Source organism: Rhododendron vialii, chromosome 12a (genome assembly GCF_030253575.1).
Source record: "Rhododendron vialii isolate Sample 1 chromosome 12a, ASM3025357v1".
Taxonomy (NCBI): Eukaryota; Viridiplantae; Streptophyta; class Magnoliopsida; order Ericales; family Ericaceae; genus Rhododendron; species Rhododendron vialii.
In genome coordinates this window covers 17789996-17862084 of record NC_080568.1, presented here as the reverse complement: position 1 = coordinate 17862084, position 72089 = coordinate 17789996, and the positions used below count along the sequence as shown (strand labels likewise).

The 72089-nt window shown below is 37.2% G+C and overlaps 2 protein-coding genes and 2 long non-coding RNA genes across 9 annotated transcripts; all 4 read right to left on the bottom strand.

The window, feature by feature from the left end:
* Window positions 1-21147: 21147 nt before the first annotated feature.
* LOC131310031 (probable DNA primase large subunit) lies at window positions 21148-36614 on the bottom strand. 5 transcript variants are annotated; one of them, XM_058336812.1, is made up of 21 exons: window positions 36361-36614; window positions 35612-35673; window positions 35426-35529; window positions 35261-35342; window positions 35113-35172; window positions 34848-34914; window positions 34308-34327; window positions 33706-33789; window positions 33554-33618; window positions 30700-30748; window positions 30569-30616; window positions 30393-30482; window positions 30163-30222; window positions 28841-28900; window positions 28302-28376; window positions 27505-27590; window positions 22776-22869; window positions 22571-22675; window positions 22373-22441; window positions 21584-21665; window positions 21148-21476 (listed from the first exon to the last, which is right to left on the bottom strand). In XM_058336812.1, exons 1-19 carry the CDS (start codon window positions 36494-36496, stop codon window positions 22424-22426), a joined length of 1365 nt encoding a protein of 454 aa, XP_058192795.1. In that variant the 5' UTR covers window positions 36497-36614; the 3' UTR covers window positions 21148-21476; window positions 21584-21665; window positions 22373-22423. The 5 variants fall into 5 exon arrangements, with proteins under 5 accessions (XP_058192795.1, XP_058192798.1, XP_058192793.1 ...); XM_058336815.1 differs by lacking the exon at window positions 21584-21665 and having other exon boundaries at window positions 21148-21460; window positions 22357-22441; XM_058336810.1 differs by lacking the exon at window positions 21584-21665 and having other exon boundaries at window positions 21148-21516.
* A 9152-nt stretch (window positions 36615-45766) lies between these two features.
* LOC131310030 (uncharacterized) lies at window positions 45767-47584 on the bottom strand. Its single transcript, XR_009195087.1, has 3 exons — window positions 47374-47584; window positions 46627-46691; window positions 45767-46047 (listed from the first exon to the last, which is right to left on the bottom strand). It is a non-coding gene; the product is annotated as an uncharacterized LOC131310030 (long non-coding RNA).
* Window positions 47585-57323: 9739 nt separating this feature from the next.
* LOC131310029 (probable WRKY transcription factor 75) lies at window positions 57324-59455 on the bottom strand. Its single transcript, XM_058336809.1, has 2 exons — window positions 58985-59455; window positions 57324-57689 (listed from the first exon to the last, which is right to left on the bottom strand). Exons 1-2 carry the CDS (start codon window positions 59356-59358, stop codon window positions 57512-57514), a joined length of 552 nt encoding a protein of 183 aa, XP_058192792.1. The 5' UTR covers window positions 59359-59455; the 3' UTR covers window positions 57324-57511.
* A 10559-nt stretch (window positions 59456-70014) lies between these two features.
* LOC131310028 (uncharacterized) lies at window positions 70015-71807 on the bottom strand. Of its 2 annotated transcripts, XR_009195086.1 has the most exons (3): window positions 71674-71807; window positions 70560-70635; window positions 70015-70255 (listed from the first exon to the last, which is right to left on the bottom strand). It is a non-coding gene; the product is annotated as an uncharacterized LOC131310028 (long non-coding RNA). The 2 variants fall into 2 exon arrangements; XR_009195085.1 differs by having other exon boundaries at window positions 70560-71801.
* Between the last annotated feature and the right edge of the window lie 282 nt (window positions 71808-72089).

The following is a 72089-nucleotide window of genomic DNA, read 5'->3' as shown; positions in this document are numbered from 1 at the left end:
TACGTAACAAAATGTCGTCACAAACATGCTGCTCTAAATTCTTTATCACAAACAATTAAGTTGCTAACCATTCTTATTTTGCTTCCAATCTGAGGAGCTCTGCTTGACGAATTCCTAGACCTAACAGGTTACTCCAAGCGTAGGGCTGGGACCGACGTAGCATAATATTCGGTAAGACCGGAGTCGAATCTACAGAGATGGTGATGTGTGCTGACTCAAAAACTGGGGTTGTTACTTATTTAAATTGGCTCTTAGATAGCCATCCCTTGACAATTGATTGGGAATTAACTAAAACCTAGAAATTAATTGTACTTTTCAGATAATTTAAAGGGAGATACGGTTGTAGAGTTCATAGCACTCGTAACCAGTCCGATTAACCTGCTCCAGTCGATGTTCTTAAAAACGATCAATTTGGAATTGAAAAGATACCCTGCAAGATGCGAAACCTTAGAGTCGCCATTTACCCATGCGCAGCGGAGAATGAATTTTGAACCCCCATTCCCTTGTCCACACGGGCTCCGACAATGCTCGGATTCGTCTGCGGTAAGTATTTTCCAATCTAAAATCGGTTTTTCCATTATTTGAAAATAGGATCAGTACCCGAACTGACTACGGTGTGCTAATCACCATGCGACCCTACCTAGACGACTACTCACTCATTATTAAGAAAGAAAGAAAAGAAACCCTAGATTGCATCATGCTTTTATTGCTTGGAAAGAAAAACAAATGAAAGATTAACACTAAAATAAGAACCACGAGTAACTTTAATTAAGAACAAAACGTAATAAGAGTTACCAGAAGATGAATACTTGAACAAATCTTGAAAACTTCAAAGGAAAAGAGCTCTGGAATAAAATAAAGTAAGAAAGAGCCACTACGATAAAAAGCCAACCCTAAAAACAAAGTTTCTCGGGGTATTTACACAAAACCCATATTATTCGGAATTAAAGAAAAACGTCAAAACAAATTTTTCCCGCTGTGGCACTCGATATCGATACAGGCCACGACTGTATCGATACCCATAACTTTGTTTTCCATCTGGTGCACTCTGTGTCGATACAGCTCAGAGCTGTATCGATACCACCTATCATAATGGCCAACTCTCGAGCGTTGCATGGAACTTGGCCACCCGACGCTCAAATGACGTCACCCGACGCAAAAACCGACCTTGAGGCCATGCATTCCAACCTTGGCACTAAAACCGCCTTATTACCTACAAAAATAGTAAGAACACAAAACATAGGAAAGCACAGCATCAAGTGATAAATGGGATAAACGTGCTTCTAATGCGCTAATTCGCCCTACTTAGGCGGTCATACCTACGATATCACGCACCTATCAAGATCACCTCCTGGCAAATTAAGGGTGAAGTGTGGTTAGTTAATGCTTGCTTGGGCGTGTCAGGACAGTGACATGGTCCACTTGTGAATTAGAATATATATATATATATATATATATATATATATATATATATATATATATATATGTAGACATGTAAAATTTACTGCCAATCACAAGTTGCCACGTGTTGTGAGACCTAGTAAATAGGGCACGGTAAATGGCCAATCAAATGTTGCCTTGTGTCTCGAGATCAAAAGTCAAGATGATGCGTATAAGCCAATCAAATAGTGTCACGTGTCAAAGTGACGCAGTTATTATTTTTATTAAGCTCGGCCAATCAAATTAAGCCACTTGGTAAAATAATAATTGTGTTTCTCTTTACAAATAATTGTCTTTCTTAAAATAAAAGAAAGAAAGATAATTATTGAATTTTAATTATTTCTTTTACACTAAATAAAGAAATAATTAAAGGGAGATAAATATGAAGGAAGCAGAGATTGGTCATGACTCTCCATCCTACATCTCTATAAATAGAGATGCTCTCCTTTCATATTTTTCCATCAGCACATTGAAGTACACAGGCTCCAGAGCTTTGAAGATCAAAGCCCTCAAGCCCTTCAAAAGTCTTCAAGTCTGCATCCGATTCAAGTCTGCATCCGATAAGAAGGTTCTTCAGATCAAAGCTTCAAAGCTCCGAAGAACATTTAAGTCAAGTCCACATCAAACAAGACGGTTCTTCAGATCAAAGCTTCAAAGCCTTGGAGAACGCTCAAGTCAAATCTCCATCATCAAATCCAAACTCCAGAACTCTGAAAATCAAAGCCTCCAAATCCTTCAAAATTCGCATTCATCCATCACACGCAAGCTTCTGGAGTTCTGAAGATCAAAGTTGCGAAGGCCCTTCAGAATCTTTCAAGTCTACATCAAGCCAGACGCTCTTCAGTTCAAAGCATCCAAGCCCTGAAGAACGTTTAAGCCAAATCCACCAATCATCAGTCTTCTTCTACCAAATTGAAGAAGATCTCAAATACCGATTTGAGTCAACTTCTGCAAATCTGCATCTCCTTCAACCAAATTGAAGAAGATCTCAAAGACCGATTTCAGAAGAAGCTCTAAAGTCCTCAAGTCAATATCCACAAATCCGCCATCTTTTTCCACCGAATTGGAGAAGATCAAGCAATTCAACTTGAGAAGAAGCGTCAAAGCCCTCAAGTCAAAGCTCATTAAATTCGCCGTCATCTCCGCAAAGACCGTAGAAGATATCGCCATTCAAATCGAGATCAAGCTATCAAGCCCTCGTTTCAACATCTAAAGAGAAGAATCAGAGGATAAATTTTCTTTGAAAATTGCATCAGAGATTGTAACCCTAAATTTTTCAAATTAATAAAATTGACTTATTCAGCATCTTTCCGTCTTTTCCGTAGACTCAAATTTTGCGTGATACAATATATATGGCAGAACTTCTGACTTCTTAAAGGGAAATTGCATGTGTTTGCAACCCTAGCTTGGGGAAGATTGCAAAGGTGGTTTGCAATTAATTGCCTTGCACGTTAAAGACTTGAAAATCCATTGAATTAATAATTTACAATGACGTACCAAGCTAGGAACGATATATCTCAATGAAAGCTAAGCTAAACAACAAAATAAACAACACAGCTAGCTGCATGCCCCACTTGTACGTATTGATCTATATATGAACTGATCGAAGTAACAAAAATGTTTGAAATGAAAGGACATGCATGCAATATGATCATCGACCAGCTGTCACTGAACTAAACTAAATTATGCTAGCTCGGTAATCCTGAAATTAGAATTAATAAGTTTGAGAAAACAAGTACGTACGTTGATGGAACTGAAAGATTATATATGTAAAAGCTGAGAAGCTAGCTAGCTAGCTAGCTTAAATGAACAATTAAGTGATCGATCGTGTTTGAATATTGAGGAGTACGTGGTGACATTATTTTACAGGAACTTTTATCTGTGGGTTAGCTCGATCTATACAAAACGAGTGGATCTTGACCATTAGATCAACCCAACCTATAATTCGCTTGGACTTACTAATTTCGATCAAAGCCCACATGTAGTCCCCTACTCTGTTATTGGCATGGGTTGCTTTTTACCAACCTCTTTGTTGGTTAATCACTTTATAATATTATTCAGAGAGAGAGAGAGAGAGAGAGAGAGAGAGACATTAATATACATGATCACTAGCTTCCCCTTACCTGAAAGAGCAAAAAACATACAGCCATGACAATCTTAAAAAATTGTCTGATAGCGAGCAATCAACAGGTTATGGACAACACCAAACTCCATCACAAACATCGATCAATTTGTTCAAACGCGTGAAAGAAGGTGATAAGGGAGGATTAAATTCTCTCTCACTTATACCATATGGCATATTACGTATTCATATTTCAGTAATGCCATCAGGCAAGAGACACGGACCTTAGATATTGAGGTGATGACATAAACAACCCGTGCCAATATATTACTCCTTCCGTCGAAAATTGCTTGTCCATTTTGGAAACTCTGCATTTTACACGCAAAAAAGTAATGTCTTTTAGGAGAATTTAATTTGTTTGAAAAAAATTTACACCAATTTTTTCTTCTCAATGAGCTATCTTTAAATTGGTGAGAAAACTTTTGACAAAAAAAAATCATGTTTCTACATTATTTTATGCATGTGAAATGCGCGGTTTTCCAAAAACAGCAAGCAATTAGGGATGGATGGAGTATATATGATGCGGACACTCTACCCCTATCTTTTTTAGGCTCCAAAATTTATATTTTGTGTGATTTTTGTCAAAAGGCCGGAAAGAAGTTATTGCCTAAAGACCATACATAAGAAAAGTCATTTTGTCCAAAACATCAAAAACTTTTAGTAAAATCTGATATCCAAAGGTCTATCAAAGGGAAACTTTATTCTAAAGCCTACCAAACTAGAACATCCAAATGTTTTATACCTTTGGTTGTTATCTTAACAAGTTAAGCATTAATTATTCATGTTAATTATTTGGCCTGATCAAGCTCCAAAGAGTATTAGGTCACTCCTAACTCGTAAGTGAAGGAGTCCTCGTACTTAACATACCATGTTTGGGTAGGCAAAATTGAGATGAAACAGTGTCACCATTCTATTACAGACACTAAATAGCATATTGACTAGTGGAACAAAAAAGTTATTTTTTCGTGATCCTTGGGCATAGCAACGTGGTATACTATATAGCTAAAAATCAAGTGGAGGCGGAGGTATATAGGTATTAGTGGGGCTCATCCCACCCGAAGTTTAATTTTTCTACTAACATGAAGCATTATTGTGAGTTTATAACTAGCTAGTACGTTAATTACTATTTTGTAATCTAAATAACTTTGTTTTGATGTAGACAAAGTTTAAGTAAGTTTACATTAATTGTCATTTGAAATTTTGTTAACTACATGTGTGTTCTAGTTAACTATCTGGAAAAAAAAAAACTATATAGTATTGTTATCTTGTTGAGTCCAAATTATCTTAATTATACTATGTAATATTGTAATAGATCAACACACAAGATACAAAATACGAAGAGTATATATGGGTTTTGGATATATGAAAATTTGTTTCTTGGTTCAGCTCTCCTAGCTAGCTCGAACCGAAATTCTAGCTCTGCCTTTGGATGCAATGAAACATGTGGAGTGGAGTGGAGTGGAGTTTCTGCACAATAAATCGTAAAATGTGTTAAAACACCACGTAACCATGTACAAGGACATCCACCCAATGATATCTATACCCATTGCCGACCATTCAACGAATGTACTGTACGTAGAGAAAAGGGCAGGGCCCCTACTTACTAGTAATTACTAATTGAGATCGCGCGAGGTCTCTTTCTCCAAAAAGGGTGAGAGAGACATTCCATTTAGTTGTGCTTCGAGTACGTTGTACATGTGGCCGGGGGTCATAGCTAAGCTAAGCTAGGGGCCGGAACCACACGGCGGCCCGTGGGTGAAACACAACTCCTTTTCATCATTACCTAACTTAATAAAATTAATTAATCCAACCCCGGCCCATTATATCACTAGTAGGAGTATTATATTGCGTTACCTTTCCAAGACAGAAGACCACTTGTCCCCCGGCCCGGTCCTTGTCGCTTCTCTCTCTCTCTCTCTCTCTCTCTCTCTCTCTCTCTCTCTCTCCATAAAAAACAAAAACACACACTTTTGGTCATAATTATTTCCAACGACTAAGTTAGCACATTACACTATCGAAGAAATTTTTTAGTATTTTTTTTTATTAATTCCCTAGCTATGGGTAAGAGAGACGATCGATAAAAGTTCCATACAAGAATGTTCACCAAAACGGGGTTGGATGGTTACTCATATATTATATACAACATGTATTGTATAACAACCAAATTAATTAGCTACGTACAGCTAGCCAATGGCTGAGCTAGCTAGATAATTAATTATATCTAATTACTTTCAGAGGGCCGTGTTAATTTTTTCGTATTAGTGTGGCCCACAAGCCTTCACATTTTGTGCATGTGGGACTCCACTATCAGATAAGCCAATGAAGTGATATAGTTCATTACGATAACTAATTAGAATTATAGATGAAGGAAAACTCTTGATAATAAAAGAGACCTTGATGGACTAGGTGTCTTTTAATAATTATCACTAAGGTCCTCTTCTCTCCTCTATAAAAGGTAGAATACTCACCCCTTATTCCTACAGTTTTTTCATCAATTAAAGTACTGGGGTATTCTAGAAAAGTAGAGACAGAGAGAAGAAGATGAGCCAAGAATTAAGGTGTTTTTAATTAAGGGGTTTGTTCTCTCTAATCATGATGGCCAACAAAGGTACGCTATTTATTGTTCTTGGGATGTGTTGAATTCAAGATCCTGTTATATTTGTTTTCCGTATAATAGTTTTATTACAGATATAAATTTACAGTTAGTATCAGAGCATAGTTTTTCTGAATTAATACATCTTGGAATTTAAAGAAGTTGAACTGCCATGTATGGGTTAACGATTTGTTGATTGACTACGAATCCAAAAAATTCACGTTACCGTCGGGTTGCATTAAAATTAATTTTACCATTATGCCATGAATGCTGCTGTATTGTTCATGAAACGAGTTACCGATTTCCGCCATTGGTTTTTGCATGTCACGTTTTGTAGAATACCAGTGGAAGTAATTCTCTTTTCTTAAGAATTTATTATTGTCATAATTGCTTCAATTGTTAATATAGTTAGCATAATCAATTTTTTTTTGTTGGTTGCTAATGCTTCGATCAGTATGGAACATGATCGATCTCGACTCAGCATTTGTTTATTGATTTCATAGTCACCAGTAAACTTTTGTTTCGGAAAAATTTTACTGCCATGGGTTAATTTTGGTAGATGGACTATATGGATTTAAGTTTTTTATTTAATTATATAGTTCACCTTCCGTTACTGGTACCATGTGCATCAATGTGGTACCATATTGGATAAACCTTGTTTGATATCAAATTATGATGCACTGATTGAATCCCAATTTGATTAATTTATTGTTTTTTAATCATGCTTGGTTGAATGCAAAACCACATTACTGTACACATGTCTAATGTATGCATGTTGTTTTGTTTTTTATCTAGCCTGTGATAGAAATTGATAGAAATAAATACCACATGCTTACAAAATTAATCTGTTCTGTCAAATTATGTTTTCTGCAATAATGTATGGTTATTTTGAAGAATTTAATTGGAAAAGTTTTTCTATTACTGTGTTACTATATATGTGAGAGTTATGGTTATATTGAAAGTCATTGAACGGATCCATCAATCACATAAAAATACTTAGTTGTATATTTTATTTTTCAGTAATAGTGATTGAATAAAAGAATGACATCGGCATAACTCGAATAAAAGAATAGAGTATATCATTGGTTAGTTAATATTCATAGGAATTACTAATTTGGTAGTCACCAAAGTGGCTAGGTTAGTAAAACTTATGAATATTAAATTACATTAAAGTTTTGTTAAAAGGGTAACAATTAAGTCAGTGATATTTTTTATTGCAGTCATAATTCTAAGAATGGGACTAGACCCAAAGGAGAGTCACATTTAAATAATTATGAATTGGGTAGGGTGAGTAATTTATGCAACTTAGTGGGTTAAGATTGGATATCCAAAGATAGCATGACTAACTTGATAAGCTGTATAAATTATTTAGACCTACTTAGGTGATTATGTTGCACCTAATTAATGAGTGAACAATAGGTATACTTAGGTTTCGCCCAAAGGAAGACCTAGGTGATGTCAATAGTTCATCATTATGAATGTTTATAATTCTCGAAGCTTTTATTAAGTATTGTCCTATTTTATTTCAGTTACAGTTCCTGTTTCACTGCACTCTCATGTATCCAATGTTCCAACCCTCACTGGACCAAACTTTTCGGAATGGTCTGAGCATATTCAATTCACACTGGGTGTATTGGACCTTGATATGGCATTACTTGTTGAAAAACCTGCGGACATTACTGACGAGAGTTCTGAGGAACAAGTGTACAATTTCAATTCATGGGAAAGGTCGAACAGGCTCAGTTTAATGTTCATAAAGATGACCATTGCAAATAACATCAAAACCTCCCTACCACAAAATACTAATGCACTAGAATACTTAAAGGCTGTGGAAGATCGTTTTAAATCTGCTGATAAGTCACTCGCTGGCACAATTATGGCTGAATTAACCACCATGAAATATGATGGTAGTCATGGAGTTCAAGAACACATCTTGAATATGTCTGACAAAGCTGCAAAGCTTGCAACCTTGGGAATGAAAGTGGATGAGTCTTTCCTTGTTCAGTTTATTCTCAACTCACTCCCAGCACTGTTTGGCCCATTCAAAATTCACTATAACACCAATAAAGACAAATGGAGTTTGAATGAGCTAACCAACATGTGTGTTCAGGAGGAAGTGAGATTGAGAGGGGAAGGGCGTCACACTGCATTGGCAGTGACTCAAGTTGCTAAGAAGAAAAGGGTAAAGCAAAGAAGTATCCATCAAAGAAAGCCAGTGGACCTGGGGAAAGTAGCCAGGCTCATGGAAATAATGGTTTCATTGTCAAGTGTTACTTTTGTGGCAAAAATGGACATGTGAAGAAGGACTGCAACAAGCGTAAGGCTTGGTTCGAGAAGAAGGGTAATAATCTTTCTTTTGTATGCTACGAATCAAATCTTGTTGAAATTCCTTCTAATACTTGGTGGATTGATTTTGGTGCTACGACTCACATTACAAATTCCTTGCAGGGATACCTTTCAACCCGGAAACCGGAGGAAAGTGAGAGATTTATCTTTATGGGGAACCATCTCAAGGCTGACGTGGTAGCTGTTGGTACCTATCGCTTGGTTTTAGAGACGAGTCATCAGATAGATCTTAAAGACATTTTTTATGTTCCCTCTATTTCTAGAAATTTGGTTTTATCTAGATTGGATTGTTCTGGATATTCAATTTCATTTGGTTGTCGAAAACTCAAATTGATGTTTAATTCAATAATGGTTGGTTCTGGTGATTTATATGATGGTTTATATAAAATTGCTTTGAATCATGAGTTTGCACAATCATTAGTGACCCTGCATTCGGATGTTGGTTTAAAACGTGGTCGAATTGATGAAAAATCATTTGCCTTGTGGCATAGACTATTGGGGCATATCTCCAAAGATAGAATTGACAAATTAGTGAAGAATGAGATTTTAGAAGACCTAAATTTCACTGATTTTGAAATTTGTGTGGATTGCATTAAGGGAAAGTAAACCAATTACACAAAGAAAGGTGTCACTAGAAGAAATGCACCTCATTTGGTAAAGTTTTGACTTAAAAATCATTTTTTAGAAAACAAAGCAACTACTGACCTGAAGGCACCACGCCGTGTAGCGTTTCAATGCATCACACTATGTAGTGTGTTCAAACGCACGGCGTTTCATCAACCACTGTTTTCTTGTTTAAACTATCTGCATCTAAGTCATCTTTCATAAGGCCTGTTTCTGTTAAGAAGAAACCCGTTGTCAGCGGTCTCAGAATGAGGCCATATCTACGAGCCATGTTCCGTTTATAAACAAAGCTTTCTCGATCATTTCAAGTGATTAAGCGCACTAAGAATTGTTTTATGTCCATGGCTTGATGAAATGGTACTATTCTAAAGTGATCCAATTGACTAAGCATCTTCAGATGCCTGTCAAAAGTGGTGAAAGTTATACTCTGAGAGCTGATGACGATCTGATAACAGAATAGAAACCCCGCACGGCGTACTGTAAAGCCGTGCGTGACATTACAATATGCCGTGAAGGGGATCATAGTGACTCAGGCAGTTTATTTAGAAGCTCATCTTCTCTTTTTTGCATTGCATCATTTTTATTATCTCTGTATAGACAGCACCATACACACGTCAATGTGATATATTTTTCCATGTCCCTTCCCCTCTTACTTGTTTATTAAAAGAGCTTTATTTTCCAAAAAGATCCATGAAGAGTTTCCTTTTTGAAAATGTTTAGTAGAGACCAGTTTTACCAGGCGAGTGGGGTGCTTTTCTACAAAATCTTCCCTATTCGTAATGTGGCTCCCGGACCCAAAGTCTCGACATTTTGGCTAGACTAAAAGCCTTTTTCAAAACAAGTTATCGGTTTCTCGAATCATCCATCTCAAAAATTCAGGTGGCGACACTCTCGGGCGCACATCGGTCAGGGAGCCCACAATATGCATCAGCATTGGGGAATTTGATGTATGCCCAGACTTGCACTAGACCGGATATTAGTTTTGCAATAGGGATGTTGGGCAGATATCAAAATAATCCAGGAATGGAATATTGGAAAGCAGTGAATAAGGTTATAAGGAACTAAGGACTATATGCTTACTTATAGAAAATCGGATCATTTGACATGATGGGATACTCGAATTTAGATTTTGTTGGTTGTCTCGATAGCAGAAAGTAAATATTATCGTTTATTTTTCTTTCTGTTAGATGCTAGAGCAATCTCATAAAATGTGTGAAGCATTCTATAGCTTACTGCTTCATAGATAATGGAAACCGAGTTTGTGGTGTGCTTTGAGGCCACATATCATGTTTATAGTTGCGGAACTTCATCTTTGGTCTTGGTGTTGTCGACTCAATTGTCAAACCGAATGAAGATTTATTGTGATAATTTCGCTACATATTTATTCTCTAAGAATGTCAAGTATTTAAGTGATTCCAAGCACATGGAAGTAAAGTACTTGGTTGTTAGAGAATGAGTCCAAAAACGACAACTGTTAATTAAAAATTGATTGACTACTACTCTTATGATTGTTGATCTATTAACGAAGAATTGTCACCAAAGACTTATAACATGTTGTCAGGATGGGTCTTTGAACAACCCTTGATTGAGTGGTTATTGTGCATGGCACTGTTTAGCGCAAATAAAAGTTTGTTTCTGATTTTCCTGTTTCCAATTATACGTGCACATATTATTTTGGATTATATTCAACAGGAAATGTCTTGACAAGACAAATTATAGGGGCTTTAGGCATTACAGCCTAAATAATAATATTTTTCCTATTATGGACTTGGTTAGTGAAGGTTATCAATGGTGTGGTGCATAGAAGGGAATATGGCATGGTGCTATACAACCGCTATGACTCACATTGGTAGTCTAAATTAATCACAGTGTTAAAGTTTCTAATTGGTTTGAACCTATTGGCTATTTTAAATCTGTGATCACGTGTCAAAGTTTTTAGTCTGGAGGCCACTCGAGTCGTTTTAAACAAATGCATATTTTGAAGAAATACACTTTGCATCACAATTGGCTTGATGGACCAAGTGGGAGAATGTTAGTTTTTTTCTATTAGTTGGCCCACAAGCCTCCACGTTTTGTGCATGTGGGACTCCACTATCAGATAAGCCAATGAAGTGATATCGTTCATTACGATAACTAATTAGAATTATAGATGAAGGAAAACTCTTGATAATAAAAGATACCTTGATGGACTAGGTGTCTTTTAATAATTATCTCTAAGGCCCTCTTCTCTCCTCTAAAAAAGGTAGAATACTCACCCTTTATTCCTACGGTTTTTCCATCAATTAAAATACTGGGGTATTCTAGAAAAGTAGAGACAGAGAGAAGAATGTGAGTCAAGAATTAAGGTGTTTCTAATTAAGGGGTTTGTTCTCTCTAATTAGGATGGCCAACAAAGGTACGCTATTTATTATTCTTGAGATGTATTGAATTCAAGATCCTGTTATATCTGTTTTTCGCATAATAATTTTACTACAGATATAGATTTACAGGCCGGAGCTATTTACCTTGTGGAAGGAAAACCGTCAACTCGCAATAATAAACCGTAAAATTTCTAGTAAAATATTCGTTGTTGTTCTTGTTTTCTCGATCTCTTGTTCTCTAGTCTTTGGTTCCCATTGTCATATGGTTACTTCTTAGGCTAGTGGTTTTTCTTTCTTGTGTTGCAAGGGTAGGAGCCTGTTCCTAGCTAATTAGCACTTTGTATCTCTATTTTTGTTTGTATGCCTGATTCAGGGGTGGTGCGCATTTGTTTGGTGAATAAAATCTTAAATTACCACACACAATAAAAAACGTTATAAAAGGAGAGAGTACAGATCAAACGAAAGTATCAAGAAGGATTTTTTTCATTCTTAAATTTTAGGTGACATGAGTCTCAAATAGATAATAAACAAGCTAGCTTTTAGTTTATTTACCTCCAAAGTTGGTCGAAAACTTATATATATCATCCTCATAGTATTTGTATGCGCACACGGCACATCCACACACACATTAGCCCTTGCATGGCTCCAGCTACAACTTCAGTCTACAAGTCAAGGGAAAAACCCAATAATAAAGAAAAAATTGTTGGGATCGATCTCTTGCCCTTGATATGATGATCTCTCAACTGACAAAGCTCTTATTTCTAATAATCTGAGAAAGATAGGCAACATTTCCACCAATGGTTTTAATTGCTTTTTTGGTTTTGTTATGAAGATGCTAATGTTTGGACTTGCCTCATATTATCTCTAGATCGAGCATGTTTGTTTTGGGATTTTGAATTTTGGATTATCTCTCTGTGCATGGTTCTTAATAAATTTTTTCTCAATTATTACGTACTTTTTATTTCTCTATCTATCTCTCTCTGTACTTATCACCCAAAATCTCAAAACCGAAATCCCAAAATGATCGAACATGGTCTAATACTCTTATCGTATGGCCATGCATAAGGTTAATGGAGCTATCAACCAATAATCTTAAAAGAGGGCCAGTAGCCTACCAGAAGTAGTAATTAATACCCCAAATGCATGCTGACATTAATTCCCTTTTTACCTAAATCTCATTAAAAGAAAAGAAATGCCTCATCCACGCATGCACTTTCGATAAGGCTTCTTTAACTTAATGGTTATATATGATCACTTGTCAGCAATTTTTTGAACTTAAAATATATTTAGAACCACAATGATTAATACGACCCTTCCAAAATTTGAGGGGCGCAATAATAATAATATTAATAATTAATGCATGTTGTTGGCTTCACAAACATCTTAGGTATTACTATATTATATTATATATTAGGACCACAATTCTCCTGTGGGGATGCAACCTTTTGTCGTATTTTAGAATCAAGAGATTCTGTACAATCTTTCTTAAATTGCTTCTTTGATGATGTTCTAACTAGAGTAGCTAGGCCTCCTAACTCGTCTATATTTTAATCTTGATCGATCAGATCAACATGTAACCGGCCAGAAAAGAATAAAATAAAAGAAGCAAACTGTCGTTCGGTTTTAATTGGAACCGCAAATTGAAAAAGACGTACGGATCGAAACTGCAAAATGAAAAAGACATTTCTTAAAGTGAATAATAATATCTCGATCCATTATTTAGACATTCCTCGAGGCATGTTAATTTACTACAGTATAAAAACTCTGGAAAATAGTAATCGTAAACCAAACACAATTTTGAAGGGATCGGATGAGTTTCCCTTCATGTAATCAATCTCTATACCCTTCTAAATGTCTTCCAGTTAAAAAAACAAAACCATAAAATCTCTATACGCTTCTAAACTTCTATTTGTGGGGTTCCATTCTAGATCAACGTAGTGGGCGGGAATTCTAAACCTAATCCAATGGACTTGTTGGGCCCGAGATCCCCAAGGTCCATGAGGTCATAAGCATAGAGATCCCATATCCATTTGAGGGATAGCCGAGTCGGAGGTATGACCCGGGTCGCACTAGAGACTCTAGTAGATCTCAAGTGCACCAGTGCGGAATGGATCGGCTTGACCACGTGGCACCAATCTAGTTTGGCCGCATGGCGTGGACAAACGAAATACTACGAACTTGTCGCAGATCATTTATGATCAGGCCATGCGTTGTCACTACGCAAAGCCAAGTGGAGCGGTCCCTAACCGCGAGAAAATAAGACTTTCGGGGGTCGTCGGTACGGGCATACGGGGCCAACCTGGTATGTCAACGTAGCCCGACCAAGCCCCGTCCGACAAGCTCAAGGCTAAACTCCAACCTGGCTCTGCGTTCAGGCCTGGGTGTTGGTGACGTCACCCGGCACGGGGGGACCATGCTTCCTTCCAACTTGGCCCTCAAGGCAGGTATTGCTCTATAAATACTACTGTGATAAATCCTAATAGATATGCTTTCTTCTCCTACTAAGTTCTACTTTCCTCTTTTTGAGCGAAATCTGACTTAGTCATTGGAGTGCCCACTGGCCACCTTCAGCCGAAAGGCACTAACCATGTGTTTCTTGTACAGTGACAAGTAGAGAGAAGAGAGCTAGCTAGTTTCGAATATCAAAGTAAAGTAATCCAGATCAAGAGAGTGAGGTTTAGTTAAGTAGAGTGAACACCACCCCACAATTGGTGAACCCAGTGTGAACATTGATTATTCTTCTTCTTTACCTCCCCCTCACATATCTCTTCTCCTACTCCATCGAAAATGGTGGAAATTGGTTCAAACTTGGGGAACTTTCTGGCCGGTCTTGTCTAAGTGAAGAATAGCCTACTAGGTCCTGTCCAAAAAGCCTATAACCCAGTAAGTCCTCTTTATTATTTTGTTGACAAAAATACCCCTCGTAAAAAAAAGCGCTTGGAAAGAAATGATCCAACCACCACCACAAAGCTACCACCACCGTCACTGCTGCTGCCACCACCACGTCGCCACCACCACCACTACCACCTCGCCACTAATGAGCACCCAATATTGTAGATATTTGGTGCGACTAGTCCCATTTTATGTTGTTTTAACTTGCATTTATCTAGCTTTTATTTGATACTGCACGTAAGGTAGGTTTTTGTGTATTTCAGGTAATTCATATAAATAAGGCGCGTTTGAACACCATGGACATGCCTCGAGGGAGTCCGAGCTTCCAAGACCAAGTGGCGAAGTGCCACCGTTCTCTAATGAGCAAGATACGAAGCATCGGGTGAAGTTCGGAAGCGTCGGGTGTCAAGTTTTGAAGCTAGAGGCCATTTCTGCAATTAACAAGACTGTATCCATACAACCGTTTTGGTTGTATCCATACGGTGGCCTTATATTTTGGACAGCTTCCTGCGTATCCATACACCATTCTGGTTGTATCCATACAGTTCTTCTACGGAGCATTTCCAACACAGGCTTAACAACTCGGTATCCATACAACCGTTTTGATTGTATGGATACAGATTGCTTACTGACAGCTTTTCACAGTTTTTCAGCCTTCCATATTTGGAAACTTGCTACTTGTAGTAACCTTTTAAGATATTTTGAGAGAGAAAGTTGGTTTTTGTATAAATATCCCTCTCCTCTCTCCTAGGAAAGGGTAGTTAGCTTAGGATAGTCTTTTTCCATTGTTGTTGCTCAAGTTTTCAAGCTTATTTTCCTTAGAGCTCAAGTAAGTATTTGGTTTCGTTTAATTTGTCGTGTATTAATGTTGTAGCTACGGACTAGATTCTTCTTTAAATTAAGTTTATTTTCGGTTCTATCGGTTAAACATGTTTTCCAATTCTAGCATGCTTTCTAGTCTTTTCCTTATGTGTGAGTAGTCAATAAGGCTTGGCCATGGGTGAATATATAACACCTTGTGACTTTGGTTAATCTTGTCTTTCTCAACTTAGAACTTGAGGTTTGGTTTGTAAATGTGTGTAGTTCTCCTTTTATGTAACAAAACTTGTCAATGTTAACCTCCGGTGATTATATGCTTGCACATATGGTTCCGTGAGCTATGTCTCGCCTCGTGTTTGCCAAAAGAACCAAAGAACTTGCTCGCTTTCCAAACCATGCTTCTAGTTCTTGACCTTGATATTTAGTTTGAATGCAAGTCTTGGCGTTGTTAATCTTCGGTGATCATGTGCTCGCTCACATGGCTCCGAAAGCGATGTCACGCCTTGTGTTTAGCTTATTGTTCAAACTCTATATCATGTCTAACCATTTTCATAGCTAAATCTTTCGGTTGATAGCCTATGCCGTGCGATTCAACCGTGTTTTCGTTGAGAATTGTTAGATGGCTTAAGTTACGGGCGTTAGTAACTCCATTGCCTTGCCGCCTTTAATTCTTAGTTAAAATTCATTTCTAGTCTTTTCCAGAAGAGTATTTCTCCACCTTTCAAAGGAAAACTAAAAGTTGGTCGTCTAAACGCCGGAAACCCTTACATCTACAATCCGAACAAGCTATATTCGAACTCCCTGTGGATTGACTCGGACTTTCTTGCTATGCTATGCAAATCTTTATTTGTAGTTCGGTTAATAAATAATTGAATTTGACGGCCGTTTGGTAAACTTCAACGACTACCGAATGGGTTTCAATCAGCCACCCCCACCACCATGCCACTGCCACTACCACCGCCACCACATCGTCACCACGCCATCGTGTCGCCACTACTGCCGCCACCATGCCACCCACACCACCGCCGCCGCCACCACCACCACCATGTCGCTGCCACTACCACAACACCACCACCACCGCAATTAACAGTGTTAATTTTTGTTTAAATTAACAGTCGACCCATACAACCTCCTACACCACCACCACCACAACGCCGCCACCGCCACCACTACCACCATCACCAGCACGCCGCCACCACATTCATCACTACCACGTCGCTACCGCCACCGCCGCCACCACCACCACCACAACTAATAGTGTTAATTCCTATCTAAATTAACAGTGTTAATTCCTCTCTAAATTAACGATGCTAATTTTTATATAAATTTACACCACAATTAACAGTGTTAATTAACAGTTGACCTATAAAACCTCCTATACCACCACTCCACCACCACCACTGCCGCAGCCACCGCCATCGCCATGATTAACAGTGTTAAATTTTGTCTAAATTTATAATTAACAGTATTAATTATGTCCAAATTTACAATTAACACTGTTAATTACCGTCACGATTAACAGTGTTAAATTCTGTCTAAATTTATAATTAACAGTATTAAATTTTGTCCAAATTTACAATTAACACTATTAATTAACACTGTTAGCTGAAAAGGTGGAAACGGAGAAGGCGGTCGCCGTCGAGTGGTCAGAGGTCACGCGCAGGTGGAAGGACGGCGTCGCGCCACCTCCAGACGGAGTGATCTTGGTCGAAGAGAGGGCAGCAGTGGAGGGATGGGCTAAGAGATTTGAAACCCCAAAATGATGTGATGGGGCATTCATTTGTGAACTGCAGCAAGAATGGCGATGGAATGGCTGGAGGAGGAGGAGTAGCTGGCGGTGGAGCTAAGACCGGTGGAGGAGTGGTCAGTGTTGTGGCTGAGACTGGCGGAGGAGTAGCCGGTGGTGGTGGGGCTCACTGAAGAGGAGAGAGAGAGAGAGAGAGAGAGAGAGAGAGAGAGAGAGAGAGAGGGGGGGGGGAGGGGCTGCATTCATTTGTTGCTATTTAAAGTGGGGTAAAGAAGTAAAATCACACCCACAAGACTTAGTGAGCATTGCACTTTTACCCCATAAGACTTGGTGGGCTATGAAATTCAATATTAGGGCCGGCCCAAAAATAACTCTTCAAACTTCCACGACATGATGGTAGTTGGCCCAACAGGGGCCTTGGATCATGGGCTCTCCAAACGCCCCGCCATGCTAAACCTGGCCAGCAATGGCGAAACATCAGCTCTGGAGTTGCACCACCTACATCCGTCTCCTCGAAGAGCATCTTGAATCCAGTCAAAAAATCACATGCTTCGTGAAGAACGACCTCCGTCAACTCAAAGAAGACGCCCGGAAACCCACGCACGCGAGGTCCTGCAGCTCATGCAGATGGAGTGAACAGACTCCACGCCGCATAGAAGAGCAACGGGACTCCTAACCTAGACGAGAGTGAGATTTAGTTGAATAAAGTGAACACCACCCCACAATCAGGAATATGAGTTAAATCGTTCATCTTAAGGTCTAGAAAAAACCGTTAAAAGTCAATTTGATACAATAAAATAGACTTGGGTGTATTGGTTGGACCTGAGTGACGTTTGACGAGGAGTTGGCTAAGGAAAAAGAGCTGGAGATAAAATTTAAAACTTAACCGTCAACTTCATTGATCAAACAAACACACTTTGTCCAACTACTTCTCGATAACCAATCAAGTCCAAATTTTTTCACATAGGTGGCGATCTCTTCTGAACATATGAGATGAACGATTTGGATTATTGTTATGAACTCAAAGTAGACACCACATGTGAGAGCTTAAATGAATGATGTATGAGGGGAGCTTGAACCCAATTTCCAAACTTGCTAATGCAGTCAAAAAGTATAAGGCAACCGAAAGAAACACACATCTCCCACTCTCTCAAAGTAATCATTTCATACTGTACTGTAGATAGAAAACTGATAAGCGTTTTTGGGTGGTTGAAAAGTAATTTGCAGTGTTGAGTTTCCAATCATTTAAGCTACCCTCCCCTACCCAAATTAACTCCTTTCCACCGGAATAATTAACAAGAGATCAATTAACAATTGTGTCGATAGTTCTAATAGCAGTCTCAACAGGAGAAGTATGCTCTCTACCGGACGCTGTTACAGGTACATCAGCGGCTGCTGTGCAGCCGCGCACAGACCAATTTTGCACCTGTCTCGGGTCCCGCAAAGGACTAAATTTTGAAGTAAAGTCGGATGATTCATAAACACTCTTCCCGGTATAGGATTGAAATGATTTTTTAGAGGGACCCTAAACGAAGCATTTTGAACAAAATGAGCGGCTCCGATCATCTTTGCGGGACCCAAGACGGGCGCGAAACTGGTCTTTGCGCGGCTACTGTGCAGCCGCTGCTGTACCTTTAGCATTTTTGCTCTCTACTACATATGCGAAAAGACAATCTGTGTAGAAGTGTTGCACAGATGGGTACGTGGGGTTAATTCCCAATTCTGTTGAGGAACAGTAATGATTCTCACACATATGTTTTTGCACATATTTTGTACATACATTTTTGTGGGGCTCATATTGGGGTCCCACAAAATAATCCGAACCGCTCATCTTTTTAAAAATATTTTTTGGAGGGTTCATGCAAAAAATCAGCTCCAACGGATATCGGTAAGAGCTTTCTTAGAAATCGTAGGACGAATCATTCTGTTTTGCCCTACGAATTCTAAGAAAGCCCTTACCGATATCCGTTGGAGCTGATTTTTTACAGGAACCCTCCAAAAAATATGAGCAGTTCGGATCATTTTGTGGGACCCCGATATGGGCCCCACAAAAATGTATTTGCAAGATATGTGCAAAAACATATGTGCAAGTAGCATGGTTGGGTTAAGGAAACCGACCGTACGTACTGACAGCAGTGGGGTCCACCCCGGACCTCGCACGGATTTTTTGAGCCGTTTTAATTATTTTAAAAACTCAAAGTGAACCTAGAAAAAATCATCTCAATCTGATATGTGTAGTTACCCAATCCAATCTTTCATTTTTTTCCATTCAGATTTCAGATCCGTGAAAAAATGGAAGATTAGATTGAGCAACTACACGTATCGAATTGAGCTGATTTTTCACAAACTCACTCGAGTTTTTTTAAAAAATTATTGAACAGCTTGGATCATCTGTTAATTCCCAAGTCCTCCATGCATGATTCAAGTCGTTAATTAATTTTAAAAAATATATTTGAATTGCATTGATTTTATAATTAATGAATGATTCGAATCATACGTGAGAGTTGGGATTGGGGCTCACACCCCCATCTTGCACCATCTCTACGCATTATGGAGTAGTACCTTTTTCTTTTTAAGCGCCCTGTTTGCTAGTACCGACTTTCAATATCAGGAAATGTAAAGCTGGTGATCATTAAAGATAGACATGGCATGCCATGGGAGTGGTAGAGTGGACCCATAAACCCAGGCCAGAACGAACAATGAATATGAAAGTGATAAAAGGTTACCCTATATGTATATATATGGGTCTATCTATAAGTTATAATTGTGGGTTGCCTATATCAGTCTAATCGACCATTTGTTGACAGAGTATTTCTATATGACAATTCGTTAGCGACTAATCGGCTAGATGCGCAGGATTAGGCGGCTAGGCGGGATTAGAAGGATAATTAAGCGACTAGGCAGAATTAATCAGAAAATTAGGCAGCTAGGCGAATTAATTTGGGCGTGATTTTTCAAATGAAGAGGGTTAGTTGTTGTGGTAATATACGACAAGAATTTTGGAGGATATGAAGAAGAGGAGTAATTCACTAGTAATTTTGTACTACTTAGTTTTTATTTGGTTTTGAACTTTGAATATTGAACTTTGTAAAGACCATCTCACTTCTTACTCAAATTCAAACTCATATTCAAATCTAAATAAAAAAAACACCTAGTTGGAGCTCCAATCCTTACCCAAACTCATACCAAAAGTTGAGTTTTACTCAATTTTTTCACCAGATTAGTTGAGAACCAAATCCATTAGCAAATTTCAAAGGCTATATTTTGGTGGTAAGCAGTGGTGGTCGAGGGTGGTTGTCACTTGATCTAAGGTCAAGAGAGACAAAGAGAGAGAGGACGGTGGTGGTTTTGTGTCACAAAAGAGGTAGAGGGAAGGTAATCTGGGTATATCCCGTGGCAGCAGAGTGGAGGTGGGTCGACGGTGTAGAAAGAGAGAGAGACTTGAGGTGCTCAGAGTTTACAGTGGCAATCATGGTGATGGAGGCAACTGGTATTTTGGTGGCAGATGGGCCGTGATAGGCTTTGATAGTGATGATTGGATTGAATTTGCATACAAGATGGTTTTATGATTCGAGGGCTTAGTACCAAATCAAGTTTTTATCCAAAAAATTTTACTCAAATTTGACTTGGTGAGTAAAAATTTTGGTAAGGGCTGAAGATACTCTAATTGACTAGTTATTTGATACTACTTGAATTTTTTTTTTTGCTAATATTGTATATATCAGTGAAGTGTCATCAGAAAATTAGTAAGTTAATTTAAAAGAAAGTTCAACGTTTGACTATAGATTCGAACTCTAAACCTTCCCCTTAGATGCCAAGGGGTACGCGACTACCTGGTTTCATTTGGTTTGAGTTATGAACAATGAACTTTACATTACGGATTGAATAGTTATTTGATATAGACACTTAGTTTTCATGTCTCTATCTATAGTATTAAAAAGATTACCTTCAATGTATGGTAGATAGATAAATGTTTATTGTTGTTTATTTTCGTGATTATGTAGTGTTTTGTTCTGCTTATGTTGTTCTACTTATTCAAAACTTGAGAAGGGGTGGAGATTATTTGAAAAAAAGTCTGATTAACCTCTAGGCACTGATTAATCCCCAATTTACAGGCTTAGGCGCTAGGCAGTGCCTGGCCGCCCAACTAGCGCCTAGCATTGCATGTGCCAAAACAAGCATTGCACATTGGAATGTCCTAATATGTTAGAAAGGCATATAACTACTACTATTCTAAGAGAATAGTAATGAACTACTCCATATAAACACACCGATGCCACATTGGCATTCCAGGCTTCCAACATCATAGTATTGGTGAATTTTGCCAAGATACACTTCCGAAGCGACACAAATCAAAACTTCGAACTCACATATCCTAGTTTTATGAAAAAGTTAATCTCAGTTTCTTGTAACACCTTACAACCTACCAGCTTGTACACATGTTGGATCTAACATTGCCACAGCAAAGATAACTAAAACTCTCGAAGTCATTTCAGAAAACACTTCCTTTCCCTTGCCTGCCTTACTGCTACTCTACCTGCATATATAGTCATCCAAAATAGAGTGTAACCATCTGCATAAATGATTTACCTAAAAATAAAAACGTGCATAAAGGAATACGACACCGAATTAGTAGTTACCAAAAGTAAATTATGAGATTAAACGATAATCTTCCTCTAGTTCTCTGCATTGACTGTTAGATTCTTTCTGTCATCTGATGCACTACGAGAAGAATGAGTTGTGAGCGAGGTAAGGAAGTGGAATCCATAATAATCTATTCAAAAACAGTTTTTGAGAGAAATGATTCTTTTTTCGACCGGGAGTTGAATTGGGGTTTGTTTTCATAAATACAGACAACATAAGGTCCAAGTACCCAATCGCACTGGCCCTCTATGGATATGGAGCTGGTGACATCCTATGATCCTTAGAATTAGCGACTCTCATTTTTTTTGAACGTTATGGTCCATAAACCAGTGACTTTTTTGCCTCAACAGATGCCCCTGTTATACTCAAGGAGGATGAGAACCAACAATGAATGATCCATGAGTGCATAGGTCATTAGTTTTAAAAAAAAAAAAAGCTTCATTGTTGGTTCTCATCCTCCATGAGCGCATAGGTCATTAGTTTGATGATCCTTCATAGCGATTGCCCGTAATAAATGATCCATCGTTTTCACCGTTTTTATAGCTTTTACTGGGCAGAAAAGCAACTTTTTACTTTAAATGGTGTGCCAATACAGAAGTTGGGTTCAGTCCATCCCAAAATAATCACTACTCTTATTGTAGCTGCTTAAGGTTAACTGAAAATACGCCAGAGGTCCTAGGTTTACCAAAGAAATAACAATAAAGACGTGACAGAGAGAGACAGAAGGAGAGGGATTATTCGCATGGGTGTAACGAGAGAGGTTAGGGACAAAAAAAGGGACTCACACTTTTGGAGGAAATAGCATTGCCAGTCCAAAGTCCATAACTCTTTGCACATTACAATGTGGGATTATTCTGCACAAGGTGAGATCCATATCAAAATAGATGCTAGAACTACTCATGGTTAACATTTAACCAATCTTTCCATAATCCCCACGGGGAAAGTTGCTCCAGGGATCCTGGAATATTATAAATGGGATTTACCTTTTGCAGGATCTTTTGGCTATCAATGAAGTATTGATTTGGATGATTAATGCCAGCATCACAAGATGAGCCATGAACAGCTTCAAATGTCAAGGTGCAAGCCAACTGCACATATTGCTCACAAACATAATATCCCATAGAAAATGAAATAAAAACTGAAGCACCTGGAACAGCCGCGGGACAACTCCAAATGCAATTTTCTGACCTGATAATGTCTGTTCCTTACTTTATCCATCACATCCTCCATGGGACGATTGCCTACTCCCATTTTACCCAGGGCAGCTCTCAAATTCTCCTCACTTTCACATTAAACGGATAAGTTAGTGTTGGTTCAATGATACGTAGGACATTTGATCAATGGTAGCTGCAACACATGACCTTCGCTGGTTATAAATACCTAGTGTCTGGAAAGGGTAATCTGTATGCCCATAACTTCTTGTGGTAGTAAGTAAATCAACAGTACAGAGAATCATCACATTATGTTGATCCACGTTTATTCATATGAAAGGACGCACGTGCTATGTGGTTACAAGCTTACAACCCACATATTCATACAATCCGTCAATGAGTTCCAATTTTCCACATACTAGTTTAGAAGGTGCAAGATAAGCAAGAAAAAGGTGGGACAAATCCATCAGACCATCACGAAGTTATGAACAGCACCATCTTGATGACTAGTTTAAGGAAAGAAAATTCAAATAATCTGTTGCTCCAAGCAGTAAAACCGACAATTTGACAGAAAGGTTACAAGCACAAAAGCAAGACAAAAAACTTGTGGCAACAGTCTAGGGATTGGACACATTATTTGTTACTTATAATCGATAACCAAACCCATTAACATGAAGACTGGTGGTGAAACAAATGTTGGTTTAGGATGGTTTGTTGCTAATAACAAGAATATGAATCCTGTTGTCCCGGCTAGGGCCAGGAAACCACCTGACCACCCCTCCAAGGCCCAAGCAGAGTGCTGTTTCTAAATTTTGGCTTTATAAGCATGTTCATCTCCTTGGCCTTCTAGACACGCAAGTCAAGAAATCTAATATGTCCTCCATCTGCAATAACATCTATACTACCTATGAAGTCCTTTGGGAATTACCCAAACAGTGATGAAACCAGGATTGTTCTCCCCTGGAATGACGCTGTTCTTGATGTCCACATCATTAGCTCAACAAAGCATTCTGTTACAATCAAAGTTTCTCACAAGCGGCTCAGTGTTGGTCTCAATGCTACAGTTGTTTATGGTGCCAACCAAAGGGATCTAAGAGAGCAACTTTGATCTGAACAATGTGCTGTGTCTCTTTCTATGCCTGATCAAGAGAATTGGCTGCTTTTTGGAGACAAAAATATCGTAAAACATGAAAAAGAAAAGAAGGGGGCCCTAGCATTGGTATGGGCAATCAAGACTCTAATAAGTAATAACTGTCGAGATAGATTGGACATTTTATCTTCCCTACAAAGGCTGCTTCTATACCTGGAACAAGCATGAGAATGGCTTAATTTTCATTAAGCTTGATAGGGTCATGGTGAATGGGTCTTGACTTTATTCCTTTCCTGAATCTGAAGCAACTTCCCTCCCTCCTGGAATCTTTGAGCACCCTCTGTGGGCTAGTTCTTGTTAAGGTCAAAGCTGTGGTGATCACAAACCTTTTAAAAAATTTCAATTTCTGGATTAGACATCCATAGTTTGAAGACATTGTTTCCAAACATTGGCAAGGAGCTGTAAGGGGCCATCCTGTGTATCGGTTTGTTTCCAAGTTGAAACCTCTTAAAACTGAGTTCAAGGCTCTTAATCCCTCCTGTTGAGTTATTATTTCTCAGTGTCCTCAAACAAGAATTAATCAGCGGTTAATCGCCGATTAATTGTTGGCGGGGTCTATCCGATTAGGTCCAACTAACGATTAATCGCCGATTACTAATTAATATGCACCGACTAATCGCTCGAAGGTGGCCAACCACCCGACTAGCACGTAGCGACTTTTAGAATATTGGTATTTCTGACAGAGTTGTGAAGTCAATAGAGACACTGGAAAAGATGCAGCTTGATATTCAGTCTAGCTCTGATCCCTCTTCTCTTATAACTGTTGAAAAGGAAGCTTCTTTGGCTTATACTGATCTTAACATGGCAGAAGAATCAAGGATTAAATAAAAATCCAGAGAGAAATGGATCAAGCTTGGAGACGAAAACACCTCTTACTTCCATAAGAAAGTTGCAATTCACACAGCTAGAAACAAAATTTTATCTATCCATGATTCTCAAGGTGTTAGGCATGACAATTATGAAGAGGTCAAGACTATTGCTGTTAACTACTTCAAAAGTATGCTTGGTGCTTCTAAGTCTTATCCCTCTGATGGCTATACAAGATCTCTGCTCTCATTCATCCTTGACAAGAGTTAACCATTAGATTATTTTTCCCTAAACAAATGGTTGGATTTAGACATCACACTGCAACCCAGTCGTCCTCATTTGGGTGCAATATTATTCTCAAAGGGTGCCAAAATAATTCACTCAAGGTGAAATATTGTTTCATCAAAGGAACAATAGTAAAATTTTCAAAGTCAATTAAGTCAGATTAAGACCAGACACTAGCAACTCATTCGTTTAAACCTCAAAGGGAGCCATGTTAATTCACTCAAGGTGCAACATTGGTTCATAAAAGGAGCAAGCGTTATGTTATTCCAATGAAAAAAAGTTTGATAAGACAAAAATAGACAACCCAATCATCACCATTCTGGTGCTAGTTTGGTTAAATAAAGAGCAAAATCATTTAATGACAAGGAGCAATTTTTTTTAAAAGGAGCAAGCGTTACTTTTTCAATTGATGATGGGATCGTACCAAGTCAAGAGATAAGAGATCAATTGTTGCTGGGGATGGAGAAGCGATTGATAGGCGCTAGAGAAGAGAGGATGGGGAGGAAACTGATCGGAGCTGTGTGTAGTAGAGGGGAGAAAGGCGTGTCCCAGTCCTTGTTAGGGCTTTTCTCGCAAAGAGGGTGTGGGAGGTGTGGGAGGAGGGGGAAGGAGAAGTTTGAGAGGGAATTTAGGGCTTTTTAAGACAGGTATAAGCGTCCAGAGCTATTTTTGTTCCATGTATCTGCAATTAATATTTTCCTTCCCATGCCAGGCGCAATTTCATGAAAACCTCTACATGAGTCCGCCTCTGCATGAGTCCGCAAGTTTTTGCCCCAACCTCCTCTGAAATGCAATTTTCCTGTTGTCTTTTCACCCTAAATGCAAAGATGTGGGAATCAGTCACATTTGTTTCGCTGATGACCTCTTTGTTGTATGCCAACCCGAGCTTTCCAAATTGTGACATGTGCTCTTCTCGAGTTCCATGAATTCTCAGGCCTTCAACCTAATAAGAGCAGGAGGTATATAGCTGGTACTGATAATGATCAAACACCAGATATGCTTTGAGATCTGCTCTTTGTACTCTTCCTGTTAAATACCTGGGGGTGCCCCTTATTCTTCAAACTTACAGTTAGGAACTGCAATGATCTCGTCTCTAATATTGTAGCCAAGATTAAGAGCTGCAGGGAAAACAAATTCTTGTCGTCTGCTGGCAGGCTCCAACTTATAAAGTGTACTCTTCTAGCTCTATTAGTGTACACATTGAACAGCTTATAAAGATTTCCTTCGGACTGGACTGAAAACTACATCCACTGAAATAAAGTTTCCTTGGAAACCATCTGTTTACCTAAAAAGGAGGGAGGGAAAAGAACTGGAATCAAGCTTCTTTCCCAAGGCAAGTATGGGCCATCCGCTCTATACACAATTCCGTATGTGCAGAATGGTACTACACATACCTCATCAAAGGCAAGTGTGTCTGGACCATAATTATTAAATCAGACAGTTGTTGCACATGGAGAAAAGTTCTCAAACTAGGAAGTCTTGCAAGGTCTTTTATGAGGCATATTATTGGTAATGGTGCCAACACCTTCATATTGTTTAATAACTGGCTTCGCAAGGTCCCCCCTGCTCTCTTTTCTCCACAAGGATTATTTCTTCCTAAGGGAATTCCCATTACAGCCAAGGTATACTCAATCATTTACAATGGTCAACGGACTTGGCTTGTTCCTCCTTCCTTATTTCCTACCTTTTTGCCTGACTGTTCTAAAGCTGACAAGGTTCAATCGGCTATTTTCCCAATCAAAATATTTACTATTGCTACAACATGGAATGCTATTAGACCTCACTTCCCTATTGTCCATTGGCATAAACTTCTGTGGTTTCCTAACTGCATTCCCTAGGCATAATTTTATCTTTTGAATGGTCATTCAAGGAAATCTCAGAACTAAAACAGGCTGCTGAAATGGGGAGTCGTCATCTCTTCTAATTGTCTCCGCTGTCAGCAAGGCATAGAAACCCTTAATCTTTCTTGGTTGCCCCTATTCTAGAACCATTTGGAAGCAAATCTGTGTGATCTCTGTGGTATTTCCAAGGCCCAACAAACCTGGATGAATGAAGTTACTTGGCTTACAGGGAAATTCAGAGGGAAATCTTTTGCTAGCACTATAAGAAAGCTCGCTAGGGCTGCCATGGTCTACTCCACATGGAAGGAAAGAAATTGCAGAGTTTCCAGGGAATAAAAAAGATGCCCATCATTCATTCTAAAGCAAATCTGCGTTGATGTCAAAGATCAAAGGCTCCCAATTCGCCTCTTTAAAACAGACTCCTCTCAATTCTTTAAGTTTGCAAACCTTGGCACATCTCTCAAATGAGTTTTGCTCAAAATCTTTTAGTTGATTGTTTTTATTTAGCTTGTTTTCAATTGTTGTTTTTTCTTGGTGTTGTCTTGTACGCGGAAGGTCTGCCTCCCTTGATTCTTTGTAAGATTGCTCTTTTAAAAAATTCAGAGGCAGAAACCAAAAAGAATCCCAATTTACTACTTCAATGCTGGCTTTAATATACTGAAATAGTCATTCAGCGAGCTGACCTGAAATGACGAAAAGGGCAGCCATGATGATCTCCAACACCTGGAGTGGATGATATGATTTTTTGACAGGAATAAGGCGTATAATCCTGCACTCACCACGAAAAGAAATTTAATTTGGTAAGCATATGACTACTCGTATGCAGATCAAGCTTTGTATCCTAACTTCCCAGTATGAGACTCGTCACTTTCCTATGTATAATAAGTACTGAAGAAAAATGCAACTGGAGTAATATTAATAACACAACCAGATTTGGAGTAATACTCATCGAACTCTTCCACCCTTAAACTAACCCTGCATTCCCAAGAATTATCCATTTAGGTTGAGTTCTTCTAAACTTAAATTATTTCTTCGTTTTGTGTGTTTTGTTCATCTTTTATGAATTTATGTTAGATTTGCGTGATTTTTTTTGGATTAATCATCCGTCTCGACAAGAGGAGTCTAAGAAGTACAAAATTATGACCAAAAGTAAAAAAAAAAAGTTCACTAAAGAAGAAAAGAATATCGAACAGCTGTCTTTTGGAGCTTAAATGCCGTCTTATTTGAATTTTTTCAACATCGGTCCATAATTTTATACTTTTTCAATTCGTCACGAACGATTAACCCCTAAAATTACGTCGAAAACCTACACAAAAAGTTGAGAGAAGTAAAAAATACCAAAATAAGTTCCAAACTCATAAGTTTAAAAGAACGCAGCCTTAGTTGGAAGATTCTATGCTTTGCAGTTCTTTATTTTCATTGAAGGAATTATCTGTTTTACTAACATAACATTTTAGAAACAGAACAGTAACTTTCTTACCGTTCTCTTCCCTTCTTTTCCATAGTTGTGCCGTATACCGTATGCATATTCTTTATCAAATCTCTCAGCACCAATCTACAAGGAAAAGTATCAAAAGGTATACACCAAGATTAAAACAGAAAAAATGTGATATTCAAGCATCATGGCACACAACTGTACATGTTGTAGATAGAATAAAAACATGTTTGTTTGCACACCCACCCATGCATAAACACCCGCACGGAGAGAGAGAGAGAGTTTATATCATCAATAACTGGCATTATAATGACCTCAAGGCCTTAATATGCTAATGGCCGAATGAGCCCAAAATGACTATTCCACCTAAACAAGTCAATCAGTGATGGCCTGCTGTGATAGCATAACACATACACAGGTTGTTAAATTATCAAAACGATGATGCATAATGCAGTTGGTAGCTAGTGTGGCATTTGCTTCTTACAGCTTCATGTCAACGCAAGAATAAAACTCTTATGTTCCACTGAAACAAAACTTTAGCTTCCCACCAAAATGCTTTAATATACCAAGGCAACCAAGCTCACCTTATGAGAAAACTCAGCTTTCCAAAAGGCAAGGGCATCATCCAACTTCAATCCAACACCCTACAGGCAAAAAGAAAGAAAAATGAGTGGACACTGTTCAATGCACAACACCAAGAAGTAAAAAATGCAATAAGTAAATAGTACCATAATAATATGAAACGTGTCCTACGTTTCCCCAAAAATTACTGTTTATAAAAGCACTTCAGTTTACTTGAAGATATCAACTAATCTCATGATATTCAAGAAGAATTTTTTTTTTTTTCACTAGTGGAAACCTGGGTAGTTACCATTCTTGACTATAAATCCATTTTCTGCATCACAGATTCAAACCAAGCATAAAGTGTACCTATTACATAAGTACTAAGTACATAAATATGCAAATGAAACAAGGACAGTGCGGCCATCAATGCTAAATTAGAAATTTGGAGAGAAGCACTAGAGTCCAAAGGATTTAGGACAAGTAGGAGTATTATGATCAGGAAATATAAAAAAGCAAGCATTATAGGTATTTAAGTTCAATAATTAGCAAGGATGGAGAGATTACAGACCATCGGACCATGTAACTCATAGGATCCAAGTTGGGTGGCTCAAATGGAGAGCCGCTTTTGGTGTATTGTGTGATCGAAGGATATTTATAAAATTCAAAGAGAAATTTTATAGAACTGCTATACGACCAGCAAAACTATATGGGACGGAGTGCTGGTCTATCAAGAAGCAACAAGTGAGTTAAATGAGTGCAGCTAAAATGAGAATGTTGAGGTGGGATGTGGGATGTGGTAAGACTAGGATGAGAATCGAGAGATAGAATTAGAAATGAAAATATTCATGAGATAGTAAGAGTTGTACCTATATAGGACAAGTTGAGAGAAAATAGATTAACGTGGTTTGGATATATCTACCATAGACCTGTAAACGAAGTAGTCAAGAAAAGTGACATGATAGTAGTGGATAGTAGGGCTAGGGCAAGAGGAAGACCTAAACTGACTTTGGATGCCATGATACAGAAGGATTTGGGCTTACTAAAAGTGAACAAGTAGCCCTAGATAGAGCTCAATGGAAAAATATGATTTATGTAGCCAACCCAAATTGATTGGGACACAAGGCTGGGTTTGGTTTGGTTCGGTTTAGTACCTAAACCTGACCAAAATAAATCGAACAAGGTGTAATTCATGAAAAAGTGTCCAATAGACATACTCGCAGCGTCTCCAACAAAGGACACATGATATTGCATTCACACTAGACAAAGTAAAAAAGCACCACATGTTTCCCTTTCAACACCAACGCATGAGAACAAACAAGCATAACCAAATTGAAGGTGTGACCTTGAGAAATAGACCAAATTGCATCCTCCCTCCATGCTTTAAATGATGATCCTCTCTTAGCTGCATGAGTACCATCGACCAAGGAAATGAATGATCATAGTGAACAGAATTGTAAGTCAATCTCCACAAAGAAAAGAGAAGGGGAGGAGCAGAATTACAGGAAAATTCTTTTTAATGATCGACTTGTGATGCAACAGCAGTAACACTGACTGTATGACCACAACCTTTACCTTTTCAAACAGGTGGCGCATGCATAAAGGAAATGAACTTTTAGCTACTTGATCGATGTCCTTCAAAGATATTTCTGCAAATTCTCTTGGCTGCAAAATCAGCATGCCAAAATTGTCTGCATCAATTTGAACCTTTAAGACTGAAGAGATTACCCAAAATGAAGAGTAGAAAGTACCTGGGAATAGTCAGGACCGAGATAACTTGTCGATAGGGATTCCACAATCTATGGAAATATCAAAGCCAAGTTAGGCATTCTATTTTGAAACAAAGCCGATCTTAAACTGCAAATGTAAGTAAAATACTTACAGGAGTCAACCGATCCGCCTCTCGTTCTCTAATGGTTGATGTCCATTTCCTGAAAGTAAAGGCCGTTCCTTGTGAAAATCCGAAGGATTTGATCCCATTCTTTATTTTGTATTTTCCAATACAGGACAAATAATGAGTAAAGACGTCAAAATGCAACCACAATCTTGAAATGATTTGCATATAAACCTTTCTTCTCAGGTGTAAAGATGGCCTCAACCAGAGAAAATTTTAAATGCAATCAACGAAACTACAAATAGAATAAAACTTGATCTTTTGAAAAACTAGGACTAGTGAAGAAATCATTTCCACCTTATGGAATACCAAAACAGATTAAGAATCGACCTGGTGTATAGTGCATCTCAAACTCTCAATTGTTCTGTCGGACCGCTTTTCCACCATCTCTCCTAAAACCAATTGGTGTTAGCGAAGGCTTCAATTAAGTCTTTTATGGCATTCGACATCGCACCCACAAGTCTGTTTTTAGAGCAGTCGCAGGGAGTGGCATTGTATAACCAAATCCATGGTGGCACTCCAGGCCCGACAATCCCTCCCTCACGATGACACTCCCACGACTCGAACCCATGACTTTCTGGCTCTGATACCACTTGTCGGATTAGTTTTCCACCATCTCTCCTAAAACCAATTGGTGTTAGCGAAGGCTTCAATTAAGTCTTTTATGGCATTTGACATCGCACCCGCAAGTCTGTTTTTAGAGCGGTCACAGGGAGTGGCATTGTGTAACCAAATCCATGGGGGCACTCCGGGCCTAACATGTTCGAAGTTCGAACAATTAGAAAAAGTAACTTCACCCAAAGGATAGAAGTTCAGGTGTACATCTAACAAACATGTCCATATCAAGACACAGCTTTATCTTGTTCTTGGCAACTAGGGCTGCAAATGAGCCGAGCCGAGAAGAGCTTCATGCTACTCAAGCTCGGCTCGGCAAAATTTACGTAGTCTTGAGCTCGAATCGAGCTGCACAAATTCAGCTCGAGCTCGGCTCGCAACTTCATACCCCACGGCTCGAGCTCGGCTCGCCTTAGCTCAGTACGCGCAAGAAAAGATAAAGCTGCCACCGGGTGGGCTAGAGGCTCTACTTGTAGAGGAATCTTTTTGTACCACTTCATCATTTTTTCGATGTGGGACTCGTGTAATAGAGTTTGAAGAAGTTTTTCACTAGCACTTAGTCCCACATAGAGAGTTTTTAGACTCCTCAGGCATTCACTTTGCTATAAAGGCACCTTTCCCCTTCACCTTACACGTTTGCTGCCCTCGTTCTGTGAGTTGTAGCTTGCAGCTTGCAGCTTGACAGCTGTACCTTGGGATGATAACAACTTTTGTAGTAATAGGAATTAAGTTAAAAACATTTCTCTACGAAAGTATGTGTATATGTATAAAATATATATTTACATATATATAACCATTAGCTCGCAAGCTATATGTATAAAATATATATTTACATATATATAACCGTTAGCTCGCAAGCTGATCCGAGCCAAGTTCAGTGTTCTAAATGGCGGCCGCCCAGGCCGCCTAGGCGCTTGGAGGTACCCTGCCGCCACGCCAATAGCCCTTGGCATTTGATTTGGCGCCCAGGGAGGTTTGGCAGTGTTTGGCGGCAGCCAAGGCGGGCTTGGCGTCTTGGCGGCCTTAGCGGGCCTTGGCAGCGTCGTCGGCGTCTTTGGAGGCCTTTGGCGGCCTAAAAAATATATATATAAAAAATAAAACGAGGGAGGTGAGCGAAGCCCTGCTACTTATTGTCTTATTCAACTTATTTGATAGTTGCTACTACTTAATTTCATTTGGGTTTATACTTTGAAGTTTGAACTTGCATTATGGATACATGGAATATAGTTTGATTGGATAATGGTTTGTTAAAAAAAATAAAAAATAAAAAAATCCGCCGAATTGCTTGGCACCGCCTAGGTTGCTTGGCACCGCCTAGGCGGCTTGGCGCTTGGAGGTGGGTCTCCGCCCTACTACCGCCAAGCGCCATTTAGAACATTGGCCAAGTAATGGGTGGCTCGAGCTCGGCTCGTTTATTAAACAAGCTAGGTAGTAGAGCTTGAGCTTGTTCGTTTATGAATCGAGTTCTAGCTTGAACGAGCCGAGTCTCGAGCTGCTCGCGAGCGGCTCTGTTCGTTTGCAGCCCTAATGGCAACAAAAAAAAAGATGAGAACTAAAGATAAGCTTAGTAAATGGGGCTCTATTCCATCTTCCTTAGCTGTTTGCTCTCCCTGCCATCAAGGAATAAAATCTATACCTCACATCCTTGTAGGCTGCTCCTACTCCAGGCACATATGGTAGACTATGAGAGGTGTTCTAAACCACAACAAAATTGCGATGCTGAAATCTCATTGCTCATTGGAAAATTCAGTAAAAAATCATTTGGCAGCACGTTAGAAATTTTGCTCGGGCTGCTATGGTATACATATGGCAAGAAAGGAACTATAGAGTTTTTTCAAGGCCTTCAACGACCTTTATCCACTGTTTTAGATATGGGTTGTTTTGATCCAATTTTTATCTGTAAAGCAAACTCCCCATAATGCCATGCTTCATAGCTGTTTGGCAAATCCACTGTCGAAGTTTTGCCTCAGCTTAAGCTGAGTTTTGCTTGTTTGGAAGGTATACATTCTTGGTTGTTTGTAAGACTATTTTCCTCAATGAATTTCTCATTCATCCCAGAAAAAAACACACATACAGGTGCACACCTAATAAATGTTTGTGCAGACTGTAGAGACTAGAGAGTGAGAGTGAATTAGAGGTTGTCAAATACATCAGCAAGCAGTGCATAACACAATGTTTCTCTGATCAACACCACCTCATTAGACCCAAAAAAGATAATAATGATAACCTGTTTGTCAGCACAAGGGCTTTTGAAAGATGGCTGCGAAATCGTGTGACAACAAGGGAAGACACCTAAAAAGTAAGAATAAAACCTCAATGAGATAAACCAATTCTAGTATGATGTGGTGTGGGTTACAGTGCAATAATAACAAGGGGTACCTGATTCATAGCAACATATGCATACCCTTTCAGGAGAAATACTCTGCGACCAGCCACTAATTCTGGAACTTCTTCAAAGGGCACCTTCAATTACGAAAGAGGCGGAAAAACATGTAAATAATCCAAATCAAACTAGAAATCAGACGAGTTATTCTAATTCGAGATTTAGAAGATAGGGAAGCCCCTCTTTTCTCATTGTTATGCTCAATGGCATATCGAGATTTAGAAGATAGGGAAGCCCCTCTTTTCTCATTGTTATGCTCAATGGCACTGGAAACACCAATATGATTTTTCCACACTGGACGTCCCTAATTTTATGATGGTGAGCATTCAATAAATCATTTCCGCCTACCCCAGAAGTAAGACAGGCGAAGAATCAGAACCATCCAATTGCTTAATTTTGGAAGTCGGGCCCCAGGAATCCTCCTACAGAATGTTCCAACGAACTACTAATTTGTTCCCGCTAAAAAGTAGGAAGACTAATTTATTTACTTTCACAGGTCACTTGCCAATAAGATAAGAATTCGCTCAGTCACCTACTGAGAGAAAGACCAAAGTGCAATTGTTGCATTTGAAAGGGAAATTCGAGAAAGTACACGAACCTTGTAGAATATCGTATCAGCTGCGAAAGTATGAAAGCAACAAAGAGGGGAAAAAAAGATGTTAGAATACACACCATACTACAACTTTAGAAGTTGGAAAATTAACGTTTCATGACCTATAAATACAGAGTTCCAATTAAAGGAGAAAATTTAGATGAACCAGCACCCATATCTAACAGGTGTGAGCAAGACAGGAATGCATACTCTGACATTCAAAGGTACGCCCTTGTCTCATCCCACAAAATCACGTGTGCACAATACAAGGACATAGAGACAGAGGCAGGTGCAATAGCTTCAACTACGAGAATGCAGAAGTGTTCATTTACTGAAGCATATCGAATCACTAAAAGTCTTTTAAGAACAAATAGAAATGGAAATACAGGCAATTTGAGTGACAAGTATGCAGAACAACCCAAGTAATACACTTGACAACAACCTATAGATGTGGCGTACATATCAGAAATGTAAGCAAACAAGAGAGAAAAAATGGTTACTTGATGGAGAAAATGGCCAGTAAGTTTAGCAAGTAACAGCAGTTACCGTTAGGCATAGATTTTTTTTTTGGTCCTATAGAGTCTGCAACTTGGCCCAGTTTCTCCTTTACATTCTGTATAAGCAAACATGCCAAAGTAGCTCTGAGAGTTAAGCCTGACAAACACTCCATCCTCAAGATTAAAAATGCACAAATGGGTTGAGATTTTCTTCATGGGTAAAATTGAAAACCAAAAAAGACATTCATCTATCGACTATCATATATTCAGACAGAAAAGAGCGCAAAGCAATTAAGCACATGGACTGCAAGTACCTCGAATTCTGCATTGCTAACTGCTTTGTAAGGAAGGTCAAACTCTGCCATCAGTGCACGCTGCAAATTCCACAGAGCCACAAATGATCAGCATCAGACTTGGAATAACAGTAAAACTGTGAATGTTGCTGAAGAAAACAAACTATACCTGTACGTCAGAACTTTTAAGTCTGAAACGGTAACGAAAAAGGGTTGTTTCCATGGAAAGAAACCATTTTCTCAGTTCCTCCCTAATGCATCAGCAAAAAAACAAGAAGTAAGAATTCTGCGAGGATGCACTCTTGCAGAAAAAATCAGGGAGATAATTACTTACGTCCTACAGTAAACAAGGCGGAGAACAAAGTGGGAAATTATGTCCTTGTTGATAAACTCAGATGCTTGTGGGTGGCTCATATTTGACTTCCAGAGATCTCTTACCTATTTAAATACAGTAATAATAGTAGGAAATCGAACAGCTCTGCACGAAACACACAACAAACATTCAATGACTGCAATTTACCAGCGTCTCTACTTCATCAGGTTTCTTTCCTCGGGACAATCCATCAGAAATCCCTTTAAGAACTGTATGGACAACACCAAATTGCAGGATTTCAGAATGAGTAACAAAAAAGAGCACACTGCGAAATTTAAAGGTTCACAACAGAAACTCCATCAAAGAACGGCAGAAACAAACAATAGTATAAAGTGTTGAAGCATCCAACTCAAAATCAACTGGCAATGAATGAAGAGACCACTCATGCTCACATACTAGTTTTCAAGGTGATAATTAACCAATGTGGAACAATTCCAACACTATCCCGCACATGCGACCCCGACTCATACGTGGAGAGGTCAACCTAGGATCCAGAACATACGGATCACGACAAAGCAAAGTGCAACTGTGGCACAAACGAAGGTGGAAAGCCTCTAAAAATCTAACTTTGAAACCAATTGGCAACGAGTGAAGAGGCCGCACATGCTCATATACTAGTTTTCGAGGTGATAATTAACCAATATGGAACAATTCCAACATAAGGCTCCGTCAAATCCCCTCGTTTGATGTCCCTATCTAACCAAACAAAGCCTGAATGATGAAAAAATGCAAAAGCTCATAAAACCCTAGATCATTAAATAACAGAATTGAATTTCCTCAAGATTTGGTATAAACGGTAATAATATTTTTATGGAAAGAGAAAAAGAAACTGAGCTCTAGTGTTCGGTTAGCGAGAAAGCGTAGGAAAGGAAAGGTGGGGAGAAAGAACGAAAGACCTCGGAGGCGATCGATGGCGAAAAGCTCGAAATCTTCGAGTCTGACTTGGAGCTCTGGAGCAGAGCGGTAGAGGGGGAGACTTAACACGACGTCGGCGACGGCGGGAGTTCTTCTCTGTGACCGGACAATTTCCATTTTTTTTGCCCCTTTAGTCAGCCTGAAATCTGAAGACGGAGCTAATGCAGCGCCACTAGCCAACTGGCTATGATATAGAGAGAGAGAGAGAGAGAGAGAGAGAGAGAGAGAGAGAGAGAATTGGCGGGAAACGCTTCCCTAATTTCCTGGAAATCGGGTCAACTAGATTCAATCCGAGCCCAACGAGAATTTTTGGTGGTTTCTCAATGTTAAAAAAGTTCTAGAGATGAAGAAAATTTCGTTTTGTCTGTATTAAAAACAATTCGTTTTTGTTAGTTTTGCAATAAACTTCTATGGATTATTGGTTTGTCCTGACGATAAGTTTTGTTGACTTTTTCTAAAAATACGTTGGGTAATGTCATAATTTCTTACTTTTTCGATTTCTCTCATCAAGACGAACTAATAATTCATAAAAGTTTGGTACAAAACTAACAAACACAAAAAAAAATTATTAACAAAGACAACGCAAAAATTTCTCTCTCTATAACTTTGAGTTCAGTGGAAACACTCACAAGTTAGGGTTTTGCCCAATAGTCATGTAGCGCTCTTTTAGAATGTAACATCTAGGGTTCGACTTATATAGATAAGAGGTTGGTTGGTCATGATAATAATAATCTAACAAATACTAACATCTTATTTTTTGATAAAAAAAAAGGTAAGGGTAGGCTTGCGAGTATGAACGTAAGAATTTCTTTCAAAAATATCTTAAATTACTAGAATTCGCGAGACCAAAATTTATTTAGAGCCCGAGCAAAAGAGCGATGATTTAGAGCATCCGCAATGGAAATAATCAAAATCAATAATCAAAATGTGCCACGTCAGCATTTGATTATCCATTTAGTTCATAATCAAACTTAACAAACTTTACCTCCACATTGGTTATTTTTGCATCCCTATAAAAAAAACCCCCCCACAATACGCAATGCATCTATGTCTAATTACAAACGAGTTCTAATCACGCACCCGACCACACTAAATTATTCTTCTCAATGAAACGATTCTAATGTGGGGTGTTTTTTAGTTTTTTAGTTTTGAATTTGGTTATTGGGTTTGATTATTGAGTTTTGGTTATTGGTAAAAGTTGTTAAGTTTAGTTATGGAATTGGTGGAATTTGGTTATTTACTAAAAGACTTGTAACTTGCTTATTACAATGTGAGGTGTTTTTTTAGCTGATACGCACACAAGATTGTATGATCTTGGGTGCTCAAATCCTTCGATTTGCAACGTTTCTATACTCATTTGATCGCTAAAGTCAAATTTTGCACGTAAGGTGTTTTGCTGAGCTTTCCAAGTAAAACGAGCGATTAAGGCGGTTTTGCGTGCCAAGGGATGTTCGGGAAGTACATTGGTGTCCAACCACTCGAGGCCATAGAAGTGGTGCCGCCAAATCCTAAAGCCTTGAGGCAAAGTCTTGTATGAAGCTCAACCAGTTCAGCAAGCTAGATCTTCATTTCTGCAGAATGTTATCGATAACAAGAGTTAAGTTATTGATAACAATGCTCCATTCCTGCCCCACCAAGCATTCGGTTTCCTGAAGTTATCGATTACTCTGTTCAAGTAATCGATACATTTGCATCATTTTGGCCCAGAATTTGTCAAGAGGCAAGGAAAGCGATAACTTTTGAGCAATGTTATCGATAACATATTTTCTTGGGTGCCTATTAGAGTGATGTTATCGATAACAATAGCAATGTTATCGATAACATTTTGTCCGAGCAAATATTTTTCTTACTTTTTCAGACTTTCCACTTATGGAAATTTTCTTTTTGTGGGTTACTTTTTGGGATTTTTCCTGACTTTTGAGGAGAGAGAAAGTCTTTTGTGTATAAATAGGACCACCTCTCTCCCTCTTTTAGGTCCTAGCTCTTTATTAACCTTAGTTATTTCTTCCATTAATGTTTTCTTTAGCTTTTCAAGAGTAATTTCCATAGAACTCAAGTAAGTTTGTTCTCGTGTATTAATTTCTCATTAATTAAAGTTGTTCGTACGACTTGGATCCTTTATAATATCAAGTTTGTTTTCGTTTTTATCGGTTAAAAATCATGTCTTGTTTTTATGCTTTCTTTTATGCTTTAGCTATGTGTGAGTAGTCGTTAGGCCAAGTCTCGGGATAATCTTTTCCGAGTACTTAGGTGGTTACTTGGTTCTCAAGCCCTCGAGCTTAAAATCATAATTTTCGGAATAGAGCTTAACTTGCATTTTTGGTCTAAACAAGGGGTGTTAACTCCTTTGTAAGGTGTTTAGCCAAGCGGTCTTGGCAAAAAGCTTACCGAGGGCTCGTGGCCTCCTATGTGTTCGACGAATATTAAAAACAAGTTGGTTCGTCTCCGTTTAATCACATCTTTCGTTAAACGTAGTCATTAAAGCTAAATTCTCCGGGCTTGAGCACGCGATCGTGACTCTTGCCTGAGTTATAATCGAGAACCGGTAACGGCTTAAGTCAAGGATTAGACGATCCCTAGACTTGCCTCTTTTAAGTTAATTAAGCATTTTCCTAGTCTTTTGCCTTGGCAATTTTCACCGTTTCAAAGCATCACCAAGTTGGCCGTCTTGAACGCTGCATTATACCATTTAAAATCTACAATCCAATTAAGTTATATTCGAATTCCCTGTGGTACGATCCCGGTCTTACCGGTTTATTATGCTACCGATGACCTAGCCCTACGCTTAGGGTTTTTCTCAACCTTATTTGAAGGCGAGGTTTGAAGGCTAAGCATTAGCATTGTTGTTAAGTTTGCTTATACATACCAATTTGCTTATTACAATGTGGATTAAAGCATCTTCAATGTATACTCTATATATAACTCCAAATCTCCCTTTCATTCCTCCATTTTGGAGGAATTATGCACTAGTCCAATCCATCCTCCATATTTGTCTCCATTTTGGAGAATTGATTTTTATTCTCCATATTTGGAGTATGAGGAAAGAAAACGAAGAATCCTTCAAAACCATTTTTTGAATATAAAACTAAAGAAATAATTAAAATTGACATTGAAATACACAATTATTGGACTTAAAGTGAGATAAAATTTGAAATGAAGATGAAGAATAGAGATATAGAGATTTATGGTTGGAGTGAACATGATTAGTGAATCCCTCTAAAATCACTTTTTGAGTATAAAACTTTATTTTGATCCTCCCAAATAGAATTATAGAGGACATTGGACTGGAGATGCACTTAGGAGGAGTAAATGGTACTACTGAAGAATTGTACTGTGACTTAAGATTTCGGCTCTCTCTGGAGACAATAAGCAAACGTCACCTGGGAGAACAAAAAAACAAAGACCAAAACTATATTTCTATTTTTTGGTGTTTAATGTTTTGAAGAACAAAAAGAAAACATATGTCCCCTAATTCGTATATCATTTACTTCTAAAATGTTTTCGCTAATACTTATGGTGACAAAATCAGATTATTTAGCAACAAAAATTGATTCGTCATCAAGAGTCATTTTTCTTGTAGTCATCGATATATTTTAGAAAATTGATATTCGGGCTCCACTTTTTACTGATAGCGCTCCACTTTGTTCATGAAGTTACTAGTAACTTCACGTTAAAATTAGAGCGCCATCAATAAAAAGTAGAGCGCAAATATCAATTTCCTATATTTTACTCATAATATGAACTTTAGGATATACTATTGTACTTTATTAAACCTAACACTCACAAAATATTGATGACTACTCCCTATACTTTAAATTGCATATTTATCCCTATACTTTAAAAAATTACAAATCCACCCAGTTATTAAATATAATAGAATTGACCCCAAAGTGATAATAAATTACACTTCAACCCCAATAGTGCTTCCATCATTGAAATTCATAGTGTTAATATACAAAATACCTTACGTGTTTCCTAATGCTCTTATGATCCAGTACTGCCACTACAACTTATCCCTTCACATTGTTATATTTGTTGATTACCTTTGCGAAGATACCGTGAACTTAGAAGGGACATTAGGATCACTGGTGGGTTGTGAACTTAGAAGGAATATGTAACTGATACTAGGTTAATGGATACTTTTACGAAGTTGTGTATGGGTTACATGCAGGTCCTTTATGATTTCATTAGCTCTGAATGAACAGTTAACAAATAAGGTTGCAAATGTGAAAATGTGCATTGTATGTGTATCCTCATTGTCGACACCATATTTAGCCCCACATGTGACAATTCAAGGTGTTCAATGATAACATCATTTCTTAGATCGAACCAGTTAGGTTGACATAATGATGGGGAAAATCGTACTGCAAAGGAGCGCAAAGTTTTCAGTAAAGGAAAACAGTCGCAGTAAGTTTTGTGTTGCTCCCACAGCGAGCTATATGACCATTTTGACAAGCATTACAAAACATCTTCATATGCGTACCCTATACATGAGGCACATCATTTTAGGATGAGCAAAGACCTCATTTCACTTGACGGTAAAAAATCAAGTCCTAGTGATCGGTCTGCATTGCCCTTGGAAGATTTAAATCTTTCATCATTATCAAATTTTGATAGCACTCTGTAAAATCAAATTTTTTGGACACAAAAATCTCTAATCGTATCAATCTTATCCCGCACACCACCAAACATCATACATGGTGGTTGTATAATGTCCCCAAGCCTTACCTCAAAGTATTGTACAAAATAGAGCTTGTTTGTTATTTTTACGAACTCTGCGTTGTATTTGGATCATGGACTTTGAGATCGAATCTCTTCAATCAGACTTTGGATAATCTCATACTTATAATTAAAACGCTCTTGATAAAAACTTTGGTCAATTGAATCTCATTTGATAATGCGATTGCACCACTATAAATCAATCAGCACCCACACGATCAATTTTTTTGTTGTTCAATAGGCAATTTTGGAAAATGGATGCCGCCACGACATCCCAAACATTCCAAAATATTATGATGAGTTTCCTAAATGAATTTTTATTGCCTTATTCGAAACGCGTTTTTCTGAAATTTGAACAAAAACGACACTGTCATCAAACTTAGAGCCCACTCTATGTTTGTGATATCATCGATGATGTAGCTTGGACTCCAATTTTTTTTTTGACCTCCATACTTCCAAATTCTATAACTAGGACCTTTAACGCACACACAGAACTCCCCCCCCCCCCCCCCCCCCCCCCCCCCCCCCGCCAATTTCATTTTATACCTTCCATCTGGAAAAATTTTAACTTCTCTATAGTCTCTCTCCACTTCTATAAGTCTTTGAAAATTATGAACCTCTACAATTAGGTGTGTGAGTAATCAAGGAAAGAAAAGTGTCCAAGAATAATAAACTAACAAATAGTGACAATGGGTTATGCTTACGCCTCAACCTAACCGTTGAAAAAGGTTGAATTATCCCGAGCGTAGGGCTAGGTCGCTGTTAGCATAATATCGGAAAGTCCAGTATCGTTCCCATAGAGAAAATTCTTTATAGCTTGCTAGGATTTGTAGATGCAAGGGTTTGTGGCGTTTAGACGGCCAATTTTTGGTTTTACTTTGAAAGATGATAAACACTTATGAAGATGACTAGAAATGAGTTTTTACAAATTAACCAAGCGGCAAGGTATAGAAGTTCATAACGCCCGTGACTTAGGCCAACTAACCATTTTTAACGAAAACTCGGTTGAATCGCACGACATAGGCTATCAACCGGAAGATTTAGCTAGGAAAACATAAAAAACTAAAAATGAAGTATAGAAAATGAAGAAGTTCTTTGGTTCTTTTGGCAAACACGAGGCGAGACATAGCTCACGAAACCATACGTGCAAGCATATGATCACTAGAGGTTAACATCGACAAATTTTGTTACATAAAAGGCGAACCACGCACATTTTCCATACCGAACCTCAAGTATTTAGTTGAGAAGGGCAAGATTAACATAAGCCACATGGCATTAATCACTCCGTGGCCAAGCCTAATTGATTACTCACACAACATGAAAAGACTAGAAAGCATGCTAGAATTGGAAGACATGTTTAACCGATAGAACCAAAATTAAACTTGATATTGTAAAAGATCCAACACATACGAACAAATTTAATATTCGAGAAATTAACGTAACGCAAATACCTTAATGTGTTCTTGAGGAATTTACACTTGAAAAGCTTAACAAGACATTAATGGAGAAAAACCTAAAGTAATAATGAACTAGATACAAGGAGAGAGATGACACCCTCTATTTAAACAAAGTGGGGTTTCTCTTTCCAAAAATATCTGAAAATATCCCAAAAGAAGCAACTATTCCATAAGTGGAAAGCCCAAAAAGTAAGAAATATCTAGCCGAAAGCTCCCCGTATCGATACGAATTATGCCAAGTATCGATACCATGTTGTTATCCTAAAATAGCCCTTCCCACGTAGCACTTCCGTATTGATACAGAAATAAAGCGTATCAATACAATATAACCTGATGCCCATGGAAGCCTACGCGTATCAATACACATTATGGGCGTATCGATACGCTGAGCTTATCTCAAGCCTTCAAGCCAGCCTCCAAAACTTGGCATCCAACGGCCCTCGAAAATCACCCGACACCTCACACCTTCATTCTTTGGTCACTTGGCACAAGTTCCACCGGGCGTGGATACTTGAACTAACTTGAGGGTTGGCATTGCAATCAAAGTACGCCTTTTAAGGACGTTTTACTTGAAACACTAAACAAACTACCTTATGAGCAAAATCACATAAAAAACGACGATAATAAATAAAAACGCCCCAAGCTAGGAAACTTTTAGCACCACGATCTTACAATCTTAGGTGCTAATCAAGTTGACTATCGATCCATTACTCTTTCTAACATCTTCTCTAATCGTAACCTTGTCCGATTTCAACCAATTTTTTTCTGTAGATCTTTTAATTCTTGTCAGAGGCTTTGCCCAATTTTTTTGAATAAACTGCACTTTTCCATCCCGATTTGCAATCAAGAGTTTGTTGGAATATTCTAAAATATTTAATAAATATTAAATGTAATTATTGGTGAATTATTTTAATCCAAGAGACATACCTGTTCAGGTTAAAAGAATAGACGTAAACATTGGATTTAAGCACAAAAGGTGTATCTATTCAAGCTAAATGAACAGTCGTGATCAAACCAAAAAATATGACTATTAGGGTTGCATGAATAGACATTGCTATTGGGATTAATCAAAGAGATGTAGTCTTTAGCTAACAGTCATGAACCGTGCCTACATAAGGACAAGGGGTTCTACCAATTGGTTGACAGATAATTAGAAAAATTTTGATTGTTTTTTCTCTCTAGAATTATCACCTGTACTTATTCTTGGCGGGCTCGCAAATCCAAAGGTATTTCGGTCTTTCTTCGTTAGGTTTTTTTTTTTTGAACAAATTCAGAAAATTTTGACTACTCAAAATCCTCCCAAAGGGCTACACCCCAAATCGGAGCCCATCAATGGGAACAAACCCACGATAATGGGTTATCCATGTGGTTTGGATATGAATCCTCTTGAGTACAGAAGAACACTACCCAAAGGGATAAAGTGTAACACCCTGACTTTTATAAACAAATAAGACGCTAGAAAGAATTAGAAGAAAATAATAAAAATTAGAGTATTTTCAGTGTATCAATCAATTTTTATTTTACAGATCGCCCCAACCCTATTAACAGCATCGCGACACGAAAGTGAGGCACGAGTCCCCCGCGAAACGGAAAGCCATAAGGTCCAAAGAATAATCCAGAAAGAAGGGTACTAGATATCCCTAGATTTTATAAGATATATTAAGATTTGATTGGATTTTATTAGATATTATATAGATTTTGTTAGATATTGTTAGATTATATAAGATAATTCTAGATTCCAATGGATTCTATGGGAGATAATTCTAGAAGATATGGTTAGATCTTATGAAAGATAATGTTAGATTTCATCTTGATATTCCTAGATATTGTAGAGATACTTTAGATATTCTTAAATCTTAATTGATATACTTGAATTTGTCTTAGATTATATAAGATTTTCTCTAGATTTTATTAGATAATTCTAGATTTTGTTAGATAATATAAGATATGGCTAGATATGTTAGGATATTCTAGATCTTGTAGTTTACAAGTATAAATAGGCCCCCTCCCCTTCATGCTCAACCAACACAAGCACACATATCACACACACGACACCAACAAAAGGAAGAAAGAAAAGAGAGAAAGAAGGAAGGAGAAGGTAAAAAAGAACAAGCGAGGAGAAAAAGGATTAGGTTCTAATACGATACGGTAAATTACGGAGGCAAAAAGGTGAGTTACGAATATACTCTGAGTACATATTATTTTTCTAAAACTTGTTTTGTGATTTTTTTTAAATCTTATATTGAATAAAAATAAATTATATAAGTATAATTGTGAAAAGAAAAAGATTTTTATAAAAAGACATGGGATTGATTTTCTTAAAAGGAAGTTTAATGAATATTGGTGTAACATTTGGGCGAAGAGCTCTAACGAGCTACGTTTGAATTGACACCTATGGATCGTGGAAAGGATACGGCCAGATATCCATTGGATTGATATCAATCCATTGTTTTGCTGGGGTCGCTCCCTGAGCTACCGCATTACTGCCCAAGACGATGGTCAAGGTGAAACTATGATGGTTAATTAAGATGATGATATGATGATTATAATGATGATTGATATATCTATCTTTGTCTCAATTGTGGTGATTGCAACTGGAATATGATTGTTCTATCTCTTATAATTTTGCAAGTTGATGAATTATTATGCTATTTTTTTTATCCTACTTAATCACATATTTATTATGTGGCCTTAATATATCGTAACTTACTGAATTGGTTTTGTGTTTCAGGTATTCAAGGTGATGAGCACCCAATATTGTAGATATTTGGTGCGACTAGTCCCGTTTTATGTTGTTTTAACTTTCATTTATCTAGCTTTTATACGATATTGTACGTAAGGTGTGTTTTTAGTATTTTTAGGTAAAACGTGCAAATAAGACGCATTTTAACGCCATGCATGGCCAAGTGCTTCCAAGTACCCGAAAATTCTGTCGGCCCCTTAAAATCTATCTAAATATGAAAAAATGACTTTCCAAAAAAGTATTGATTTTCGAGGTTAAAAATGGCGGTAATTGTCACGTCATGCTATCCCTAGACCCCTTATAAGGGAATCACAGCCCGTGACCGGCCGACAAGGCCTTCTTACATAACCAAATGGGCTCAGAAAAAGTGCTCTAAATAAAAAAAATGAACATTTGCAGAAGCGATTAAGAAAACGTCACTTAAATTTATGGGGTCTATTGATAAAAGTAACCATAAACAAGTTTAAGCAAAATGAGCACAACCCATTTGGTCTAGAGCATCCATACATTGATAACTTTCATGATATCATAATTACATTAACATGCACATCCATAGCCTTCCCTAAATTACATAGCTTACGTACATCACTTTGCAAAAATTATATACATCCTTGGTAATGAGGGGAACAAGTACAAAACATGCCCAAAAATACAAGTCTTCTTTCTACTTCCTTTCTATATGCAAAACGATTTCATGAAGCCCAAACTTGCACAAAATATTGCACCTATAAGCTATCATACTTCATCACCTGAAATTGGTAATTAAATCGTCAGCTGAAAGCTCAGTGAGTAAAGCTCATACTCTAATTTGGGTTTTGAATATTCAACACACATATAGCACACTAGTTACGAACATTTAAAAGAAATCCAAAAGATATTTTACATGAAAGCATAAAGTACTCGGACACATTTACCTAGCCAATACCGCCAAGCTTACCACATACATACACATACATGACACATATCGGGATTCCGGCCGATTATTGGTACCCATCGGCAATGGCACATACCTGGATATTATAGAACCCTCCAAGAAGGCACATAATAGATAATATAAAACCCTCCAAAAGAGCACATAATGCTGGCTATTATGGCACCCACTAGCGGGCACATATAGTGAAGTAAGGGGCATGACATACATACTTCGTAAATCAAAACTTGTAACATACATACTTCAAACATTTTAGGAAATACATTAAGGAACATTTTCATTATAACATAGCACTCAAAACACTTAGACATATCACTTCATAACATAGAAAATCAAGTCACACTTCATAAAAAAAGAGTTCGTAAAATTTTCCATTTCAAAGTATGAGGTTACTCACCTTCCTTTGCACTTCAACTAAACATCAATTTGTATCCCTTGTATCCTTCGCTTGATCACCAAATCCTAAGTATTGTATATGCACATATATTATTTACACAAAGAATTCCTGAAAACAAAAATGCATATGCATGATACCTAAAATGACCACTCAACGTACTTTCACTTAAAGAATTCTTGAGAACAAACCATACAGAACTAGGTCCTAATACTTTTACCACATAAAGATCACTTATATGCATATTCTATCAAAATTATTCAAGAATTAACAAGGTCAAAAACTATGCCCTTGAATTAAAAGAACAAAGACTAAGACTGCAGAATTCAGCGCTGTTCGAAACAGAACGCAGCTTAGTAAACGAATTGTTTAAAATTATTCTCTTTGAGTTTTACTCTAATTTTTGGACACGATATACTAGACACATATGGGTACCTCACATAAAAATTATAGAAAATAACGTGATAGAAAACTAGGTCAAACTCATCAAAAACCGAAGGCCAAAACAGAGGTTTAGCAGTAGCAGTAAAACAGAGCGCAGTCTAGTGCGAGATTTTTTTAGACTTCGTTTTAAGGTATATTAATCCCAAATTTTTACACGACATTTTAGACTCATTGAGGGACATCCCATAAAAATTTCGTAATTTTTGAAGATGATTTACTATGTCTAATAATTCGTTGGCATAAGGTACAAAAATTCAGCAAATCTCTGGACAGATTTCTCTTCAAACTCACTACAAGAAAACTTACATTTTTTAGGTTTAAATCATGGATTGAGAGAGCTTCAAAAACTTGGGTGAGAGATGGATTTGAGATTGAATCTTGCTCCAAGAACTTGATTGAACCCTAGAACCAAAACCCTAGAAGTAGAAGATGGGAAGACTTCTTGATTTTTTTTCTTGAGAGGAGAGAGAGAGAAAAAGAACGTTGGAAGAATAAGAGGGTGAGAGCCATTTTTTTTTTCTTCCTTCTAAGTCTGGAATTGTCTAGAAAAGGGGTGATCTAATTATCAAATGAACCGTCACATAACATTCTCTTCAAATAAGGACCCAATAATAGTTTCACATTGACCCATAACCTTGTTTTATGAATCCCTATATTTTGTCTTAGGAAATTTGACACATAACACATAAATCATATGCATGGCATATAATTCAAATATAATTTGTGTGTGTCACATAGCACATAAAGGACACGTAAGCACTTAAAGCCACATAATTTAACATCTATGATTAACTTATACTTAAATAAGCATGATTAGCATAATTAAACATTTTGGGTGTTACAGTAATTGATCCTTGAATTTGTCTAAGAGTAACTACAAAGTTTGAAGGTTTTATTTGGAGAACAAGGTCATGTTTTGAGCCATTTTCTCTTGAAAATTACATGCAGTTTTCCATTTTACACTAAAAGTGGGGGTTGACATTTTGATTAATTGGAATCTTGAAATTCTGGTAATGCCATTGTTTCCAAATGGGGGGTACTTTTTTATTTTCATTAAATGAATTAACTTAAAGAAAATGTAAAAGAAAGATTTAAAATGTAGTCTTTACTTAAGTTTAGAGAATGAAAATAAAGTACTGTGGAGCTGTGGATGGGAGCTGTTTGCTGAAGCTGAAAGCAGAACTAGAGATAACCTCCCTGTATCGATACAGTCTTCTTCTGTATCGATACGCATTGGCTTATTGAGACAGTAAATGTTGTATCGATACGGATTAAAACCGTATCGATACCAGAGCGTTACGGAAAAATGGTCATTTCAAGCTTAGCAGTGTGGTATCGATACTTTCAATAATTAGTATCGATACCACGAGCCTTCGGCCAGATATTTGCTACATTTGAACTTTCCACTTATGGAATACTTACTACTTATAGTATGTTTGTAGGATATTTGTTGGGAGAGAAGTTGAGTTGTATAAATATCCTTCTCTCCCACTTTATCTAATAATCTATTTTATGTTCTAGCTTTAGTTCTCTCTCTAGGAGAGACCTCCATTGTTGTTCATGCTTTTCCTTCTGTAATTTCCTTAGAACTCAAGTAAGTACTTGTCTTATGTTAATTTCTCGTTTATTAATGTTGTAGCTATGCTTTAGATCTTTGCATAAATCAAATTTATTTTCGTTTTCTTCGGTTAAATCTTTTGCTCTATTTTCTTACCATGTATAGTCTTTTAGCTATGTGTGAGTAGTGGATAAGGCTTAGCCATGTGGGAATAACACCTTGTGATTTAGGTTAATTTTGCTCTTCTCAACTTAAGACTTGAGGTTTGGTTTGTAAATGTACGTAGTTCGCCCTTTTATGTAACAAAACTTACCGATGTTAATCTTCGATGATCATGTGCTTGCTCACACAGTTACGAGAGCTATGTCTCGGTTCGTGTTTGCCAAAAGAATCAAAGAACTTGCTCGCTTTCCAAACTATGCTTCTAGTTCATGACTTTGATATTTAGTTTGAATTCAAGTCTTGGCGTTATTAATCTCCGGTGATCATTGGCTTGCACACATTATTCCGGGAGCGATGTCATGCCTTGTGTTTAGCTTGTTATTCAAACTCTATATCAAGTTTAACCATTTTTATAGCTAAATATTCTGGTTGATAGCCTATGCCGTGCGATTCAACCGTGTTTTCGTTGAGAATTGTTAGATGGCTTAAGTTACGGGCGTTAGTAACTCCATTGCCTTGCCGCCTTTAATTCTTAGTCCAAACTCATTTTCTAGTCTTTTTCATAAGGGTATTTCTCACCTTTCAAAGGAAAATCAAAAGTTGGCCGTCTAAACGCCACAAACCCTTACATCTACAATTCGAACAAGTTATTTTCGATTCTCTGTGGGTATGATCCCGACTTTTCGGTTATTATGCTATCAACGATCTAGTCCTACGCTTGGGGTGGTTTTCAACCTTATTAGAAGGCAAGGTTGTGGCGTAAGCACAAGGTTAAGGAAGGTTGTCATTATATGTGGAAGATTCCAGTAGTTGTGGCTAAATAATAAAAGGATGTGATGACAAATGGCACGTGTGTGTTGGCCACAATGATATATTTTACTTATTGAAGTTCAAAGTTTGTATTAAGTTCGGACGCTAATAAGCTCTGTTGTAATATATTTTAAATTATAGACTTGGGAGCTTTTAGAATAAAATTTTATGGTTGTTGATATCAAGGCCTGTGGTAATTTTTAAATCACTGGCCATGTCACAAATTTTACCCTTCAAATTTGGGTCGTGACATAAAGAGAGTTCCACGTGGGGAGCGGACGCAACCAGAGAAGAAGACGACAGTTGTAATTTGATGCGCCTCACCATCCTCTCCTTCGAGCAACTCACTACGGAAATAGAAACACCAACAAAGGGAAGCAAAAGTTCCATGCAGGGAATGACACTCTCCCAAACAGGAGAGAAGCAAGGCAAAACCAAAAAATAAAGACAATCAAAAACACCTCCGATCGCCAGAACTGTTAACAAAGCCGCCGCCATGAGACTAACCACTTATTTGTCGGAGGGGACGCTGAACCACCCACAAAACACCACGGACAAACCAAATTTGACCCTCATGAGGTTTGGAATGGAGCCGATGAGGATGGAAAAGATCCTCCATCACTGTGGGTGATGGAGGTTAGGTGATGAAGGTAGCAGAGAGCTTCGATCGAGAAGAGCATGAGGTGGTCGGCGTGAAAGAGAGAGGGGGGGAGGGGAGGTAGAGGTGGTGGAGGCAGAGCCCCCCCCCCCGTCTACTGCTGAAAAGCAAGGGAAATGGGAGGGGGCGCAAGCCCTAGCTCTTGGAAGTTAGAGAGAGAAAGTTTTCCGTCTTTCTTCGTTGGTGCATAACGCAGTTAGGCAATAGTTTAAAACTAGACTTCATTTTATCTTAGAGACGGCTTCATTATAACTCGATGGACACCAAATTCTCTCAAACTAGTGGGGTCGAATATCGTTTTAAGGACGATGACATTGTAATGCGACTTGAAGCAACCCTTCACTCCATTCCCTATTTATCCTCTTTCATCGATTTCGATGAATTTGCATCCACATAGTCTAGGTTTACTTTGGGAGACTTGTAGCCTAACTGACTTCGAGCCAAAAGGGTGACGGCAATCTGTTATGCTGCTCGACCTAGACCAAAAGACCTCAAAATAAATACGTCAAAATTACAACAGCAAAAAAATTCTAATTTCTTTCCTAAACTATCCCCTTTGTCTAATTACTTTCTTTGAAAAAATACTTTCTTTTTAAAAAACTTTGTTCTTTCTAAAAATACCCTTTTTTCCTAACTACTAATTTAATTCTTTCCAAAAATATCTCTTTTACAAACTAGTTTTCTTTCTAAAAATACCATTTCTTCCTAAACACTAATGTCTAATTAGTTTCTTCCAAAAAATACCTTAGCCATAAAAAATACCCTCTCTTCTTGGCTATTATGCTCTTTTTGGTCCTGCAGGCCATCCTCATCTCGAAAGCCCCTTGACGGCAACTCTTTGAGCCTCCGAATTAATGAGGGTGCAATTTTGCATTAGCACCTCCTGCATCCCTTGGGTCAGGGAGCATACTTGCTCACCGAGAGCATTAAAGAGCTCTAGGGCTAGGTGCGCCGCCTAATCGACCTTGACCATCAAGAATTTGGTTTTCCTTAACTTGGTTGAACGGAATCTATTCTTTAGGGATTTGTTCCTTAGGAATCTGGCCGTCGTGAGGGTTTTGCCCTTCTAAAACTAGCTTATGGGGGTTTCTACTCCGCATTTGCATCTTGAGATATAGTAGCTCAAGTATTTGCCCTGGAAACTGTTTCACCAAAATAAATATTGAATTTGTTACGAAAAGAAACATTTCTCATAGATGGCACCAATTAATGAGTCGGCTTCCAGTGCGGTCAATTTCGATGATTTGCAAAAGAGAAATTGACACTAATATGGTGTCAGCCAACAACTCTCTGATGCCTAAATTAAAAAGTTTTTTTTTTTGGAGAAAACAATATGGAACTCAAGCGAATTAGGGTGCGTTCATGGGATGTTGATAAGGACGGCATGCACTAGTAGCTCCAATAGCCTCAGCTTTCATAGATCCCATAGGATTAGGAATCTCGGGCTAATTGGACTGTGTTGTAGCTATTCCCATGGGGATAGGGGTTGTGCAGGAGAGTCTTGACACACTTAGGAATTCCGCTTGGGATGTCTCTACTAGCATTCGTAGTTATTCGATACACTTGGCCGCTCATAGTCCGAGCAGACCCTTAATTAGTAGAGCCGAGCAGGCTTTTCGTCAGTGGTCAATGGTCGGTTTATGCCTATCAAACATCGTTAAGTACATGATCTAAGAATTTATTTTTTTCCATTCAAATTCTTTCAAATTAGATTTTTAGATCAACGCGTACGAATATCTGATTGAGTTGAATGTTTTTAGATTAGCACTTACGGATATTCGATTGAGTTGAATGTTTGTATGGTTTCCTAAAAACTAAATGTAACGCCCCGATTTTCCAAAGAATTTCGGAAGCATTAACCCTAAAATACACTGAATTTTACAAAATATTAGGCCCCTATTTATCCTTATACAAAAATTACAATCTCAAAATAATACAAAAATCTATGTAACAAAAGCAACTCCAGAGCGACTCTAGTTTTGATACGAAATTCCAAGCAATGTTGGCCCAGACTCCGTTCCAGGGGGTCCCACCTGTATCAACTGCTCCACTGTGGAATCCTGCACACTCTGACAAATTGAACGCCGAAGCAAACGATTTGCCAGGATACAAACGTATCCTGAGTGATAATTCACTAAGTAGAAATCCTAAAACCCAATACCACAATATGCAGATCAACAATATAATAATTCATAATACACCGAAGGTACAAAATAATAACACATCGTCTTTTTCTTTACTATCCATCATCTTACATGTAATCTAAGGATTCTCTCCGCGAGATCCTTTCCTCCCACATCCACTAACTACAATCGTCTCATGGGTCCACCCTTCCTCTTGCTTGTCCTGCACCAGGGTCCTAGGTGAGCGCATCTAAGTTATGTACCGAGTATGTTCTCACTTAAGACCATAACAGGAGGATCGAGTCATCCCATGACGTATCGTACATTAGGGTCGGACATCCACTACCCCACGCTAACTATAACCGTCTCATGGGACCCATTCTCTTTCTCCAAGAGAAACTTCCCATGACGTATCATACATTAACGTCTCACTAACTATAACCGTCTCATGGGACCCATTCTCTTCCTCGAAGAGAAACTTCCCATGACGTATCATACGTTAGCGTCACAACACCGGGCCCCTCAGGTAACCCATTTCAACACAGGGCCCCATAGGTTACCCTTGCCATCACCATGGCTCAAATCACAATCCACACAATCACACTTCCAACACTTTATCAATTTCCATTTACTTAACATCGTCTACATGAGTCACTACTCGTAACCACCCAGGGAACCTATTTGTCCAATCTACAGCCACAACAAAATATCGCACGGTTCAATATTTCAACTAAAAGTACTAACAACACATAACCATGCGATAAAATTAATCATGTCATAGAATTAATCATGCGAGTAACAAAATAATATTCAGTCAAACAATTAATTACTACACTTAAAATTAAGTCTGTTTCCCTCATTTAGAAATTTTATAAAACATTTCTACTATTTATACATTTTTCTTTAACTATCGTATTATTCATAGATTTTACAAACAAATTTTTATTGGAAAATACTTATTGCTAAATTTAGTATTTACTAACTATATTAAATATTAATATGAGATTTTTATAACAACAAAATTATGCGAGGCTATTTTAGTCAATATTTATTAGAGTTAAAGATTAACTAATATATAATCTAAAATATTTCTTGTTTACAATCTAAATAAAGTTTTACTTATAAAATATTCTTGTTAATGTTTCATAAATATTTATCTACTCCAATAATTTATTAACCACGTAAACGTCCATTCAAATACAAATTAACAATGCAACATCAATAATAATTTCACAATCAAATATTTGTTAAACGATCATAAATTTTCACAGGGTATAACACTAATCATTCCAGCACAACCAGACTAAATTTTAATATAAACAGGACTAAAAATAAATTAACAATTTAACAGCAGATCATCGTCTTCAATAAACTTTAAATCTAAGTAACTCCATTAAAATGCAGATAAAGGTTTTGGGTTTTCGGAAAACTACCTCAAACGCGATTCTAAGTTTGGATAAGTGTTATACGGTGTCCGTAGATCGCTGTGGTGGTTTTGAAATCTCGAGGCAGCGTCCGGCGGCACTCTGATAGGGCCCGTAGCAGCGGTGTATCCACGAAACTCACAACTCTCTCTCTCTCTCTCTCTCTCTCTCTCTCTCTTTCTCTTTCTCTCTCTATTCTAGACTCAACAATATAATTGAGAGTAAAATAATATACTGGTGTTCAATTTTCGGATTATGTGGGTATGTATAATGAGAGAGAATAAGGTAGTAAGAAGGTGAGAGGATAAGTGTAAAAGTGGTGGAATAAGGAAGGAGAGTGATACTGATAACGATAAAAAGATAGGGGACAAGTGCCACATTTGGGGGGGGGGGGTTTCAATTCTAATGTATGTGGACGCATGTATGTACAGGGTGAGAATGTATCTGGACGCTTTTATGTATAGGATGAGAGATAGAGAAGTGGAGAGTTAGTTTGAATAGAGTTCTACTTAGGGTTTAGATAGGAAAGATAAGAGATGAATATGAATCACTGATTTCTTGTATATCTAAAGTTTAAATACATATCTTATACAATAATGCAAATAATATCAATTGCACACATAATAATATATTTTAATTATTCAATCTAATTAATTATTGAATTAGGAATTTAAAAATATAAATTTGTATTAAAAAAAATTGGGTCAAAAATCCGGGTCGTTACACTAAATATGGACAAAATGAATAATTTTTCTCATCGAGCTGAACCCTCGCGGGAGTGGACAAAATTCTTCCCGTAGTTAACTATTCCATGAAGATATCAAGTGTCATTAATACATGGTCTCAATTGTATCTCGTTATTTTATTCTCCAAAGTTACTAAAAATGTTCGGCTTTTTGACTTTTTTGGTCTTCAAAGTATTTTCGCCGTGCCATTTTGGTTCCGAATATTCCAATTGCTAACATTGCATCCCCAAAGTATTAATTTTGTGTTTAAATGGTCCCTAGGCTCACACCGTTACTTCCCTCCGTCAAAAACCAAGGGCAAGCTTGGTATTTCACCTCTCTCATCACGCCAAACCCCCCTTCTCCCTCAAAACGGAGTCGTTTGGTTGGAAACATAGATTTTCTCTTCCATGGTTCTCTTAGGGTTCTCATTGAAAACCTTAAAGTCAAAAAAATAATTATGACTCTTTGGGATAAAATAATCAAAAAATTAAGATTTTCGCACGGATTCGAACAGATTGAAAATTTGAACACTTAATTTTTTTCATCATATTTTTTAATATATAAACAGCCTAAAAAAATCAAGTGTTTCAATTTTCAACTCGTTTGAACTAGTGTAAAGATTTTAATTTTATGATTATTTTATTCTAAAGGGTCGTAATTAATTTTTTGACTCTAAGGCCTTCAATAAGAACCCTAAGAAAACCATAGAAGAGAAAATTTTGTTATTTCAACTCTCCCATCACACACGTGAATATCACGTGTGTTGTACCATCCCTTTTTCAGTTGCCATATACATACATATACGCAAACTGTGAAGCCATTACTCGGAAAAAAAATCCCACATACGTATGTATATCACGTATACGAATGTGTATACGTATGTTTAGGCTGTTTATATATTAAAAAATATATTTATATATTTTTAGGTTGTTCATATATCAAAAAATTAATTATGACACTTTAGAATAAAATGACCATTTAAAAAAAAATTCTCCTCTCAGATTTGATCCCGAGTGCAAATCCTGACTCCGCCCGGACTGCCTCAGCTCATTAGCTATAGACACACCACGTAAAAATGTTACCACTGCACTTAAAAAATAAAAAAATGTTCTCATCTTTCCTTATCAAAGATCTAGAACTTCAAAAACTGATGACAAGCTATCGATTATCCATACATGCGTTCTTGATTTTCGACTGATAACAAAGCTGCAGCTTTCTCATCGTGAGGATTTCTTCCTTGTCCATTACAAGCATCATAAAAGGGCAATGAGGCATTTCAGCTTTTTGCGGTGGGAGAAAAATTGAACATGCTCCTATCCCCATACAATTGAACAAGGTTCAATTCTTGAAATCAAATCGTAAGAAAGAAAATAATTTCTTGTGAATTCCTTAGTCATGGCGTAAATGACCTGCCTTTGATCGAACCAGGAAAGGAGTTAGTTGAGGTGCATGTAAGCTGGCCAAGGCATCCTTTATTTAACCGTCTAACAAAACAAAAACAAATTGAACACGCTTCATATATAATCTATTAACAGTAGGTTTTTTCTCTCTAAAAAAAAATGTTAGTAGCTAATAGCATCTCTGCATGTTAAGCACTCAGCCACACAAAAAGTGGTCCTTATATATTGTACATTAAGTAGCAAATGTGGCCCAAATTAACTTAATAACAAGAACTTAAATTCTGGGAACCTACTTTTGTACCAAAGCCTGTTACTTCACATCTTCTAATACAATGCATAACAATATCAATAGTTCTTGTTTTCTATTAAGGGGTATTGAATAATTTTACGTTTGGTGGATACTAATTAAGTAAATTATGTTTTTGAGAAAATGATTTTGCTTTAGAATGACCTACAGCTAACTTATGTTCTAATTAATCAGACTACCACAAGTCTTATTTTAGTAAATTGAACCTTCGAATTCATGGACGAACGCAGAATTTTAAGGTAGGAGATAGACAAGCATTTAAAAAACTGTACAACACACACAATCCGATACCGAATTTCACCAATACAAATCGTTAACATACAACCAAATAATTAATATTATATATCTTGTAAAAAGGGTACTACGAATGAAGATACTAATGTTTTTCAAAACTCTTGACTAGATGGACCGGTGTTCTATTGTGTAAAATGATATTGGGTGGGCAAGCTTATGTACAATTTTAGACTTCGATCTTGTTAAAAATTTATTGTATTGCGTGTAGCGTTGGTAGGGAGATCGCTCAAGCTTATCTGTTCATCGATCCCTCCTTCAGCTAGGTACTTCCAAACTAGGCTGCAGTAAACCAAAAATAAATGAAAAGGACATTCACGCAATATAGATTCGTAAAAAAAATGATCCAGATAACATGGATCCGGTACAGCAGATAAATACAACTATAATTATACTGAAAATGTCGTTCTAAATATAGTATATATATAACACCCAATAAGCTAGAATTGGGTGTTGTAGCACTACAAACTTACCCTCCCTACTACAAAGAGACCTAAAGATCACGGTTATTTATCGGATCTATTACACCCCCAGGTTGTATTCCGCCTGGTTTGGCTAGCCTTCTTTTGAAGGATTGTCTTTCTTAACTGTTTCTGTTTCGATTTTTGTCTAATCAAAAAATAAATAAATAAATAAATAAAATGTGCCTTACATGACCACGATAAAACATCAAAAAATTAAAAATCTGATTGATAAATATATATATATATATATATATATATATATATATGTATGTATGTATGTATGTATATAAGTTGTACATATAGAAGGGAAGGTGAGGTGAGGACGTCCTAATTAAATGAAGCCGACAGTGTTTTTTTATTTATTTTATTTGAAGACGTAATGATCTGAGGCGGAATGCTTACATGCTAATAATAATTTCACACACAGTATTGATTTCTGTGTCACAAATTAATATCGATCAGAGATCAATCTAGTGGCATATATATATATATATGTGTGCGCGCGCGCGCATGGTTGAATTAAAAGCCAGTGTAAATCTGCATCTGACTCAAGATGTGCTCAAAGTTGTCAGTAGACTTTTCAATTGGATGGGAATGCATCCCTTCATATGTTGTGACCACTACTCCTTCATCCTTAGATAGTCGCTGAACTTGCTTCTTCACATTGCACCCCTGATGCGTGCATCTGTAGTAGCTCCTGCATCGACAAAATAATTAAACAAAATACAAATTTACCCAAAAGTTAGGCTAGCTATGCAGCAATTTCTCCTCATCAGTGTAACAGAAATGTCTATGGCAAAAGAAATATATATTAATAGAGGTGTAATCTTTTGCGGAGGTCTAGGTGGCTTTGTTTTTGTTTCGGTTTGGCTCTTTGGTTTTTCGACTGATTGATGTTGGGGTATTATGTATAGGGTCTGAGCCTCGCTTTGGTTTTTGGCTGTTTTATGTTGAGTTTCTATGGATTTTTTTTATGTTTAGTTGGCGTCTTGCCTTTTTTTAGGTATTAGGTGTCTTTAATTTTGCCCGTGTGCCCTTTATCTTTTAATCTTTGTAATCCTTTATAAATATTAATAAATTTTTTGCTTAGCAAAAACAAAAAGAAAAAAGAAAAATTGTATATATAGTATATAACTACATGCCAGATTGATTTGTCCAGACTCTGAATTTTGCAAAAGAAAATGTATATGGTAATTAGCATGCTTAATTTCACTGATGCAAAAGCTTATTTCCTAAGTATGTATATGATTAAAGGAAAAAAATCAAACCAAGGATTGCGATCAAGTAGTGTTCTAATGAATTTTCTAATGAATTAGGGTCGACTGCATAAAACTATTTTATGAAGTCGACTCTGTCAGTAGTCATATTATCAATTAAATTTAACACATTCATATCATGCTTTGATCACCACTAGGGGTGTAAACGAGCCGAGTCGAACCGAATATTGGCATGTTTGAGCTCGACTCGATCAGAATTCGTCTGGCTCGAGTTCAAATCGAGCCGAAAAATCTTGGCTCGAGCTTGGCTCGACAAGAATGCACAAAACTCGAGCTCGGCTCGTTAGTATTCAGTCTGGAATAAATGAGCCAGCTCAGCTCGAATTCGTCAACTTTTCAGCCTTAATATTGAAAAATTGGCTAAACGAGCCGAGTTGAACCGAATATGAAGGAAATTGCTAAAAATTGGTTCCGTTCCAGACTTTTCTCCAGTCAAGTAGATTAATCCTTAAATTAATTAAGGAAATGATATAAACATGATTGATCGATCGATCTAGTAATTGAAAATTACCTCCAATTTGCAACAAATCAAAGAAGTTGTATCAGATGTGCACCAAGATGATACAAAGTCAAATTGCAGCAAATGTATTATTGCCAAAAAATAAAAATAAAAAGAGAGGAGAAAATCTTAATATTATGACAATAAATATTACTCAGTATACTTTTAGCCGAGAAAAAAGAAAAAGAAAAAGAGCGTCGTCGGTTATGTACGTACCTTGGAAACTTATTATTCTTCACAGCTTTCTGCCCATACTTTCTCCATCTATACCCATCATCAAGTATATCAACTTGGCTCCTTGTTTGGAAAGCATATCTAGGCTTCCTGATCTTCTTCTCTCCTTTCTTCTTGCCTGATTTCACCTCGTGATTCTCACTTCCAACGAAGCTTTTTCCCAGTGGAGCTAAACGACTATTATTGTTATTTACTTCTAAATTACTTGGAACTCCCATGTTTTTTGTCATCAAACCCCCATACCCATTTGTTTTTTCACTTTGGAAATCAGCATAGGCATGGGAATTCGCCAAATGAGAAGCTGACGTTGTCGATGATGATGAACATGGGAAGAATATTGCAGGGTAGTTCTCCATGAGAGAGAGAGAGAGAGAGAGAGAGAGAGGGAGAGAGGTATATATTATTATTAGTAGAATAAAGGTTTTGTGTGAAGATGACTCAGAAAAGTGGGGATATACTAATTAAAAGTGGGAATAGGGAGAGGCGGCTTGATGGCTATAGCGTGCGTTTTTATCTTCTCTTTATCCTATGGCGGTTGTCGTAAACGGCACGTAATTTCAATACTACAGTACAAGCCAGTGGTGAAGATTACCAAAATGGGGTTAGTTAAATTTAGCATTGATAATTCTTGTTCAGAGAAATTGTGGCTGCTTCATTATGAAGTTCATTATCAGTACTAACCTGATCACTAACCATGTTTAATTGTTGAGAAAATTTTATATGTCATCAAGTCACTGTAACCAATATTAGTCCTATCACCATTTTGTTAGATACTTGTAATTTTCTTTATGTCCGGAAAAAAGCAATTTGAGAATATAATTAACGATCACAATATATAATGTTGGAACTTCTTCCATTAATAGCTTTCGCTTTAGAGTCGCATTCGAAAGTTTTTAAATGGTATATATTAGAGGGCGACACATTTTATCTCAAAATTTAATACTAATAAAAACAATCACGTCCACAATGATAGATCCAAAAAAGGTTACATTTGACAGATCTCAAACGTGGTTACACATAAAATGTGTCATCACTTAGTACTGTATTATATTAAGATCTCTATACCTAATAAATTAATTAAAATTTGACTTGGATATAAATTTTTTTTACAATTATGCATTCATTAAGGCTCCGTTTGTTTGGGCCTAAAATATTTTACCAATTTTCCGGTGTTTGGTTATGCAAAAAATGAAAAAAAAAATTTACATATAAAATATTTTTCATCAATTGAATGAAAATGACTTACCCTTAAATCTTCCATAAGTTATTTTTTTGAAATGAACCCGCTACTTTTTATTGCAATTCTCACTGCTCAGTTTCTTCGATCGTCAATCTTGACCCAAATTCAATTCCAATATTATCAGATCTCTCCACCATTTCTGCTCAATTTCTTACACTGATTTCTGAAAATATTTTCAAGTGCCAACTAAACATTGAAAAATAAAAATTTGAAGTTTGTTTTCTGAAAAAATACATTTCACATTGAAACAAACAGAGCCTAAAAGTAAAACAATGAAAATAACCGAGTGTTATGCAACAGCTGAATTCTAAACCTTAATTTCCAAGACTGTTTTTATTAGGCTGAAAAGAAAATACGTGGCTTAAGTCTCACGAGAATGGAATTTCGCATAGAGCCGTCGGCCAATCAATTTATTAGGGGCCCCTCGTTTTTAATTTTTTTTGGAGGCCAGAAGCACCGGCTTCCCCGGCCTTGGCTATAAGCCGGCTCTGTGTGGAGCCATGTCCTTCGTCAAAAGCATTTGCGTTCAAATTATTCTGTTGTTTTCATTCTCAATCATTTTGTCCACAGGTTGATATTGGAGAGTTCACTAGCTAGCTTGGAAGTTAGGTTCAGTTTTTCTTTACCTTTCTTTTCTTTTTTCTAACATTGGAAGTATGTTTTTCTAAAAAAAAAAAAATAACGTTCTCAAAAGTAAGCAGGAATCTGATCCTCGTAATAGACCTAGCTACCATAGTAATCCGCTATAGTGATAGTGTTAGCATGCCGGTGATTAATAAGTAGCAGGCCAATTTTGCTCCATTAATTTACTCAACTCAAAACTAAGACCTCTTTCAAGGACACTAAGACCAGCTCCAGACGGCTTTGGCTAGAACCCCAGTCAATTGATCTCCTTCATGTTCAATCCACAAAATAAGAAAAAACAAAGTCTAGTGAATTCCATGGATAAATTCAATCCCTAATGCAATTAGTTAGATAGTATTTGATTCCTTGCCCTTAATTTCCCTTAGCATAGAAACTTAACCTGATCAACTGATTCCAATATTGGAGATACAACATCCGCTAGCAAGGGTAAAAAGGTGTATCATCCAATGAACCTAATCAAGACCGATGAAAAGCCATACATGAGCCCTAAATATCTCATTTCTTTTGTTTTGACTTGAACTAATTAATATCCACACATAACCTCAATGATTAGTTAATTGTTTTGAGAAGTGAAAAATCTGCAAATAGATGATAGTAAGTCATAGTATGCGAGAAACAGTAGGGACAAAAACGTTATAGGATGGGTTTTTTTTTTTTTTTTTTTGAAAGTTATAATAACTAGCCTATCACCAACCAATAAAAAATCTCAGATCGATTAAGAAATTTGAGGACCATCACATGTTTGAGTTAGTGGGAGCCAAAGGATGTGAACATAATCTCATATATCGATTGTTGTTATTAGTAAATACATGGCCAAGAGCGGAGCCAGTGGGACATAGTATATAAGTGGGGTACGTTGCTTGACCACACAAATTTTTTAAGTATGGATTATATTTTATAAATTTGACCACGTAGGTATTAAAAAATGGCACCAAGTACTCCACTGGAATTTCAACACTTGCCATTGTTTTATTAGCAAATATTCTTATTAAAAAAAATTTGACCCTAGCGTGTCTTGGCCTCCCTCCCGTAGGTGACGCCACAAACACTTGTTTCTTAGGACACTGTATTAAATAAAAGGAGAAGGGAAATTAAATCTAGTTAAGTTAAATAAATGGAAAACAAAACTCTAACTTAAAATTTTTGAAATTAATGAGGTGCGTGCATCCATAAACTGAATTGTTCAAAAAAAAAAAAAAAAGTTTTACTTCTGTAAATGGGAGATAAGGCCGGACCAATTAGGTCAATGAACAACTGCTGCAAAACTAGTCAATAGTCTGACTCACGTGTTGATTGTGAATTGCGTAAACTACTGTATTTCTTCCCAGAGCTGCCCCAAAAGTACATGTGGGAAAGATGGGCACCACAGTACTTTTGGCCTTTGGGAAAGATTCAGAAAGTCTACACACATACAATCTGCATGTGCACAGATTGTACACAGATTTTATTGTGGGATTCACCATGGATTTCACACAAATTATTTGAACCGTTCATTAAATGTAAAATATTTTTTCAAGGGTCCCTGTAAAAAATAATCTGAATCTGATACCTATAAGTGCTCGATCCAATCATATAACTTTTCATTATCTAAAAATCTGAATGAAAAGTTAGATGGTTGGATGAAGCACTTATAGGTATTGGATTGAGCTTATTTTTTACGGAGACCCTTGAAAAATGTTTTACATTTAATGAACGGCTTGGATGATTTGTGTGGAATCCATAATAGTCCTCATAATGAAATCTGTGCACAGATTGCTGTGTGTAGCAAGACTGGGAAAGATTTGGGCACCACATTTTCTTTTCAAAAGGTCTGTGCGCACATATGAGTTGCACAGATCATTTAACATACATTATTTTTTCAGAGGGAAAGTCTTCAATACATACCCATTTAAGGTGTGTACCATATGCATCTATTGTGTGGTTCATATTGTGTCACCTCATAAAAAATTACTTGTAGGACCGGTCATTCATAACATTTTATTTCGTATCGTAACTTTTATACTAAAAATTCGTAACTTTTCAACAATATGATTCGTAACTTTTTAGCAAAAGATTCGTAACATTTTGGGATTCATAACATTTTGGTGTATTTTAATAAGGGTGCATATGATACACACCCAAATAAGGGATGTGTATTGTAGCACTTCCCTTTCTCAGAAAGTCTTTTTGCACAGTAAATGTGCACAGCAACCATGCACAGTCACTATGTGGGGCACAATCTGGATCTCATATAAATAATTCGAGCTGTAAAATATTTTTTCAATGAACCGTTCTAAAAATCAATTTTATCCGATATCTATAGGTGCTCGATCCAATCATTTAAATTTTTATGATCCTGAAATCTATTTAAGAAGTTAGATAATTGGATCAAATACCTATATATAGTGATCAGATTAACCTAATCTTTTGCGAGAGCCTTTGAAAAAATATTTATATTTAATAAACAGCTCGAATAGTTTGTGTAGAACTTGGAATGGGTCCCACACCTTAATCTGTGCAAGGTTGTTGTGCACAATTACTGTGCAAATAGTTGGGTTGTTATGTTTAGGGTCCGTCTCAGGTGACACAAAAAGTATCCAAACTGCTTATTTTTCTTAAATATTTCTTTATGTGTTCTTATAAAATTAGCTGAATCATATATCAATTAGAGGGCGAACCACTAAGTTTTGTCTTACGAATTTTGAGAAAAAAAACCTTACCGATATCAGACTAAGATAATTTCTTAGAGAACCCCATAAAAGCTTGTTTTTTTTTTTAAATGAGCGATTTGGATCATCTTTGTGTGACTCAAAGTGGACCTCACACAAAAATTATGTGCAACTCATCTGTACGCATAGCACATCTCCGGTGTCAGCTAGCTTACCCGTAAATCAACTTGCTTTAGGGGTCAATCTCATAGGTCACTAATGACGACCGAGTGAAGATGGGACGAAGTCCGTATGGAATTATAAACACACACACGTGTAGGTTATTGATTTTGGTACCTCCACTTTTTGATAACAAAATACTCTATTATTTATTTTTTAGTATTCAAAATACTATGCATATCATGATCACTAAAAGATAAGTATTGGAGTGTTATAAAAAATATATATACGTGTGTGTGTGTGTGTGTTGGTAATTAGGAACATGTGTAAGCTTATATATGAGGAGTGATTTTGCCACTCCCGTTTTTCTGTAACGCCACTCTCTTTTGTGTCTATAGTAGGTGATTTATTTTGTGAAAAAAGGAGAATGACATTAGAGAGAAAAGGAGTGGCAAAATCAATTATTTGTATCCATAAGAAAAATGTTGTGGAAGGGGTAAAGTATTAGTACTGAGTGTTCAGAGCAGTCGTGGTTGGTGATGGGTGGCTAGCTTGGAAATACTAGTAAAAAAATTGTGACGGAATCATGGAATTAGGGGGAGTAGTCAAAGGAAACCAATCAAACCATACATGCGCGCGTAACGTACCTGTCGATAGAATATTAATAATTGTTCTTTTATGGAGTAATAATAGTATAGTATATATTGTACTGATCGATCATATGCGTGCGCGTCATTTACAGTACATCGATCTGGAATTATTCACCTTGCTTTGACAATTAGTAGTATCTGGCCATTTTTGCACCGGGCATGTCCGTCAATTACGAAGAGGTCATCGATTCAATGGTTGTGGAAAATGTGCAACTGCGACTATTCATAGTCCATGCTGTTGGACTAAGAGAGAGATTTTCAATTTTCGTACGTAAGCAGAAAGGAGTATGGCATAAGAAAGTTGCTCGCCCCATTTCACTAAGGTTCTTATTTTTTGTTTTACAAGACAAATTATTTTATCACAATACATTATCTTTAATTCAAAAAATAAATATTTTTCTTAGCGGAATGGGGCTTGGAGTAAAAGTTGTTTGTTAATACAGTATATAGGAGTATTTATCTATCTATATCTATCGATCTATACTATATACTATAAGAATGTAGTTACCGAAAATAAAATGAAGTTCTCTCCTTAACTCTCTCTCTCTCTCTCTCTCTCTCTCTCTCTCTCTCTCTCTCTCTCTCTCTCTCTCTCTCACGTGAAATTTTCTCATTTTCTCATTTCATTATTATTCTATACTTTTTACAAAATGTCAAATATATAATTTATTTGGGCTTACTTGAAAAGAAAAGTAAGTTCAATCAATAATATCACAAATACTCTTTGAAACCTATCTTTTTTCTTCATTTCTTTGTTTTGTTTTTTTTATTGTTGCGGATTTTTTAAATTATTTTGCGAGAAAAATGAGTAAGTTTCAAGAGTCATGCGCAAAATGTACAGGACAACAGGAAAAAATTTATCACTAATATTTTTTTCCATCCCCCCGGCCGTACATTGAATGAGCAAGGGGCTAGCTAGTTTCGATTAAGGAGTTGTAGTTTGGTGGTTTAAGAAGGAAACGGTGGGCTGGTTAGAATGAAATCCATTTCCTTGGTGGGAACGTTATTACAGATTATGACTACCAAATATAACGTGGGAAGACTTTTGATGGAAATAAAATGTGTAGAAATCCAGAATCTGGTTAATCAATTCATGGTTGTCTCCTGTCTTTCTTCGTTACTGACTCTGAACAGTAAGGTTGTGTTTGGATTTTTGGATAGAACTGTAATTATTTATCAGGGAACATATATATATATATATATATATATATATATATATATATATATAGAATTATTTTAGCTAATTAAAGAAATAAGGAGCTAGAAGTTGTTTTTCCGTAAGTGGTAAATTAATCAAAGTGCACCGTTATCTTTATATCTTCTTTTCCTCAACTTCATAAAAATCTGGAATCAAATGCTGCGAAAAATACAGTGGAATATTAATTAACCTAATATTTTGCAGTATTTCCACACATTTGTTATTAGTGAAAAAAGAGAGAATTTTATCATATGTGCAGAAGAAACAAGAACAAGATATACATATGGCTTGGAATTGTTTTTCTTGACATGATGCAAGCTATAGCTAGGTCTCAAAATATCATGCATGTGACATTCAATTTTTCTTATGGTTGGAAATTATGAAACCATGTGCTTTGGACAAACAAAAGCTTTGAAAGGACCAAAAGGATATTATTGTTGTTGTTGTTATATATAAGTGCTAAAGATCGAGATCAATAAACTATGACAGTGATATACCACGTTATTAATTATGCACGCGTACGTAATATGTATCAAAATCTCATGTAATACAAACCATATATTTGGCATAATCAAATTCCAATACAAAAAAAAAGTGGGCAAATATTGAATTGTATTAGAGGTGAAATTTCTAAAAGAAGAGTCGTTGGACTTACTGTGTCATTTGATTAGTCATACTAATAATATGGAAATTTTAGTCGAGCCTATTTGCACTTGAAAAAACGTTGGTTGGTTAATTGGTTGGTGCCTTGGTGGTCAGCACAGCTGCGCAGCCTCTACATAACCGGAGAGAGGCAATTTAAAGATGTCAATTTCACTCGTGCAGTTCATTTATTGCAATAGTGGTAGTGGTGGACCTGGTGGCGGTGGTGTCAGTGGTGCTAACGGGGGTAGAGTGTGGTGGTGGTGACGATATAGTAGTGGTGGTGGCAATAGTGGTAGTGGTGGTTGTGGTGACGACGGTGGCATCGTGGTGGTGTTCGTGGTGGGTGGTTGTGGCCGTGGAGGGTAATGGTGGTAAATGAATGGGTGATATAAAAATATATACTGAAATTAATTTGTCAAAGGTACCAAGCTATTTAATTTTCATAACTTCTTAAGCCTATATTTGAAAGGCACTTAAAATATTAGTAATTAAGTATAATGAAAATATAATTACGAGTATCAAATTAACTTAATTAATTATTGTTTAATAATGCATTAAGCAATAATTAATTAATTTTAAGTATTGAATTGGATTTTCAAACAAACCCGTAATTTTTAAGGTATGTGATGGAGCACATATAGTTGAATAGTCAATATCCTTACATTTTATTATTTGAAGGATGTGCTAGAGATACTCTAAAAATTAAGCAATTATGTAAGATCCCAACTAATGTGTAGTTAATAAGAGTGTTCGGGGTTAATGATTGCGTTCATAATCTAGCAAAGTTGGGTCTTCCGTTAGATCGAGGAGAGCAAGTGTTTGATCAAGGCTCATCAATAGTGATGAAGGCTTTGCGCAATAACCGCGATGGTCTTAGAGTTCATCAAGCTATTGTGTCAAGTGTTTTTGTTTCTTAGGACCTAGGCCCTCTTATGTACCAAAAAAAATTAAGAGTGTTAGGGTGCTACATATGTGGTCCTCCCACCCCCCCCCCCCCCCCCCAACAAAAAAAAGAATAATTGCTCCATTATAAAGCTAAAATAAAGATCGTGCATGGTTTCAATTAATCCAAGCACACCATTTTCCGTTGGTTGTACGCTGTCAAACACCCTATCGAGTGGGTGCAGAGCGCATTCAGACTGTTCAAAAGTATTTTCAGTGATCCGGATTAAACAAACTCTTCCAAGATAGAGTTAACTCTTCCCTGAAAGAGTTTATTTTCAATTCGAATCATTGATTACTAAGATGAACGGTCCGGATGCACATTTCATTTGTGTGTTCATGCGTCATTAAATGAAACCCAATTAACTTAGTACGGAGTATATCTAGCGACCATCAGCGATTCAGCCATGTGGCCTAATGGTAATATAGAATGCATGAAGTTGGCTCATCAGCAGTTGAGGGGACGATGAGGAGCAAACTGCTTATAACACAGATGCAACTGGAAAATTTTCAGGCCCATCCTGGGTTCATTCAACAAACGAAATCACCAATTTTATCAAGTTTAATGAGAACTTCAATCAAATCAAAAATCATGTCAACCAAATTCCGGTAAGTACCTAATCATTACACGTTCATCTAGAAAAAAAAGGGTTTAATCCAGTACAACAAGTTTATTTTTTTTCAAGTTAAACGTTTTCCAATCAGGTGATTATGGAGATTCGAGGCAACTAAAATTTTTTATATGATTCATTTTCTTAACGAGTTCTATAGAATAAACAATTTCAATCATCATGATCAACATAGATTCGTGATGGACTTAAAAAATCGCCAACTGCACCGGGAGCAGTTTGCTTCTCAACTACCAAGAAGCCTGGTCCCAATATGTAGGTGTGGTTCCATCTACGGAAAAATTAAAGTTGCAGCAGGTATGAACTATTGAGGTTATTTTGGGTGCCTAAAATAGGCTTGTACGGAAATTAAGTACTGTGGCACGAGGATAAGCTAATTTTTTATAAGGAAAAAAACCGAAATAGTCCTTGTAGTTTAGTGTTTGTGTCAACTTGGTCCCTGCAGTTTGAATTGACTCGATTTACACTCTGTAGTTTCCATTTTGTTCCAACTTGGTCTAATTACTAACTGCCGTTAACCTCCGTTAACCTCAGACACAAATGGGTTACTTTTCTAGCGAATTACCGAACTCTTTCTTCCCTAACTTGGCAGACCTAAAGTTTTTTCCTAAAAAGCAAAACGGAATCACTCTTTTCTAAAAACCTGGTTCTTTGGCCCGTGTTCTTTTTTCTAATATACTTGAACTATTCTTCCGATATTCAAGAGGTGACCAGACACACCTAAACTCTATGCCCAATGAAAACTCTAAGTTATTTTCTAAACCCTTTTTGTGGCTTGAACTACGGCCGGACCTGATTCTCTTTTACCCAGAAATATGTAGGCAGCTTGATGAAAGCTCGGTTCCTTTTTAAAATAAAACTCACTTCAATTTCTAAAATTCAAATATTTTTCAAAAATATCTGAACCTCTTTTATAGAATACAAAACTCCTAATTTTTCCTTTCTTTTCAAGAACCACATTGCAATCCATAGGAACCCGATCACTTATCTAGGCCCTAATCCCTCTTGCTCCTTCCCCCAAAGGAGAATGAGAAACGTTTCGGTCGAATGTAAAATCTTGGGCGCGACAAATGAAGCTAAAAAAAAAAAAATAGAAAATGGAACAATGAGGCTCTGTGTTTTGGTTCAGAGGTATATTAGGGCAAAAGGAGAATGACAGATTATGGTTTTAACCCTAAAAAAGGGGGCTCATTTGTGTTTGGGGTTAATGGAATCTAACGACAGTTAGTAATTGGACCAAGTTGGAACAAAATGAAAACTATAAAGTGTAAATCAAGCCAATTCAAACTGTAGGGACCAAATTGACACAAATACTAAACTACAATGACCATTTTGGTTTTTTCCCCTTTTTTATAGGTTCAATAACTACAAGAATATACATTAAGTACTGTGGTATGAGGATATGCTAACTTTATTATAGGTTCAATAACCACAAGAATCTATGGGCGTGTTTGATAGCCGGATTCATGGATGGGATAGGATTACGAAGGTAGAGGGGCACTCAAAAATCTTGTTTGTTTTGATTTTGGTAGACTGTATTGCTAATCCGAAGGAATTGTGAAACCCCCCATTTCACCGGATTGGCCATCCCGGGGGGGAGGGGGGCGTTACTAACAATCCTGTCCCATGGGATTTAATGTGGAAGACCTCCCTTTTTAGCTATTGACACAATTACCCCCACTGCATATACACCATTCGTTCATTTATGAACTTCATCGGAGAATCAATGGGGGAAAATGATCCATTTTAAAAACCCTAAGAAATGGAAATCCTATCAAATCGAAAATTTATGAACTCTAGTCGCTGGATCGTGTGACAACCAAAGTCGCCGGAGACATAGTTGTCTGTTGCCGTCGCCGTTGCCGGTGCGATTAACAAGTCTAGCCGCCGGAGTGAGAAATCGGTGGAGACACTGTGAAAGTGATCCATTGAGAGAGAGAGAGAACCGAAGTTGTGAGATCTGTTGAGAGAGAGATGGACTTCTCCGCAATGAGAGATTGTTTTGATCTGGTGTGTAAGAGAATAGAGATATTGCACTGATCTGTTGTTGGTTGTCGATGTAACTAAGAAGGATTAATTATCCAGTGTGGTTGCCACTTGCTAGAAAGTAATCCAACGGTGCACAAAGAATTAGAGCAATCCATCTAACAGTGCACAAATTAAATGTCAAGCCCCGTTCCGGAATAGCACCTCATCGGCCTATCCCGATACGACACGTGACAACCAGCTACTAGCAAATCCAAGAATAACGAACAACTACAGTTCAACAGCCACATTTTATTTACATCAAAAAAAAATATTTTTCATTTACAAACTACAGCGGAAGTCTGTCAAGAAATAAACTTTACATAACCAACTATTATCCAAAACTAAACTAAGCAAAATCATCTACGGGCCAGGAGACAAAGACTCCCACAGGCCTCAACTACGCACTTCTCGAGCGAGTCACAAAATGCAAAACGCGACCTGTAGTGGACACCGACCTATACCTGCAAAACTGAAACTCCAAACGAGTTCCAGGAGTGTATATGAGACATGGATGTTGTTCAATATAGGCAATAAATCCAAGTTCATCATTAATTAAGCATTAAGCAAATAATCGACACAAAGTCTTTAATCCGACACAAAGTCACTAGCTCGACACAAAGTCATAATTTTGGCATAAAGCTATTGAATCGACACAAAGTCAAAGGCACGACACAAAGTCCGGCCGTTGGCCGTTGTTGCCCACCGACACGAAGTCACAGTGCAATATCACAAATTCAATCCAATTGAAGAACATCTATGAATCGAACACTCACCTCGGTCTCCAACAAAAAGAAAACCAACGCAGTCACTCCCTACGTGGAGCTGCGGTACTCGTTGTCGTCTCCGAACCTAACAAATATTCCGCACATATGAGCTCAAAGTTTAATTCCAAAAGCAAAGAAGTAAATTCATCAATTTGTACCTCAAAGCCAAAAATCTCACAAACACACACTTTCTAGCAGAACCATTGATCGAATTCTGACTATAGCATTCTATAGGTTTCAAAGAATACTACAAGACCACCACCACTGGCAAGAAGACTTCTAGTACATCAATCTAGATATAAAATTTGCCCAAATTGGACTCCGAATGACTAAGATATGCTCAATTGAAATTACACATCTAAAACAGAAACTACAGACCCGGCAGAACAGTCTGCGATCGAATGCTCATTAAAAATCACATACTCAATCTTTTCCAATAATTCCAACACCAAAACTTCACCAATTGATCAATGTTTAAGACTCAGTAGCATCCATAGTCAGTGAGCATATTCAACTATGACAAAATTGATGAAGGACACAGCCACAAAACCTGCCCAGAATTTCAGAATCACCAAACTATTAACTTCAGAACCAAAACTGCTTTTTCTCAGACCAAACTAAGGCACAATCTTTACAGATTCAGAAAGATATACAAGTCTAGTTTCGGAATCAAGAAACGGTGCGTAAAACCGATACCCGAGCAAGAAGTTATGCCCGTTTTTCCAACATGTGTCTGGGCTGTCAGCATAGACGCGAATCTGACTGCAGTCCGGTTCAAGATTTTTATCTTTTTCCAGGTTTCTCAGAAAATTCTGAAATTTTTACAGCATAAACTACACAAAAAGACGCATCTACAGTAAAAATACCAGAAAATAACATGATCAGTGTGTCAATGGTAAAAATTCGTCAAAAACAGGACAGGCTCAACTCTGCTCAAAACACAGTTATGCATATTCATATGTTATACACGAATTTTCAGGAATAAACTCAACTCCAAGCTCAAAAACCTTCTGCTATGGATTCAATCCATCTCTAATTACTTCAATCAAGTACATACTAGATGTAAAACATGAAACCTAACATGAAAAACATGAAATTCAGCCTTGAAGGAGATGGAAATCACCTAATTAAGCTTCAATCAACCTAACTATAATTTTCTTCTTCTTTTCTCCTTCTTCTTCCTCTTATCCACGCTGCTCTTTCACTCACTCTCTCTCTCTCTCTCTCGCTCTCTCTCTCTCACACACACGTTGGAACAACCTGATGGATTTTCTTGTTTTTGTTTTATTTTTCTTTTCTTTGTTTTGAAGAAACCCACACACACTCAACACATCAGCACACACACACGGCACACATGCACAATTTAAAAAAATTGCACTTTAGCCCTTAAGTTATTAAATTTAGCATTTAAGCACCTCAAAGATAAAAGGATGTTACATTAAAGCTGGTCCAAGGGTGCAGAAATTTTTGCATAACAGGTAGATCTCTGATAAAAAAAATGAGTGGAAAAAATAGAGAAAATGGTGTTCTTATTGTAAG

Excerpts from the sequence above, each read along its gene's own strand:
- LOC131310031 (XM_058336815.1), bottom strand. The coding sequence starts at position 36,496 with ATGGAAATTGTCCGGTCACAGAGAAGAACTCCCGCCGTCGCCGACGTC. Across the intron at positions 33,790-34,307 it reads CTGATACGATATTCTACAAG|GTGCCCTTTGAAGAAGTTCC; the intron begins GTTCGTGTACTT and ends TCGTAATTGAAG. Across the intron at positions 30,617-30,699 it reads AGGCGGATCGGTTGACTCCT|ATTGTGGAATCCCTATCGAC; the intron begins GTAAGTATTTTA and ends ATATTTCCATAG.
- LOC131310029 (XM_058336809.1), bottom strand. The coding sequence starts at position 59,358 with ATGGAGAACTACCCTGCAATATTCTTCCCATGTTCATCATCATCGACA. Across the intron at positions 57,690-58,984 it reads AAGAATAATAAGTTTCCAAG|GAGCTACTACAGATGCACGC; the intron begins GTACGTACATAA and ends TTGTCGATGCAG.